This window comes from Ananas comosus, linkage group 2 (assembly GCF_001540865.1).
Source record: "Ananas comosus cultivar F153 linkage group 2, ASM154086v1, whole genome shotgun sequence".
Classification (NCBI taxonomy): Eukaryota; Viridiplantae; Streptophyta; class Magnoliopsida; order Poales; family Bromeliaceae; genus Ananas; species Ananas comosus.
In genome coordinates, this window is record NC_033622.1 from 1,036,400 (window position 1) to 1,108,488 (window position 72,089).

Sequence of the window (72,089 nt, forward strand, 5' to 3'; positions counted from 1 at the left end):
CCGCGTGCGTGCCGAAGGGGAAGGCCACGAGCGCCACGTGGGGGCGGCGCCGGTCGTCGTCGGCGGAGGCCGAGCCCATTTTAGGGGGGAGGGTTGCAATTTCTAGGGTTTTGGGCGCAGGAGAGGAGGAGGAGGAGGTGGTGGTGGTGTTATAGTGTCTTCGAGTGGGCTCGCGACGCGCCGCCCATTTTTAGGGTTTGTGTTCTCGGACCGTTCGGTGCGCCTGCGCCTCACTTTAGCAACCAACTGCACGTGAAGTGAGCTACCTCCGACTCCAACATTAAATTTTAATTCCATTTATTATTAGTACGAAAGAAGTGTAGCAACGCTCCTGTATTAATAATAATTCATCAAAATTTATCACAAAAATTAAATTATAAAATTCCATTGTATTCATTCAGAAATCAAAAATTATAAATTAAATTCAAATTTGAGAGCTAAAGTGCCACGCATCCTATAATATAATATGTGGGTCAGAACTATAATTTATCTCCAAAAAATGCTAAGCCTAAAACTTTTTTAAAAAAAATTGTATTTTGAGAGAAAATATTTATCTTATGATTTTTTTTTAGAAAAAAATTGAATTTGGGACTTCAGATATTGACCATCTGTGTCCTTAGCTAGCTCAGCTAAAAACGAGGCTGTTTTTTTTTTTTTGAAAAAAAAAATAATATGTTACCTGTTTCATTCATTTAAACAATAAATTTAGCTACATAGAGTGAAACAGTAAAAATCTCGGGAGAAAAAAAGAATAAAAAAAATCTAAAAAGAAAGATAAAAGAAGAGTGGTAAAAAGGTTGTTTCATTGTTTTGCTTCTTTAAATCGTATAGTATTGTTCCGTTAAATTCAGTTCCGGATTGGTCGTTGAAGGTGCCACGTCATCCGTGCATGTGTGTGTGGGGAGAAACTGCACCACGAGGCATGATCTAAACAGAGAAATTCTCAACCCCTCGTTCCACCTGCTTAACTGTTTAGTTTCCGTCACCAACCTCGGATGATGCCGTGGTCCGATCTACCACGCACAGATAATTTACTCAATTTATGATATTTGTACAACATAGATTAGAGCTTGGTATCTGTTAAGCTTTTTATCGCTGTTCTTCTAGTTAGTACCTGGGTTCGGTTATTATCTTAAGTGGTCTCCATTTCAGCTGTATGCAAAGCGCACGTACCGTTCTTTGACAAGTTAAATGTTCAGAGACAAACGGTTATTATCAGAAGTCGTGAGTTTGAATCGTATATATCGTACATGTCTGTACAAACCAAAAATCTACAATCAATTTATCAATCATTCTCCGCTGAGAATTTAACATGCCTTAAAAGTGATAGATCAAGCAAATTGCACAATATACTGTTGAAACATGCCAATTACTTTATCAAACAATACATCAACCTAAACAGAAAAATTTGAAAATATTCATTAGCTAGGATGCACTGATATTCTAAAAAGACCGACGAAATGTTGCAGGAATCGAGGTGTGTAGTGAAATCGATCACCCGCCGGAATGGGAAACCGGTGAGGTTGTGAATTGTCCATCTCTGAAAGTATGAACAAACTGTTGCGGCAGCGGATGCTCAGCCTATAATTAGTTTAGGAAATAAAATTGAGTAGAATCAGAATATAATAATTTGTGTAGCAAAAAGCGAATAAATCGTCTTCGTTACTCAAAATTACTAAATATTCGGTATAAATAGGAACATAAATGAAGGATCATTTATGGCTTCTAAATTTTGATAATAAACAGTACTGAAACTCTCTTACTTACGACTGAATGTGCGACTAAATATGGTACACCTCACAAAGCATTCTCAAATTTTGTTTTGTTTATGTCTTGTTTTGTTCACTTAGATTAAGATCAACAAAACATACCGTATCTCTGAGAAGATTCTTATGACAAATATACTTACCCAGTCACCATCAGGGCTTGCACCAGGAACCAGAACATTAACCTCACTTGATTTAGCAGTTGTTATAGAAGTCTCCAATGAATCTTTGCCTAGATAAAGTTGGCAACCTGATGTGTTGTCTATTGATATCGTCGGCGCTGAGCCCTGAGATTCAAGGGAGGATAAACCTCAAAATGTTATGATGATATCGGAGATTTAATCTAAAATTAATTGAATACAAATTGAGTGAGTGAAATAAACAAACTTGTATACCTCACATTGCACCTCAATACTGTTGCAGTTCACAATTTCACAAGCTGCAACTACATCCTGAGTCAAAAGATCACACCACTAATTTGTCATCACAATACATTAAAATCTCATCTAACGGGAAAACGGGAAAACGTAAGCAAGATTATATGCGTAAACACCATAGTGATCATGCACTTACCTTAAAGAGGATCCCCATTTTAGTGCACTTATCTATGGTTATGTTGTTCACCTTTCCTGCATAGAATAATATGTGCATGCATGTACCCAATTACTCGTGGAAAAAAATGAACTCTTCGACGAAATTTTAGCCACCAAGGAATGGTAATCATAAAAAGAATAAAATTACCCTTGACTTGCAATACACTATCTTTGCATCCATAAACATATACAGATTGTTTTGCGTCGCAATCATCGATAACCAAGTTCTTTTCTCCAATCTGATTCTCAACAGCCCATCTGCCAAATTACACATAATCTGGATAGTTACGCAATTATGTACGAATAATTTGAGCACAGTTTAAGAAGACATTTTTTTCTTACTTGCGGCCCATCTGAAGCTCGAATTTTGGTGTGCTTCTTTTTGAGATGGAAGAACGACCGGACACGGTTTCTTTTTCAGACGCACTCACGATGCCAGCTTTGTCGCTTCTATTCTTGCTCTTCATGTCGTCCGTCACCTTTCTGAGACCTGAAGAGCATGATTCAGCGTCGTGATTACTCCTAGCGCGTAAATCAGAAACATAGTGTTGAGCTTCAAAGGGAGAAAGTTCGCATCTGCACCTGCAGTAACAGACTTCCCTGAACTTATTTCCTGAAACACGGCAGACATCCCAGCTTTGGGTTGTGATGGTGCAGACTGAGTCTTTTCAGCAGGAATTTGTACTGCTGTCGTCGTAGAATGTCGAGCAGACACATTCGCACTTCCAGGTTGTCCCCATTCGAGACCCAAGGGATAGTATCTCTTTACGTAATCCCGCAGACCAGGAGAATAGAGCTCTTTTAGAGCCTTAGCCCACTCTACATGGTTAGACTCCTTGTTTTTGTACTCGACAAGCACCTGCATTCGTAAATTTAAGCTTCGCAAATCGATCCCAACTGTTTACAAAGAAAAAAAAAGAGAAATGATGCGCGCACCTTATTGTTATAAAATTCAGCCATCTGCCAACTTTCTTCGGCATGTGCGGTCGGCAAACTCATGCCTTCACGAAAAGAAAAAGAATCTGAAAATCAGAAAACTGATAGTAATAAAAAGAAATACGATAGACACCGACCGCAATCCTTTCCGGAGTAAGCGATCCATGCCAACGCGGTCAGGCTGTCAGCAACTGCCTTCAAATGGTTGAAGCAGTCTGCTCTCGCCCCTTCCGTCAGACAATTTGCTTTCAGGATTGCTTCGTTCAGCGGCCTTACGAACTCCGCCATGCCTTCGAGGCTCGGTTTCTGTAGCATAGATAAAAATCGGTATAATCGAATGCACCGATGTGAAAATATACGATCCTAACACTTGATGAGCAGTAGATTTCACCTTGGTTTGTTTGGCCTTGATGAGTAGTTCCCTCTGAACCAAAAAAGTTTCCTCAAGAATCTTTGCCGCCGCGTAAACCTCCCCTCCGATCGCCGACGCAGTCGTCAAGACCCGACCGAGCGAGCTCTCCACCAATTCATCCAACGCCGATATCGACGGATCCACCGACGAAGCACCGAGCATCGGCCGACGGAGAGCGCCTCGAGCCGCGCCACCGCAGCCTCCAATTTATCCAACAACTCTCTCTCCATATTGCTTATATCTTATGAGCAAAACAACTTTATAATGATAAAAAAATTGAAATCAATGAATCAATATATTGATCTTATGATCTACCTATTATGATCAAACTAGAGTATTATTATTATTTTTTTTTAGATTAGAGAGAGAATGAGTTAATTACAATGAAATGTAGGGAGAAGAGAGAATTAGAAGGAAAAAAGAGCGGGGAGTGTGAGCCGTTATAAGTTACACGTGGGAGTGTAACGGAACGGGTTTGAATAAGCCCCGCCGCGTCAAACACCCGCGTCCAAAACGGGAGCACGTTGTGTGAATCACGTGCCTCGGGGATGTCAATGATACGGATATATAAAATTTTTTTATTTGAATTCGAATTTAAATTGAAAAGGTTTATTCGATACTAAATAAATATAATTTTGAATATAAGTATACAAATGAAAATTTGTGTTCTCCTCGCCATCGATGTGTCGTTATTACTACGACGGGCATTTTCGCAAGCCCATCTTGCTTTTTAATTTTGTTTTATTCTGTTTTAAATATTTTCTTTGAAAGATAGAATTGTGCCGGATACGGCCAATTAAAACAATGTTTTTCTCGGACATAGGTTTGAACTGGTCCAAAAAAATTGCGTATACGCTCATACCTAATACAGTTATCTAAATTTCACTGAAAAATGATCATGAATAAGGCCCTGTTTGGATGCATAGTTAAAAAACTCCATGGAATTTTTATTTTATAGTTTTGGTCTAAATGAAATACGAAATCTTGTAACTACAAAAAAATTCCACAGCTCCATTTTTAAGCTGTTTGGATACATATCATACAATTCCACAGAATTTATAATAATTAAATTTCTAAAATTTTAAAATTCAAAATTCAAAATTCAAAATTCAAAATTTAAAATTCAAATTTTAAAAATAAAATTTTAAAAATTAAAATTCAAAATTCAAAATATAAAATTAAAATTTAAAATTTAAAATTTAAAAATTAAATTAGATTTTCTGTTTTAAATTTGAAATTTGAAATTTGGAATTTGAAATTTAAAATTTGAAATTTGAAACTTTAAATAATAAAATGTAAAGTATACCATTTAAACTTTAAATTTTGAAATTTAAAAAATCTATAATTAAAATTTTAAATTTTAAATTTAATAATTTATAAATTTAAAATTTAAATTTTAAGTTTAAATTTAAATTTTGAAAATAAAAAATTAAAAATTAAAAATTAAATTGAAATTTGAAATTTGAAATTTGAAATTTGAACTTTTTGAAATTTGAAATTTGAAATTTGAAATTTGAACTTTTTGAAATTTGAAATTTGAAAATTGAAATTTTAAATTTTAAAATTTTGAAATTTGAAATTTGAAATTTGAAATTTTTAAAATTTGAAATTTGAAATTTGAACTTTTTGAAATTTAAAATTTAAAATTTGAAATCAAAATTAAAAATAAATTTTAAAATTTTAAATTTTGAAATTTAAAATTTTATGTTGAAATTTAAAATTTAGAAATTGATACATCTTCGGGAGCCCAAAATGGTGGAATTTTTTTTCTTTGGTTAAAGTGGATTGTAAGTTTACTCCATTTTTTAGAATATAGTATAACTATACTCCATCATTTTTTTTTCTTCCAAACGCTTCATAAAATTATTTTCCTATCAGCGTAGCATAGTTTAACTATGCTACGTTTTTAGAGGTATCCAAACGGGCCTAAGTGCCTACTGGTATTGCACAATTTACAAAGCTATCCTCGTTGACTCAAAAATATCTGTAACAAATGATTAAATGTATAAATAAATACTATATGAGTTACAAAATTCTACGTAACACATTTACTACCATGTCAATGAAAAGCCCACTAAATATAATTATAGGGTTAACTGCATACAGGTCTATATAAATATAATAAATTGTAAATTTATTTCTACAAATTTTAATTTTTATATATTATTATTGCAACAGTTCTAATATTTTCAAATATATTTCTGCCATTATAATCCATTAAAAAAATTTAGTTAATCATAAGTTAAATACTTCACCGTGATTAGTTAATAAGATAAATTAATCTTTTTATCTCTTTTAAATTAACAGCTAGAATTTTTAAAAAAATAGATAGTGCTTTAACGATAACAAATTAGAGAAATATATTTCAAAATATTATACTTTTTGCAAGAACAATATATAAAAGTTGAATTTATAGAAATATAGTTATAATTTATTATAAAATTGACACACAAACAGTGCCAGCTGTCGCCTAGTCACTCGTGTTTCACCTCTTTCCGACAAAAAAAAAAAAAAAATCTAGTGGAAGCACTACGAGATAATATAAAAAAATATTAATTTTTAAATGTAAAAAGCTAAAATATTAATTAAAAAAATAAAAAAAAGGGCTATTGGATGGCATGAGTTTCGCCGAACAGGTGCGGATCCGCAACGGTGGTTTCTCGTGAGTCTCGTGCCAAAATGGCACGTGCAAGAATAGATTTTGGGGGACATTTACGGGTATACTTATATTCCACCTATTTTGCTCATCTAGCCGTTCTCCTCAAAAGCGGCTCCAAAAGGTACCAAGAAACTTCCCCTGCTCCCACTACTACAAACCCTGATTTATCCAAACAAGGATTAGCGGAGTCGGATTCGTCGTCTAGGGTTTACGCTCGTCAACGCCAACGAATGCTCGCCGCCGGGGTGATGAGTCGCACGGCGAACGCCGGCGCCGGGATCCCCTCAGGCCATCGCCGGAGCTGGTGGCCGCGGGGGATGGAGCGCTTCAAGCTAGGGTTTCACGCTCCGAGCTCGGCGCACCCCCCGAGGACGCGGGCGCGGTGGGCGGGGTGCTTCGGGGCGGCGGCGGCGGCGGCGGCGGCAACGTCGTCGTCGGCGACGGCGACGGCGGTGGCGGCGCCGAGGGCGAAGCAGGTGGAGGTGGAAGAGTCGCGCGGTGGCGGGGAGGACATATGGAGCGCGGCGGCGGAGGTGGAGCGGGGAGGGTTCCCGGAGCACCTCATCATCATGGTCAATGGCTTGGTGGGGAGGTAGCGATCGTTCTCTCCTCGGATTGTGGTGTTGTTGTAGCATTATTACGATTTTTGATAAAGAGATACCAATATGTTCTTTACTATGGTGGATTACAGTGCAGAGGATTGGAGATTTGCTGCGGAGCAGTTTGTGAAGAGGCTTCCGAATAAAGTAATCGTGCATCGTGAGTTTACTCTCCCCATATCCTTTCAAATGGAAAGGTCCAATACTTCGACTTGGCATTGAGAAATAGATTAATTGCACAATTTGAGCTGGAAATTTGTGAATCCCCAATAGCCCAACTTAGCAACACTACAAATTCAATGTGGGATTGTTTTGGTTGGGATAAAAGGCGCTGAGTTAGCAGTTTGTTTATCATTGTTTATTAGCATGTTTGAGGTGATTATTGTTTAGTAGTTTGCATTTAGTTTGTCCATCAATATGGTAATTCATTGTTATGTTTCAGCTTGTAGTTTGAACTAGCAATTAGGTGTATTTTGGAAGTGCTTCAGTGTAGAGGAAATTAGAAGAAGAAATTAGAAGAACATTGGGGGAAAAGGTGTTGCATGAGGCATTGATTTGATATTTATTTGCTAATGTCGTTGGATATAAATATTGCTCACTAGCATTGGGATCAAATATTTTGTCTTTTACTAACTTTTGTGTGTATTTTTACTAAAACCTTTTTATATGGTTACCTGGTTGCATCTAAACCCTGTCAGATCCTCATTCATTGTTATAGTAGATTACATGACCCACGTGCTGCTGCTATAAAGATGCTAATGTCTGTGGCCTTTCTGAAAGGGAATGCATCCGCATAAATGAGTTGAAAAGGATTTTGTCAACATATTTTTGCTTTTGTAGGTTTGCTGTCCCAGAATGAGTCAATTGTCAATTAATTTGGATAAATGAATGGCAAAGCATCTATTGTCCCACTGTATAATTAAACTCATGAGTTTGTGGTACCATTAAGCCGCGCCATGCTATTTCCCTTTTTATCTTGTTGGTCTCAAGTCTTATATGCTTATATGACCTTCTTAAGCAGGCAGTGAGTGCAATTCTTCTAGACTGACATTTGATGGGGTTGATATGATGGGTGAGAGGCTGGCTCAAGAGGTAATTGTTTTGAATAGCTTTTTTTTATTTTTTTCTCTGAAGGTCTCCACATTACAACTTTTGTCCTGATCGGATGAGTGATGAGATTATTGTTTAGCCTCTTTTTTGATTTTATATTTGTAGTGATTCTAATTTCATGATGCGAATGTATGTTTGATCTGTTGTTACAGGTTCGATCAGTTATTGAGCAAAGAAGAGGTGTGCAGAAGATCTCATTTGTGGCCCACTCATTGGGAGGCTTGGTAGCCAGATATGCTGTAGGAAGGCTTTATGAACCTATCGGCAAAAGAGAATCTCCTCCTCGTCCCGACAAGCATTTAGATGAAGATAAGTGTTTGGAAGGTCGAATAGCTGGCTTGATACCTATGAATTTTATAACATTTGCATCGCCTCATCTTGGCTCAAGGGGGAATAAGCAGGTAAGGCTGGTGCTTTTTTTTTTAAAAAAAAATTATTCATTACGTTGTTTTGTTCGATATTTTGAATTAACTTGTGTCAGATTGGGGCCATTCTAGTTGTAAATAGAAAGGTAAGTGTTATAAATATGTAAAATTTGACAATCGATCTGTTAAACAAAAGTATAACTAGGATTAATCAACATCAGTAGCCACTAGATTTTTCTACCCTGCAATTTCCTTTGCACTGTTTAAGGATGTTTCTTTTACTAAGAAGGTCATAATGTGTACGCAAATGCAATTGTAAATTTGTAATTAATATATCATTACTCATTTGTTGAACTCGTAGAATTAACAACCGTCACTTTGCCGAGCTATAGATCTGGAGAGCCACAGTAGTAATCACAGACTCTCTTGTATTGTTGATTTTTTTCCTCCATTGTTTTCTTTTTGTTGGACAAGGATGATTCTGTGAACACTTTCTATTTCTTGCTCTATATTATTTGCAGATAACCCAGTTACCTTTTTTTTTCCCCTGTTCATAAGGGTTATTTGGCATTCTTCATAGGCTACCATTGCCTTGTTTTTAGTTATTTGCATGTCTTGTTCCTCCAGCTTCCGTTTCTTTGTGGTCTTCCTTTCTTGGAGCAAAGGGCATTGGAAACTGCACATTTAATAGTTGGGAGAACAGGAAATCATCTATTTCTCACAGATAGTGATGGTGGGAGGCCGCCGCTACTCGTTCGAATGGTTGATGACTGTGATGATATAAAGTTTAGGTTGAATTTTCTTTTGGTTTCTTTTCCCTAGTTCTGCTGCCAGTTTTCTGCTCAGAAGTTTTATGTCTTTTATCTGTAACAAATGAGGCTCGTTACTTTGGTTCATTTATGCAGGTCAGCCTTGCGCTCTTTCAAGCGCCGTGTTGCCTATGCAAATGCAAATTTTGATCGTATCCTGTTGTTGTTCCTTCTTTTATAATACTTTTGGATACACTATATCATTGCACTTTTAGACCTTACAATTAGTTAGACCATTTTCCTTTAACTGGCTAAAGATATGGTGGGATGGAGAACGTCATCAATCCGGCGTCAACATGAATTACCAAAAGTATGTATAATCATAGCTCTTCTGATCTGTTTTGGGCACTGATATAATTTTGTTCTGAATTCCTTTTTCTTATCCTCATTAATTGTGGACTTTTCTTTATCTATTTCACAAGCATCGACTTCTTGTACATGATGAGAAGTATCCGCACATTGTTCACGTTGATAAAGGAAATGCAGAGAACAATCACAAAGTACTTGCGGATGTCAGAGCTCAAACACATGACCTAGAAGGTAATATCGAACAGTTTGGTGTGTAATTTATTTTTATTCATTCAAGAGAGATCCTGCAATTGCTTCTAAAGAATCATTATTATATGAATGATACCTTTTACAGAAATGGTGGGGGGTAGTCGGCAATTAAGTTAGTGACATGTTAGACGAGGTCTTTCTGATAGTTTCTTAAGTTCGATGGGCAACTAGGTTTGGTCTTCTTTTACAATCCTGCTGTCAAACAGCTAGAACTTGGTTCAAAACAGCTTTTTAGAATCCCTTTTCTATATTTAACCGCCCTTAAATACCTTGCTGAATTCTAGTAGATAAACAGAACCACGTGTAATAGCTGAGACATGTATTTATTTGTTAGCCATCTTCTGTCTTTTGTGTGTGTAGAAACAATATATCAAGTGTTATGTTTTAGTATCCATTGCTGTTATCTAGCCCCCAATATGTGATTGGAACTGCATTATTGCCACAGCATATCTTTTCCCCTGAGATATTTTTTCTAAGGAACTTAAGCATTTAAGAAGCGTTGTATCAAATCACAACTGAGAGTGAGATCATCAATATTGTTTCTCCTGAGCTCTATTGGCAGGTTTAACAAATTGTCTTTTTTTCCCCCTCCTACTAAATCCAGAGGTGATGATTAGAGGTCTTACACAAGTATCTTGGGAACGTGTAGATGTAAGCTTCGAAAAAAGTAGGCAAAGATACGTTGCCCATAATACCATCCAGGTAAGTGTTTTGTTACTAATTTTATGCATTGTGTGAGCTGACATGTTCAAGGTCTGGATAGTTGATATTTGTTGTTTATTTGTTCTTGTGTTGTATATATCATTCAAGAAGTTTATGCTTGTTCTTGATATATCTTATCTATCATAACATCTTTATCTATCATAACATCTTGTTATTTAGCTAACTAGCTGGTCATATTTTCTTATACAAGTTCAAACTAGTAATACATGTTTCCCCTTTATTTCCGTTTAGAAGTGTTTCTCCTCAAACATAATGAACTCGTTCACCAGGTCTAAGTTTTTCTTTGATGTAGTCCAGTGTGAATTTGGATTTTCGAATGAAAGTAGGCCATCCTGCTTTGACGAGCACTTCTTAAATTAGAAGTGTATATCGACCGAACAAAAAGAAGATTAAATCAGTAACTTGCATATTGTTGAGGAGTATGTTAAGCACTTGTCCCTTTGCAACGACAGAGAGAGTGACTGTCATAATGAACCTTCTCTATATTGAATGTTCTCTTATCGCCTATCTTCGCCAAGAACAATATTATGGGTTGGCAAGATTTAAGATTGACACGGAAGGTCTTAACACGCGAGCCTTATAGGGAAACCATGCCTAATCTTTATCATCCGATGAACAATCCCATCTTAAAAATTTCGTATATTTCACTGATGCTTTTCCCTCTCATGGTGAATGTAAATACTGTGGCACCTACTAGCCGTAAAAACACATTACATTGTGGCATATGCTTTTGACACTAACACATAATTCACATTTAGAGCACCCGACTTATGAATTTTCTCCAGTGCCCTTGGTTGATACTTCTACGGACTCATTAAGAAAGTTTTCAGGTCAAGAGCTACTGGTTGAATTCCGACGGAACGGATGTGATCTGCCATATGATCGACAATTTTCTCATTTGATCCAGTGATTAATTTTGCAAACCTCATAAGGTGTTTAGGGTTTCTGGATCCCACCATTGTCGCGGATTAATGAATGTAAATTGATAGATGCTATATTGTCCAATTTTGTGTGTAAGTAAACATGTTGTACAATATTTTGATCCAATTGTAAATTACAATCATTTTCTGAGACAGGTAATTGTGCATTTTCAGATATATCTGGTGATCTCATCTAAATTTTCGGGCTCGAAACATTCTTGTTTCAGTCGGTATACTTGGTGTTAATTAGCTAACAGTTTCATTCTCTGAATGTTTTTATTGGCTGAGTTCCTGAAAAATTATAAGATTATGTAAATTTACCCAATCTTATAAGCGGTCCTTCCTCAAGTTAATTAATTTTCTTCTTTTATTTTGATAATAGAGGTAAGGTTGTGTTGTGAATAAGTGAATAATGTTTCTCAACATGCTTTTATTTATTTATTTATCTATTTATTTATTTATTTTACATTGTCTCTACGTTTCGTACTTGAGAAACTCCTGATGATTTTGTATATCAAAACCCGAAGTCGAGAGTTTGAGCCTGAATTTGAATCTCTGGGTAAAGTTTCAGGTCATTATTAAACCATTGAAACTTAGATAAGTATCAAAACCATGAACCTTGTGATGTTAAAAGTATCCTTCAAAAGAAATCCTCCTCAGATTTAGCCATGCCTTAGATTCCAATGGTTCTCATATCTTCCACCCCTTAAATAGAAGAGTGATTGGTGGCCACTAATAAAGGGTTGGCTTATTAAAGAGAGGGGGAGGGAATAAGAGGGGCCTACTCCTCTTCCTCTCAAGAGGTGCATGCTTGCTTGTGAGGGAAAAAAAATTAAAAGAAAAAGAAAAGTTAAATAGGAGAGAGAGGAAGAGGAAGAGTAGGGGTTTTATAGTTTGAGATCAAACTTAAAATTTTATTTTTTTTTATTTTTTTTTTTTTGATAAAGAATGGGGAAGTATAATCCAGATGTGAAGGAGGGGGAGGTAGGATTTCCCTTGGTGGCACTAGCCATTGATAAAGACAAAGGAAGCCAAAATGCCTTGAAATGGGCTATTGATAACCTTCTCTCAAAGGGCCAAACTCTTGTCCTTGTCCATGTCAACACAAAGGTCTCATCATGTAAATGTCTCTCTCTTTCTCTCTCTTTCTCTTTGAGTAGGGGCAGTTCTGGTTGCGAGACCGTCAAGTACACCGTCCATCAAGTGAATCGCGTGAATTTTAAAGCAATGCGGATGGTAAATTTGATGGTCTTGCAGTAGAGACTTCCGATTTGTTTGTAGAGCTGAGCTACTGATTGACATTGTTTGATGATGGTTCTTCATTTGTTATTTGATGTTGATTTCTTATGCAGTTAGGAGCCAAGAAGATCCTGGTGGATTTAAACAACCGACCGACCCTCACACAAAGGAAATCTACCTTCCCTTTCGCTGTTACTGCACACGTAAAGATGTGGGTCTCACTGATCCCTCCTCTCACTCTTTTACTGTTATAAGTTACAATTTGAGAACACGCAATTACGCTAGTTTTAGGCCATCTCTTGCCAACAATTTCCTTCCTTTTGCCTTGCGATTTCGTTTGTATTACATAGGTGCTCTAAGATTGGTATTGTAGATTCATAGTTTCCTGTTAAGGACCTTTCTATCAGCCTCGATAAAGTTTGAACTTGGTTCAGGTTTTGATCTACACCGGTGTGCTCTAAATGTGTTTGGATCGGAATTTTGATCTAAACTCGACAAAAAGCCGATTAGATTTGGCCTCGAGTTTAGTCTAGAATCTGATCCAAACTGACAGAAAGTTTCATATGGAACATCAAGATAGCGACCGTAGGACACAAGTTTTCTGTATATACCTTCAAATTCCAGGTCCAAGTAATGATCTAAACATTTTTGCTATCTTTTTTTTTTTTTCTCACAGATACATTGCAAGGATGTGGTTCTAGAAGACACCGACATCGCAAAAGCCATAATCGAATTCGCTGCTCATGCTGCAATCGAAAAGCTCGTCGTTGGTGCACCATCGAAGGGGGGATTCATCAGGTACTGATCTTCCAACTTATGAGCCTAACCATACCACAATCAACATCTTAATATAGTAAATTTTCTCTCAGAAGATTCAAGAACACAGACATCCCCACACATATATCCAAAGGTGCACCAGATTTCTGCACTGTGTACGTAATCTCAAAATCGAAGGTGTTCTCCGTACGGAATGCGGTTCGTCCCGCTCCAGCCGTCTCCCCACTGCGAGCTCAAATCCAGCCCCAGCCCACTCCCCAACCCAACCTTACCATCCAAAACATGAGAGCCCCCAAAGGTGAGTTTCTTTCTAGTACTCAAAAGTATCATCCGACGAAGTTCTATAATGGCTTTTATGCTCTAATGCCAGGTGATTCTGCTTGCAACACTCCACTCCTTCAGCAAAAAGAATCAATCAAGTAAGTTGCATGTAATCCTCATTGCGCAAGATGTGATCCATATGTCTTAAGACTATTTCTAGCCATTTTTCTATCAGATCGATCTTTTGAGCAATACGACAATAGAGGCGAGCCTAAAATTCCTTAATTTTGTGAGTTCATGAGTTTGTTCTCTACAACTCAGTCCAAAGGACTAACTAATGCATTGGTTAGCTTACTTGGCTTATTATCCATTTGTCGCATTGAGAACAAGCAGCATGCTACTTATTGGAACAGGTCACCATTTACAAGGGGACTGCGAGGCTCGACGGCAAAGTCGTATGCAGACTTTGCGTTTATGGATTCTTCCTCCGACATATCATTCGTCAGCTCAGGAAGGCCAAGTGTTGATCGCTATCAATATCCTCCAAGGTTGTCCAGCGGATCGGAAGGGCTCGACCGTAGCTTTGAGACGGTCCGAACGCCACAGACGTCGGTGGATTCGTACTCGACGAGGAACGACTTCTCTTCGTTCTCGCAGAGCAGCGGCGGAAGTTCGTGGTCCTCGCAGGCATTTGTAAGTTAATTTATATAAAGAGGTCTACAGACACAATCTTGAATACTAACCTGATGTCAGATGAAAGCGAACATTCGGACGGATTCAAGTGGAATCCAACCCACACTACAACCATAATTCTCTGTAAAAGTTGCAGAGTTGTTTTACCATGCTAATGCACTAAAGTTATCTCATGAGAGCTCTTGTAGGAGGATGTGGAATCAGAGATGAGGAGGCTGAGGCTACAGCTAAAGCAAACAATGGATATGTACAGTACAGCATGCAAAGAAGCTCTCATAGCCAAACAAAAGGTAGAAAAAACAATTCCTCTGGCGATCTCAACTCGACGGTTCACTCTGTTAACCATTATGTAAAGTATTTAAAGTTTTCAGAAACAAAAATCACACCTTTTGAAATAGACTAATACAAATCGAACAATCTTTCCAGTGTCATTAATCTTCTCGATATACGCATTGAAGGATGCTATCTAAACAAATGGCGTCAAAAGATCGCGAATTTCAGTTGTCAGAAGCTGCAAATACTTCAGATAATGCTGAATCTTGTTAACCTTTCCTTTTTGGCGCAGGCGATGGAGCTTCATAGATGGAAGGTGGGAGAAGAGCAAAGATTGGAAGAAGCTCGGGTTGCTGAGGGAACTGCTCTAGCACTGGCAGAGAAGGAGAAAGCCAAGTGTAAAGCAGCCATAGAAGCAGCAGAAGCCTCTCAGAGGATTGCGGAGCTAGAAGCGCAGAAACGGATCAATGCAGAGATGAATGCAATAAAAGAAGCCGAGGAGAACGAGAGAGCCTTCGACGCCTTTAAGCACACGGTGCGGTATCGCAAATATACGATTGAGGAGATCGAATTGGCAACGGACTACTTCTCTGAGGACCGAAAGATCGGCGAGGGCGGCTACGGGCCGGTGTTCAAGTGTTATTTGGATCACACGCCGGTTGCTGTGAAAGTTCTACGGCCCGACGCGGCTCAAGGGAGAGCCCAGTTTCAGCAGGAGGTGAGAGAACTGCGACAAAAGTTGCGAAATTTCGAATGCCAAATCTTCGTAGCGCATAAGTTATCACTGAATAAGTTATTCTGACGTGCTAAAATTTGCAGGTGGAGATACTGAGCTGCATCCGGCACCCGAACATGGTGCTCCTCCTCGGGGCCTGCCCGGAGTACGGCTGCCTTGTCTATGAGAACATGTTGAACGGCAGCCTCGAGGACCGCCTGTTCCGCTACCGCGGCAGCAGCAGTCCAGCAGGCCCTCCCCCTCCGCCTCTCCTCTGGCCGCACCGGTTCCGCATTGCTGCGGAGGTCGCGACGGCGCTGCTGTTCCTCCACCAGACGAAGCCGGAGCCGCTCGTCCACCGCGACCTCAAGCCCGCCAACGTGCTGCTCGACCGCCACCTTGTGTCGAAGATCGGCGACGTCGGGCTCGCGCGCCTCGTCCCCCCTCCCGTGGCCGACGCCGTCACGCAATACCGCATCACCGCGGCCGCCGGCACATTCTGCTACATCGACCCAGAGTACCAGCAGACCGGAATGCTCGGCGTGAAGTCGGACGTCTACTCGCTGGGGATCATGATACTGCAAATCCTCACGGCGAAGCCGCCGATGGGGCTGGCGCACCACGTGGAGCGGGCGATGGAGGAGGGGAGGTTCGCGGAGGTGCTGGACGCGGCGGCGGGGGAGTGGCCAGTGGACGAGGCGCGGAGGATGGCCGAGGTGGGGCTGCGGTGCGCGGAGCTGAGGCGGAAGGACCGGCCCGATCTTGCCACCGTCGTGCTGCCGGAGCTCGACAGGCTGCGGGCTGTCGCCGAGGAGAGCATGCCGCAGTACGGCGGGATGGCCGCCGGCAGCAGCGCGCATAGCTCACCCCTTCACAGTCAGGTTTCACAGGTAAGTTGGTTGGGAGCAAACAGAACTTACCGGGGACGGTTGCCCACGTGAGACTCTGTGATCTGCCGTTCACGTTGTCTTAAGATTAACGCTTACAACGCGACAAACGACGGATCATCCAGTCTCACGTTGAGCCAGATGTGAAAGACACACTAACAAATTACTGTATGAAGATTTTATTTTAACCACGTATCTCACTTTTTCCTTTTATTACTGCTTACGTAGCTAACATAAAATTACAATATCTTAAATTAAAGATTTTACTTAAAATGAGATACATGTTTGGCTAAATCACCATCCATTACAAAGAGAAATGTATTAAAAACTCTGGTGATGATTTATTTTTCTATTTATATCTGACTCTTTTGTTTTTTTGTTTCCTTTTCAGTATGTGATGAGTGACCCCCTACTAAACCAATCTGGATATAGCTCAAGAACCCACTCAAGTGGATCATCAATAGCAGGAAGGAGATCTGATGTTATGTAAGGGGAAATTAAAGATGCTCAAACCACAGTATTTGTTGGTAAAGCATTCTAAGATCTACACAATTTTCCCTTTCAATAGAGAACTGTTAAAACATGAGCCCAAAGAATATAAAAAATCTTTGTTGGTTCATGCATGTTTGTATCATCATTAGTGCATGATAGGGGGGATCTTCACCCTATGGTTTTTTCCAGGTCAAAGTGTTGTTTCATCTCCCACTAGAGAGAGATGGTGATCCATTAGTGGTAGATGTTAGCTAAAGTTCTGCTGCAGAAAAAGGCAAGGCTCCTTCTATGTTTTCCACTTACGAAAGGATGTATCGAACATCGATTAAATTTGACCAGATTCAATGGAAATGACTTATTGATATCATTGTCTATATATGTTATGGTTAATTCATCTATGCCCGTGTGTTTTTGTCTCTAAGTTCGTCGGCTAAAGAACCACGAGAGAAAGGAAACTTCTACTAGGATTACTCGACCGCAAAATAAATAATAAAGATTAGAAACCTAATTGTAACAATCGAACGGTTGGGAACCCGTGATGCAATTGACGACTAGAAATCACAGTGTAACGTCTGCAAAGCGTGATTTGATTGACACGAGCTAGAGCGAGTTTATTTTAGCTCAAATTTGGCTTGAAATTAATTTCGAGTCTAAATTTAGGCTCAAACTTGGTTTGAAATTAATTCGAGCCGAGCTCGAGCGAGCCTAACTTCGAGTCGAGCGAGCTCGAGCCCTAAACGAGCCGCTTGAAATTCTTAACATCGAACAATTTATAGTTTAATTTTTATAAAACATTATCTAAAATTTGATACAAAAAAAGGTCTAATAGTTCAACATACAAAATGAATGCATGAAGTACGATATTATAATATTAAAAAAAATTAGGAAAAGCGATTCTGCGAGTAAGTGAAAAAGAGAGAGAGCACTTAGAGCAGATTTTTGCTGGTTTGGTTTTGTGGGCTCAATAATCTAAATTCTATATACATATAATTAAAATACATAATATCTATTATTTTATATAATTAAAATATGTATTATATATAATTATATATAGAGAGAGAGTTCAGCTACTATACTTTTATGAGTATAAACTCTTTTATACACATAAGTTTTCGACTGTTAGATCTATTCTTTTGACCATTTTCATCCGTTAAATTATACTATTCAATCAACCACCCACTCAATCCTAGGGGACCACTATCATCCTAATCGCACATCTAACGGCTGAAAATTTATAAGTATAAAGAGGTCTATACTCTATAGTAGTCCTAGCCTATATATATATAGAAATAGGTTACTATACTATTAATAGTACCAACCGCTTGCTATTAAATTTTCGGCCCTTGGATGAAGGAATGTGCAGTCAGGATGATAATAGCCCCCTAAGGTTAAGTGGGTGGCTAGTTGAATAATATGATCTAACGGATGAAAATGGCCAATGGGGTAGATCTAACGGCAAAAAACTCGATAGCACCAAACGGTTGATACTATCGATAGTATAGTAGCCACTCTCTCTCTCTCTCTCTCTCTCTCTCTATATATATATATTGAGTATATTGAGCTTTTCGAGCCTAGTTTGAGCGAGCCCAGCAATACTCAAGCTCGATTTGAAATTAATTTCGAGCCTAAATTTAGGCTCAAGCCTGGCTTGAAATTAATTTGAGCCGAGCTCGAGCGAGCCGAATATTGAGCCGAACGTGAGTCAAACACGAGCCAGCTCGCTCATTTGCGTGCCCTAGTTAGGCGTTATTTTAGTATGATTGGTGTAGTCCCTTTTCCTTTGATGGGGAAAAAGGCAAATTGGTTAGTTTTTTCAAAAAAGAACCAATTATATGCTGCTTCGACGAAGCAGGTGATTAGAAGAGGATTAAAACGTTGGTTCAAATATATCTTCACATGAAACTTGTTATCTTCTTTTATTTCTTTCTTTCTTTCTTTCTTTCTTTAAAGAACTCCTCAAGGTGGTGTGGACAAGACGAGAACAATCATGTTTTTATTTGGACTAAGTTGAAGAAGAGCCAAAAGCGAAGGTTGGATAGAGAGAGGGGAAGGTGTTGAGAAGGAGAGCGTGTTGACGAGCCACACCCACCACAAAATGACACAAACAAACCCCTCTCTCGCATTTATTGAACTACTCAGGAGAGTTGTTAGTCAAACAGTTTCTACATGCCCCAGTCAATTTTCTACATTAAAAGATAAGCTTAAAAATGTATGGACACGAAGACCCAATTACAGGTGACAAAGAAACAGGTCCCTTCAGCTTTTCCTTTTCCAGTGAATTACCAATTCTGCGTCAATTAAAAAAAAAAAAAAATTTAAGCCGGTACTGTGCTTATACGTTGCAATACTGACCCATCGACAACAACTGAAAGGATTATCTGATACCGCACAACGGAAAGAAACAGATCCCTTCAGCTTTTTCTTTTCTATTGAATTAGCAATTCTATGTATCTGTAAAAGTATTTTAAAATTTAAGTCAGTACTATACTTAGACGTGGCAGTACTGGCTCATCGACAACAAGCGGAAGGATTATCTGATACAGCGTAACACTATGTTATTATTGTACAGATGATATACAGCAGGCTTAGATCATGTTAATCATAGGAATGACAACTGCTGCATCATGCATGCAATCACTCTCCCATGAATGCTAAAAGCAAATAAATAATGATTCTGCTGCTGTCTCATGACTATCTCTGATGGGAACAGATCTCCCATGGTAGGTTGCATGATGCTTTTGATGGCTTCATGTACTATGACAACTCACTCAGCAACACAGATGAGATATTCACAATGTACCCTATTAATGCTTATCTTCCAAACCATTATTATTATTATTATTATTATTTTTGTTTCTTTCTTTTTTATATGTCAGGCATGCAAAGACCCACCTTTCAGACTAATGGCATATAATTACAAATAACCAAGTCCTGGGTTTTACAACAGTAGTATTTAACAAACATAATCTGTAATCTGAATCTTCTGACGTAAAACATTTCGACCCTCGAGCATAAGTTTTGATTTGTAGCCTTAGCTTGTGTTATAATAAAAAGTTGTTAGTGCTTATTCGAACAGCTCTAGCTCTAGACTGCACCATTATTGCCGAGGATATAATGGGGGCCAAACAAGTCCATTAGTCTTTACCCCACTGGCCCTTGGTTCCACTTGAAAACTGACCTGTATGTAGGGTACAAATTGTCATACTTGAGAGCTCTTATCCATTCATCAAATAAAGCATCATCAATGTTGCAGAACATATGACAGGGGTTCCAGGACTTAACACCGCAGCAATCCTTCGACAACTTTTACGAAATTTAGATTCTCAAAGAGCGCGAATCGTAAAACAAAATCTAGGCATCGGATTAAATTGGGCATGAAAATCCCAAAGCAGATTTTAAGCAGCAAAGATCTCAAACATGTCAAAATAGGGGAGTATTATTTATAATGCAAACTAACTAGAAACAAGGAGGGGGTGCTGTACCTATGATCTAATAATCCTCACTACAAGTGTCATCAGTTCCAATGTCAGAGCTGCCCCATCCTAGATTTGTTCATGAACAGTGGATCAACCTGCTTACCTAATGAAGCTCAAAAGAGAAGCCTCAATAACTTCCCTGTTTTGGATCCTTTACACTATGCCCACACACACACACATACTCATCAATGCCAGGTCCTTTTTTTTTTTTTATTTGCAGGGGCACATCAGATTCTTTGGCTATGTATTCATTCATACACTCAATCTCTAATGCCCAACCCTCTGACATATGATACAGTGCCCTCCACTCTTACCCTAATATTGTACAACTCTCTCTCTTTCTCTCTCTCTCTCTCTCTCTCTCTCTCTCTCTCCTATCACATGCATCCCATTAATGGATGTTGGGCTCTCCCTCTTTCTGTGTATCAGCCTCAACCTCTGATGTAAATTATCCAATTCCATGCATATGTCCCTCTCCAGTGAGGACAGGTTTTCTTCTCCCAATGTACCATGCCACAAACAAAACCCCACAACACCAAAATCTAAAACCAATCTATCTATACGGCCACCAGAACCCAAAGCCAGAGCACATGAAAATAGTAGCAGCAAAAATCACTATAACAAAAGAAATGAAGAAATCGAAAAAAGATCTTCTTTTTATTTTGTTTTTTAAAGAAAAAAACAGAGGGGGGTTTGGTTCCTGATTTCAATGTAATCGCACAGCAATTACAGAGCAATACTGCTGCTGCTGCTGCTGCTGCTGCTGCAGTAGTAGCAGCTCTAGTCTTACTATGTATGCAAAATTCGATCCAAACAAAAAAGAAAAAAAATCGATAGAATGATCATCAGGAACTCAAAAAGAGCAAAAAGATGAGATTGTGCGCACTCACCTTTCTCGATCGGGGGAAAAGGGGCACAAAATTAGGGCGAATTTGAGAACGACGACGAGCGCGACGATCACGGCGTTAACAACAGCGGCGGAGAGAGGAGGATTGTATCGTATTGGATTGTATCGTACCCCGAAGCCAATCAATGCACACGAAAATAGCACCAAAAATTACCACGAGAATAAAAAGAACCCAAAAAAGAAAAAAGAAAAGAATTTAAGGGGTAATTTGATTCCGATTTCAATCTAATCGCATCGCAATTACAGAACACTACTTGATCATCATCATCATCATCATCTTCTTCTCCTTCTTCTTCCTCTACTCCTCTAACCACCCCAAATAAACACCAAAAAAAAACAAAAAATCCCCAATCTCTACATCTATCGATATCGTTATCTTCTTCATATCACCGAGGAGGAGGTACGGGAGGAGGAGGTACGGGAGGAGGAGGTACGGGAGGAGGTACGGGAGGAGGAGGAGGAGGAGTTAAAACGGGACTTAGGCTCGTTCGAGGCATCTTCTTCTGCCTTCTTCCTTCTTCCTCTTCTTTCCACACAAAGCGTACTTACTAGCTAGCTAGCTAGCTAGCTAGAGAAACAAACAAGGTTAAAGGAAAAAAAAAAAACTAAAAAAAAAAAAAAAAAAAAAAAAAAAACTCAAGAAGCAAAAGAAAGCAGCCTCACACCTACGCTAACTTGAGATCACCAACTGAACTTNCGACGAAGGCGCGGAACTCGGGGGAGGCGGCGGGGGGCGCCTGGGGGGGTTCGTTGTAGCAGATGGCGCACATGAGGGCGGCCCAGTCGCCGTGGCGGCCGAGGCGGTCGCCGAAGGGGAAGCGGCCGAGGTAGAACTCGAGGACGCTGACGCCGAAGCTCCAGATGTCGCCGGCGTAGCCGTCGTAGGCGCCGCCGCGGGAGAGGTCGGTGTTGATGCGCTCGGGGCTCATGTAGGCGATGGTGCCGACGGAGGAGTTGCAGGGGTCCATGGTCTGGGCGAGGATGCGCGACACCCCGAAGTCGGCGATCTTGACGACGCGGCGGGCGGCGTCGGTGAGGAGGTTGGAGGGCTTGATGTCGCGGTGGACGATGCGCAGGCGGTGGAGGTAGGCCAGCCCGCGCAGCACCTGCGCCGCCAGCGACGACAGCTGCTGCTCCGACCCCACGCGCCGCGACTCCAGGCTGCCGCCGGACATGTACTCCAGCAGCACCTGGATCTCGCCCGCGTGGTCGTACAGCCCCAGGCACCGCACCACGTGCGGGTGGTCCGCCCGCCGCAGGATCTCCACCTCCCGGCAGATCTGCCGCCGCACCGCCTCCTCGTGGTTCCCGTATATCACCTTCAGCGCGTACTCCTGCCCCGTCGGCCGGTGCCGCACCAGCCACACCGTCCCCCCGTTCCCGCTCCCGATGCGCCGCACCCGCTCCACCTCCCCCAGCGGCGGCGGCGGCGGCGGCGTCGGCGTCCCCGTCCCCGTCCCCGCCGAGAACAAGGACGGCGCCGTGACGGAGGACGCGGGGGCCGAGAAGGGGGGCGGGGGCGGGAGGGGGAGCGGCACGGCCAGCGACGAGAGGTCGCGCTGCGGGAGGGGGAGGGTCAGGTCGGGCCGGGCCCGGCGCCGGTGGTGGTGCGGGGAATCTCGGGGGCTGCCGCCTCCGCCTCCGCCTCCGCCGCCGCCGGCGCGGGGGCCGGCCCGGGGATCGGGGGCCGGACCGCGGCGCATCGAATTTGAATCTAAATTTGATTGGATTTCTCGGCTTTGGTTTCGATTCTTGAACGGAGAATTCGACGACGAACACGGAGCAAAACTAGTAGTTGGATGGGAATTGCGACCGAGTATCACAAATTCACAACAAGAGAGAGAGAGAGAGAGAGAGAGAGAGAGAGAGAGAGAGAGAGGAAGGAGAGATTGGGGATTGGGGATTGAGAGGGGAGAGAGAGAGAGAGAGAGAATGGATTATATAATGGAGGGTGGGGAGAGGGGAAGGGAGTAGTGAGTTGTAACTTGTAAGCCGGGGTAAAGTGGGGCTTCATTGATTGGTTTCCTCCATTTTCACCAAATATTGTTATACTAAAATTTCCATTAATTACATACCATTCTCTATGGTACCTTCTATGGTAACCTTCGGTTCAGGTATAAATAAGAACTAACTATTATAAGGATAGACCGACCATCCCTAGAGCAAATAACAAAGGATTTGAAGATTGGTACCCGAGACCCAAGTTCGAATCCTAGTTGATTCACATTTCTAGCTAAGTTTATTTCTAAATGAAATAAACGAAGCGGGTAGCGTGTTATCTATCTCTCTCAAAAAAAAAAAACTATTATAAGGATAGATACAAATATGAGAATAAGAAAAATAACGTTTGGATCAAAATTGGATTGTTTCCGAAAATAAGAAAAATAACGTTTGGATAGATAATATGGAATAAGAAAAATAATGGGTAATTTTATTTTCTATTAGTGGGGATAGTTATACCTGGTTATTATACGTAACCGAGAACTATTATTTTCGGATAAAATAATAGCATTTCGGTATAAAAGGGATAAGGGATTATCCCTATCCCTATCCTCTATCCAAACGGTGCCTATGAATGTAGATATATTTCTTAAAAAAGTTCAGTAATATTCATATTTGTTTCTCTTATTTATTACCATTAGAGCACGCAAAATATAAACAAAATAGTATTTTTGTCATTATAAATATGCTCCTTCAGAAACTCCAATTGTTAAAATCATATAGAAATATTTTTTAAAAAAATTTCAATGATTATTTTCTTTATTTCTGCCATCACAAACAATATAAGAGGGGTTAAAAAAAATTAATTCACCTTATTCGCTAACAAATTAAAAAGTTAGATAATAAGATTAAAGTTTGGAAATGTTGGATAATCAAACCCAAATAGTCCATAATTTAGATCAGTTTCGTAAAGTTTAAACATATTTTATGTAAATGTTAGTTGTACTCCGGAAAGTTGGGTCTAAATCTTATGCATAATTCATCCAACTTTTGACACTTTTAATAAATTTTTAACATTAAAAAAATAAAAATGGAATAAGATTAATGCGGAAAAAATAAATTTTAGATAAAAAAAATATTAATTTATACCTATTTTTTATGTACATATATAAAATATTGCTCTCGACGCAGAGTTAGGATGGTGGAGAGTGTGATTTTAGGCTTTTGATGGTGAGGAAAAAATATTTTTATAATAGTTTGCCATATAATATATATTTAAAAGTAATTGTATTATGTCATGTGATATATGAAAACTGTAATAAAAGGTCAGTAAAATATATAAAATATATCTGTATTGTAAATTATTTTGATTCAGCTATCTAATTTTTTAAAATTTTAATTTTAATACTCAATATTATGATTAATTTGTTTGATTTATGTTATTCGGTGGCTTTTTATATACAAAATTTAAGCTAATTATTTACTTCAATAAATTTATAGTTATATACATTGCGTAAGCTATGCTAATTAACTCAGCAATGATAAAATGATGCATTCAAATTATAAAATTTAAGAATAGTTAATTGGTGCAAATCAAGTAAGTTAAAATATTAGGTACTAAAATAAACTTTTTTAAATGGTAGATAATCAGATCAAAATGATTAATTATTAAAGTAACCTTATGCTGAAGTGATGTTTAGAAAAATTTTGTTCCTATATGTTTTGGGCAATATGAAAACCCTTGATAATATATTGCTATTTTTACATAGAATAATGGGGACAAAGAAACCATTAAAAGAAGTGGTGACCAAAAAAAAAAAAAAAAAAAAAAACCCACCAAAAGTGGTGGTTATTTTAGTTACAAGTTTGATTGCCTAGATCCAATTTTAGTTGTAAGTTTTAAGACCAACAAAATCCAGTGTTTCCCTCTTTTAGTTATTTAGTTATAAGTTGCTATATTAAGTACACTTCCTTAGCTTGTTTACTATGTTAAAAAATTCAGGGTTTCCCTTATTTTAGTCATAAGTTGTTAGTTTAGTTACACATCCTTGTCTTATTTAGTAGGATAAAAATTTGTGTTTCAACCACTACGATCACGGTTAAGTCGCCAGAGAACAGTGCTTAAATTATTCGGGTATAATTCGAACTCAGAATCTACTGCTTTAATATTATATACAAAATTAATATATAATATATAAGCTGTGAAAGAATAATATTTTATATGCGACAATGACGAGCTTGAACATCAACTATTGTATTTAAATTATCTTACGCTAACAATCTCTTTTTTTATATGCAAGAATCCAACTTGTGTTTTCTATCTCAGGTATTTTTTATTGGATCGTTAATGCTAATCATGAATTTCAAAAACTCGAAACAATTAATTCACTTAAAGTATATAAATACTCATTTAAAGCATACAAACACATCGTCCACATATCTTGATGGTGATTCGGCTCAATCCGGTGTTCTACGGCTTCGAACACGACTCGGTCCAACCAATCGTCCCGCCATTTCGAACGTTATTCGGCCTAATCTGACGCCCTACCATGTGGTAGGATCGATGCTGACACCTTTAAGCTAATAATAATAACTTTAATTACTAGAAAATTATAACAATGCCAATCCAAACACCACTTTATGCTCTTAATTATATAGCATATGGAAAATTTGTTTTAGGAATTGGTTAAGGAAAGGATGAGGACACGAGGGTTGTGAATCTATTAAAAAGTGAGCCTATATATCTCTGTAGAACTTTGCTTTAACTCAACCATATGATATGTAACTTTGCTTTAATTCAACCATATAATATGTAACGCTGATGTAAATGTCAACATCGAGTTGATGCATATAAAATGCATGTTGCACAAATTAAAATAGGTTAGAAGCCATTAGGGGAAAGAAACTAGTGCATGCGTAAAACTCCATCAGAATTCGACGCTAAAATTTAGCATCTGGCGTATATTCGTATCATAAATTTATATTCGAAAAAAATATGAAATAATTTTTTCAAAAAGTGTAATTTACCCAAATGCAAAAAAATATATTGTAAAATTCTTTTTTTTTTTAAGTCCTATTACGTGATCTAATGTTTATTACATGTATAGAGTACCAATTCATTACTAGTAATATAGTAAACTCTTTGATTCATTTGTCTACAAAAAAGAATTGAAAGTAAATACAAATTAGAAAATTATTTCTAGACTTTAAAATTTTAATTTATTTTAGTCGGCTTGTTGCAGACGAAATATTAGACAATTTTTGTGAGCGAAATATATTTTTTAAAACCAATAAAATATTTGCATAAATAAAATTTTTCTTGTCACAGTTGTTTTGCATATTGCTATATTAAAAAAAAAAAACTATATATATAATAAACTTTTATCTTCTTTAATTTCATTATATATTTTCTATTTATTAAATGCTCGAAAATATCTTTTATGTGATCGTATTAATTTAGCATATCATTATACAACTGTTATGAATAATGCATAGATCCGAATAAGTACGTACGTTTTTATTGCACACTTTATTTCTCCCTTTTCCGTGGTAGTAATAAAAACCATGGTGTACACAAAAAATTTATGTATCCAAAATAACCCTTCTCAAAAAAATTAGAGCCGGGCTACTATACTCTTATGAATACGATCGCCCTCGTATTTATAAGTTATTTTTAATGATGGAGCTTCAGAATCGATGATCCACACCGTTAAATATTATCTAGCGCATTTAAAACTTCTAAAAATCAAATTTTATAATTTTTCGACATCATTTACCTTATGATCAAAATGTCACAAAATTAACAATTTTTAACGACTGGTACAGAATATTTGCTAGTTTAACGATACAAAAGAATCAGGATCGGTTGAATTTTTTATAAAAAATTTTATTCACTACATAGATAAAGATCAATAACTCCGATCTGAAATTGAAGCATCCAATCATCTATTTTTAAGACGTCGTCCGATTTTGACCGTTCATTTTATACCCACTTGATGAATTTTATTATGATTTCGAAAAATTACGAAATTTATTTTCTAAAAGTTTCAAATACTCGATATCATATTTAACGGAGTGGATCGTCGATTCGTAAGCTCCATCATTGAAAACAACTTATGAGTACGAATGACTCTATACTCATAAGAGTACAGTAGCCCTAGCCGGAAAATTTATAAATTCTTAATTTTTTTTTATTATTAGATCCGTAAATTTTTTCAGTTGATGGACATATTTTTCTTAAATATATTATTACTCGGTTTAGAAAATCCATAGTGCGGCCACAAAATATTCCCTTGTTGTGGTACATCATTAATTATTATTTTTATGCACAAAGGTGTACATGTATGTGATAATTAGCCTTATTAATTGTCCATTAAATGAACAAAAAGTATTGTAATTATTTCAAGGATTTAAAAATAAGAATTACTTGTCACTTATTATTGTTTTACATATGTAAGGTCATAATAATATCGATTAATTGCATTTAATACTAAGGAGAATTATAGAAGCACAAGGCCATATGTGTCCCTTCACCCTTGTAGAGAAATTATTGCATGCACCCGATCTATTATTATATCTCTTATACCGTATCTATCTTTTAATATTTAAAAATAATTATAAGTAAAATTAAAATTTAATTACATAAGTACAAAAGTAAAATCAAAATTTAATGAGATTAGCACAATGTACATCATTTAAAAGATGTATAAAAATAGTCTTAAAAATCAATGGTAAAAGAACAAGCCATTGTTTGATATATATTTGATATAATAAGGTCTCCAAAATTTATTGATTTTGATACTAATTAGGCTTTTAGATATTGTAAAATGCATCCAATGAATTAGATTTTAATTAATGTCAAAATTTTTTCATTGGATTTTAGATACAGTGTATAAAATGTATTTATACATTTGGTGTACGTATATGAAATAAGTTCTTCTCCACTATCATCTCCTTACATTATTATTTTATTGATTTATTTAAGTTATTTTAATATCTTTCTAATTTATTCTATATATATCTTTATAAAATAATTAGATTACTAATAGCTCTTATATTTCTCTTACACTCTTTGTGTTTTTTTAGCTAATTTAATTTAAATTATTAATTATATTTTTTATTATCTTCTATTTATAGTCTTATTAAATTATCTAAATATTAGTGTGTCTCTATAAAATTTTTTTCATACATATATCATAATAAAATTGCTTAATTAAATATCCCTAAAAAGTATATACTTGTTGAATTGTGTTCTAATTAATTGCTTTAACAATGTAATAGCCCTATTATTAACTACGTACTTACACGTACATCATTATTAATTAGTTAACTATTAATGATCTCTTATAAAAATTTTATATTGCACATATACTGATTTAAATTATTTTTTTTTAGATTAATTTAAGAAATTAACTATTTTTATTTAAATTATTTAATTAATAATTAGACTGATAAAATTCTATAAAAGTATAGAAAATCAATTAAATTTTAGAACTTAAAAATTTTATATCTATCCTATCGTGCAAACCCTTCACTAATAATACATTAGGTAAAGTTTTCATGAATTATTTATACTTAATAGCATCTTCACATCGAATAGAATATTACGTCTCTACAACTAAATATTATTAAGTGTAAAATCATATATAAATATATTCTTCTTGTGAAAATGTAAATAACAATAATTATTTAACACGTAATTAACCTTTCCATTATATATGTGGATTTAAAATGTTATAATTTATCTTATATAAATCCGTAAATATAAATATTTGTGGGAATATGCCATAAAAACGATCTACGTACGTACTACCACACACTGAAGTACTTTGTGCTTAAGAAATATATGGAGAGAGAGAGAGAGAGAGAGAGATAAAAAAATTCAGTATCCACAAAGTTTGGATAAATTAATTTTAAGAATATCAATCCTAATTAATTTAGATACTGCATATTTTCAGAAAGTAAATGGTTACGTTTATTTGAGTAAATACTATTCATATATTAACTCTCTCTCTCTCTCTCTCTCTCTATATATATATATAGCAGTTAGTGGTTCATTTTGTAGAATTCAAAATTTTTAGTTATAATTTCTCTAAAATTTAAGCTTTGTGATGGGTCTGGTCGGGAACTAATTAACCATAAACTAAATTTTCACCCAACGTTAAAGGATTCAAATCAAATCCAAAAACTCATCTCTAATAGATAGAGATACCTAGCTCCAAATTACACGCAGATTCAGATTCAGCATGGGTTCCAAATCTAAACGCAAGGAAAATGAACGCATGAACAAGGTAGACCTTGGGAGCCGAAGCAATAAAATCTCTTATTAGGGTGGGTTGGGGCGTTGCCAAATGTGGGTGGATTTGGCGTGTGCGCCAAGTAAGGTTTCGTCAGATCAGAAGATCATATCCCGGACGAGGATGAGGAGCATTTATTTATCATTTGGTGATGTTGCCGGGGTGCATGATTTGATGCTCCCTCTGATGCAAAACAGTACGATCAATCTCATGCATGCGTTAGCAAACCTTTTTTTCTTTGTCTCTTTTTCTCTTTTTGTTGACGTTGCTAACGCATGGTGTACGTAGATAGATCTCTCTCTCTCTCTCTCTCTCTCTCTCTCTAGAATAGTACGTACAACATCGATCATGTTGTGACTCGGAAAGAAGAGAAAGACGATCGATGGTGGAGTCGGGTGTTGGTACGCGTGCGTCAAACCCCCCATTAATCCCAACGGTGGGCACTTTTTGCTTGCATGCATGTCTCTTCCTTCTATCTCACTAGAAAATGAAAAACTCAGCACGTGTTTGGTTCGCTTTTTTTTCAGTATGATATCGGAATCGGAATCGGTAAATCCGTTTGAGGGTGTTTGGTACGCGGAAGTTCCATTCCGATTCCGATTCCCGAGTGGAATGAAAATCCCCCAATCACATCTTTTTGCAATCCGGTCTAGCAGACCGGATTGAAAGTTGAATCCGGACAGAATGTATATTTATTCGGATTAAATTTATTTTTTCAACTTTTTTAATTAAAAATATGAGTTAAAATTTAAAAATTAAATATATAATTTTAAATTTTAATTTAAACTTAAATTAAAAATTAAAATTTAATCAAGTATTTCGAATCTAACTTATGAATNATGAGTACGAAGGCGATCGTACTCATAAGAGTGTAGTAGCCGGACTCTATATATATATATATATATATATATATATATAATTTGGCCGGAATACTATTAATAGCACAAAATTATTGATGCTATTAGGTTTCGACTCTTTATTGAAAAAATGTACGGTAAGATGATAGTGGTCCTTTAGGGTTGAGTATGTGGTTGGTTGAATAGTATGATCTAACGGTTAAAAATAATGAAAGGAATAAATCTAACGGCAGAAAATTCGGTAGTACCAAACGCTTGGTGTTATCGATAGTATCCCAGCTACCAGCTGGACTTCATATATATATATATATATATATATATATAGAGAGAGAGAGAGAGAGAGAGAGAGAGAGAGAGCTACGCTGCTATACTATCGGCAGTACGAAGGACTCTATACTACTAAATTATTTTTAGTGATGCAGCTTCCAAATCAACGAGCAGCTCTATCAAAGTTGATTTACACTATTGAAGTATTTGAAAGCTAAATTTTATAATTTTTCGATACTATTTGGCTAGTAATCAAAATGTCTTAAAATTAATCATTTTAATAGTTGATGTGATACGTTTGTGAATTTAACGGTGTAAAACAATTCAAATCCGATGAAATTTTTATTATTATTATTTTTCATTATTTAGAGTAAGATCTCTGATCTTAAATTCACATATTTTATCATCATTTTTTATGAAATTTTTATTTTCAGCCGTTTATTTCTAGACTACTTACTCAATGGATAAATTATATCGAAAAATTATGAAATTTAGTTTTCGAATACTTTCAATAATATAAATCAAATTTAACGGAGCTGATTATCGATTTGAAAGTCGCATTTTTAAAAATAATTTAGTAGTACGAAGACTTCCGTACAACCGATAATATAGCAGCCGGACTCTAATAAGCACCGGCTATTAGTGCTATTAGGTTTTCGACTTTTGGATGAAAAAAATATACGGTTAGAATAATGTGGGTCTTTTAGGATTGAGCGAGTTATTAATTAAACAGTATAATAATTTAACGGATAAAAATAATTAAAGAATTAAATCTAAAAGCAAAAAAAATTAATAGCATTAAATATTTGGTACTCCTAATAATGTAAGTGAGAAATAGAACGATCAAACGTTCATTTTCATATATTTTTTTTTATAATTTTTTTGTTGAAGTGAAACGATTCTTCCAGAAAATTAAAAAAAAAAAAAAGGTCTGGGGGAGATGGATGGGACGTGGCGGTGGAAAAAGCTTAATAAAACAATGAGAGGAGGGAATCCCCCATGCAACAACATAAAGTGAGAGATTTTTTTACAAAAAAAAATTTATTTTTTTAAAAAAATTTTTAACATAAAGTGAGAGTTGGACCGGGGCGTGGATGTAGACGGGACGGATTCGGGAGTGGGAGGGCCCTTCGTTTTTCGCCCTTTCTTTTTTTTTCTTTTTTTTCTTTTTTTTTGAAAGCGAAATGAATTTTGTTTTATTTTTAATTTTTATTTATTATTTTATTCTAACTTTAATTAGAGTGAATTTTGATATATTAGGATAGATCAAAAAAAGAATTGAATTCTTTCATCTTTTACTTCATTTATTCGGTGGATCGGTGCAGGTTCAAAATAGATTATTTTTTTTCTTTATTTTTGACCTTCACTTATCGCATCGACGGAAGGGATCTGGACGAAAGCTCCTAATATTTTCTAAGTAACTAATATGCAGCGTACGTATTCGGATGTTGATAGCCAATATTTTAGAATCATTTTGTAAGAAGTTACATTACATGTGGTTTGCATTTGAAAATAACGTTTGCGAAAATCAAACCATGTTTCTATCCAACTTATAAAAATATTATTTACTATATATATATATATAATATATACTAATCAAAAAGACCCACTAAGTGAAATATATATGGATATATTATATATGTTTTATATATAAAAAAATGTCCCATTTGCGCTTAATACTTAATTACTTCATTTAATAAATCCTATATAATTTGAAACACAAGTGGGTGGCAGGTAGTGTCACATAGCATTTGTAGATTGGGTTGGGACATTATTTTTGATGTACACCTTTGGATTACGTGGAATGATTTTATTGGCAAATAACTGGGTCTTTCTATGCACACTTTTTTTCTTTTTCTTTTTTTTTTTTTGGGGGGTCCTTTTCTCTCATGTGTCACATTACACACCAAAATGATTACTAATATCAGGGCTATTAATCCCTAATTTGAATTTGTGTGTCTAAAAGCACTCATTTTTAGCAACTTTAGTAGTATATATATATATATATATATATATATATATATATATATATATATATATATATATTATCTATATAATATAAGGTTCAGCTACTATGTATTAATAGCACGAAGCACATTGGTGCTACCAAGTTTTCGCCGTTAAATCTATTCCTTTGATCATCTTTACACCACGTTAGACATACTATTCCACCAACCACCTCACTCACCCCTAGGTGGCCCACTTCATCCTACACCACGCAACATCTCTAATCGATGGGCCAAAAACTTGGTACACAATGACTTGGTGACTATTAATAGTAATATTAGCGCCAGTTTAATATATATACTAGTATATATATATAGTAATATATATATACCAGTAAAATCTTATACTTGAGATCATTTTAAACAATAACTAGCGATGTTTTAAATAATTTTTATATTTGTAAAAATATCGAGTAAAAGTCGTTAAGTAAATATGTTGGAATAAATATACCGATACTTTAATATAGCGTCGAAAAATTTTTATCAATATTTGATGAAAATATGTTTATTTACGATACTTAATAATGGCGCCAGCATATACCAAATATTGAAATCGTTAGAATAAAATATGGTTTAAAAAAGAGTCGGCTAAAATATATTTTATTGTAACTATATAGTATAATTTGAAATACTAAAGTTTTATGCGTTTTCTATAGTTAGATGTGGCATTAAGCATTACAGTTTTTTAAATAATTTATGTGATTACTTTATATTAATAAAATTTTATTTTTTTGTATACAAGATGGTGAGATTTTAAGAAAAAATATATTTTTTAAATTTAAAATAAATAGATAGATAAGCTAATTTTTTATTAAAAATTTACCGTTATAGCCTGTTTAGTATTAAAGATCGTTTAATGCTATTGGATAAAAAAAAAAAAAATCAAACAAAAATATTCCGATGAGATCATAGAGAATATTGCTTTAAAGCAGTAAAATTTGTATCAAATATATAATTTATTTTTATTATATTTTTAAAATTATAAATAATATAATTTTGTTAAGAAAAACTTCAAATACCACTTCTATAGTTTTGCACTTTTTTTATTTTAGTATTCTATGGTTTAAAGTGTATCAATTTGGTACTTTATGCTTTCATTTTTCTTTTTTTATTATTTCATTCATTAATTTTTTTTTGTTAAATAAGTGACAAAGTTAAAATTAAAATGTATTAAAATGAATATTCGATAAACTTAGGTGGCTATCTGAAGTTTTTTTTGTATATAATTTAACGAAATATTAACAAAAAAAATTGACGAAAAGAAAAAAAAAATTACAGAATACCAAATTAATACACTTTAAATTATAAGTACTAAAGTAAAAAATTTTGAAATCATAGGAATGATATTTAAAATTTATCCTTTTTTTTTTTTAATTCTAGAGCACAGGACTTCGTCAAAACTCGCGTGCTCGAACTCTAAAGAATTGCCACGTCAACTGCCACGTAGGACGATCAGAATGGAAACGTGGACCTGTGGGAGGGCGACACGTGGCATTCCGAGTCGCCTAATTGGACCGGACCCCGTTTACTTTTAACTCAACCCGAATCCGGTCGAGTCCCCTCGTGGGGGGTTCGTCGGGGTTTCGCGGAGCAAGAATAAAAGGGCCAAAAAAAGAAAAAGGTTGGAAAATGCATGTGGTTTTGAGTGTGATGGATTTCGACGGTTGTGATTCAAACTTGGACTTACACACACCTAACAAAAAAAATTTTAAAAAAAAAAATTTGGTCCACCCATGCATACTATAATCAATGTGGGACTAATTTAAGAGCCAGCTTGGTCCAACTAAAATTTTTTGCTTCTCAATGATAATAATTTTATTAAAATGTTTGAAAATTTTAATGTGTCGAATAGTAGAAATGAGATAATTATCGATCTTGAAAATATAAATTCAATATTAGCGCCTATAGAATTAAGGATGGAAATGGATTCGGATCGGTGGAGCTTCTGTCCTGATCCGTTATGAATAGAAATGTATAAGAGTCTATTATGATCTGCTGACGTGGCAAAACTAGCTGATGGTGTCAGCAAAACGTCACATTATAAACAAAATTAAACAAAATTTAATTATCTAAAGGCTAATTATGGGTGATGTACACATTAGCCCTTTTATGATTTTTAAAAAAAATAATATGTTTATTTATCTTGAAATAAAACCGAAGTTTTAATGTGACTTGAAAAAAATAGACCCAAGTAATAAGGAGCGCTAAATTAATTCCAGTTATATATTTTTAAAATATCAAAAAAATTTAATTTTCAGAATGAAAACTCTGTGAAATTACGGTATTAGATCGAAACTTTTGGTTTCCAAGAAATAGGAAAATTTCTTCTTTTTTTCCTTCAATCTGGATGTTCAAATGCATTTTTTGGAGACTTTGTTTGTAAGATTAGAGTGTTAAAAAGAAGAATAAAAAAAAAAAAAAGAAAAAAAGAAGACCACTGAGGCTCCCTAAAATAATTCAGATTAAGTTGTAAAGTTCAAAGTGAGAATGAGAATGAGAATGAGAATGTTATGTGGTCCCAATACATGTGTCTATCACTGTCAACAAGATTAGTAAATAAAGTCTAAAAACTATAAAGTCTCATTTCTAAGTAGTTTTTATGCGGTAGATCATGTTTATTTGACCGACCATCGAATCTATTATTTTATGGACAAAAACAACTTAAAAGTACGAAAGTCTTTATGCTTTCCAAAGTATACTGGTGTGTGTGTATATATATAGAATTACGTTATTATACTATTAATAGTACCAAATTTTTAGTACTATTAGTTTTTCGGCCCTTGGATTAAGGAATGTTCGGTTAGAATGATAGTGGTACCCTAGGGTTGAGTGAGTGGTTGATTGAATAGTATAATCTAACGGATAAAAATAGTTAAAGAAATAGATCTAACGGCGAAAAACTCGATAGCACCAAGTACTTGGTGTTATCAATAGTATAGTAGCCGAACTATATATATATATATATATATACACACACACGAGTCCTGCTATTATACTCTTATGAGTATAATTCTCTTTGTACTAATAAATTTTCGATTGTTAGATTTATTTTTTTATCATTTCCACCCAAGTTATGGGCTACTGCTTTTAACCTTCCCGTATCAGAAGTCGGCAACTGCTTTGTCTACTGCAACGACTTCGGCAGGAGCCCACTTTTTTGTGGTATTCTTTCTTAGCAACCATACACACATGGGGATCCCCACGTGGTCAATGCGAGTCATGCTTCCCAAAACCTGGCTCTGCAAGTAAAGCTACAGCTAAAGTAAAAAAAAAAAAAAAAAAAAAAGCTAAGAGAATAATGCAAATGAGAAGCACTTTTTTCCCACGCACTTATTAAGGTCCACCCCACCGCATTTTAAGGCTCAATCCGAATCGTCCATCATCGTAAACTTTACTTGCATTGTAGTCCAAAAATACATGCAAACACCTCAACTTCATAGATTTAACAGTGTTCTTTTTTATCACGAGACCAAGCACAAACTATATAATACAATAGCAGGTTTTTCAATCTAGTGCTCAACTCACTGCTTTCTCAAAATGTTACAATTAACATATGGAGAAAGCAAGAGTTGAGCACTATACGTCCCATTTGGGTTTAAAGAAGGAAGAGCAAATGCAACAGAATCTTAATTGTTTAAAACCAAATTTCCAGTAACTTCGACTCAGGAATGGAAAAGCAAAGTGAAAGCATAAATTCATTTTGACCATAGACTCAAACCATAATGGTGCCAAGATTCATAAACAATGTATCAATAAATAAAAGGGAAAACTTCAAAAACCCCCCCTGTGGTTTCGTGCAGTCTCACTTTGCTACCCTGTGGTTTAAAACGTATCAATTTGTCCCCCTGTGATTTCGTTTTTATCTTTTTGTTATCAATTTTATTATTTTTTTTTTTTAAATCAGTGACAAAGTTAAAATTAAAGGATACTAAAGTGACTATTCGATAAATATAGATGGTTATCTGAAGTTTTTTGTATATAATTTAACGAAATATTAACGAAAAAGCTTCCGAAAAGATAAAAATAAAACCACAGGGGGGTAAATTGATACGTTTTAAACCACAGGGTAGCAAAGTGAGAATGCACGAAACCACAGGGGGGTTTTTTGAAGTTTTCCCTAAATAAAATATAAGCTTTCAAAGGGTACACAAAGCCATACAACACAAGTCAATCCCAGAAGTCATGCATTGGTAGAAAAAGTCGATTGCATATTCTTCCTGCAGATCTGTGTATCACGTCCCCGAAAAGAAGTCCTGCAAAACAAATTGCTCGCGAAATGATAAAAGATGAGAAGCATAAGTGCAATAAAAGAAAAGGCAAAAAGGGGATGTTTTGAAAGGAGAAAAGACATGGTCAGAGTAAATGGGCCAGCGCAAATGCGGCTTTCTGCGAAAACAAGCAAGATTTTATGCTGTGGAATACACTGCTTTCGGTCAAGCAACAATCGCAAGCTTAATGCATACTCCTAGTTTATCTTATGATTCCTACTGCTAGTTCCAATCTGATTTAGCCAGGTATATCCTCTCGTAAAGTATCTGAATAATCTTTTTGGGTGAAAAAATTAGTTAGCCTTTCCCTTTTGTTCTCTTATATATGCCTTACTCTTCCAAACACAGATCCCAGCTAGCTGCAAGCAGAGTAAAGATCAAGAGCCAAATGAAAATTGGAAGCCCACAAAGAAAGCTTCAAACTATGGTTGACGATAATACACTGCGACTCAAATCAATCAAATCCGATCGACAATACAAGTTTAAACAATATACTAGCCAAATCCAATTTAGCAGGCTTTCTCGCTGGTCCAATCTACTTAGCATTCTTTAAGAAAAGCAAACAGCCGAGCAAAAAATAGAGAACATAGTTAAGAACATAGCTAATAGGAAGAGAGAAGTACAAAACAGAAAGTGGACTGGCAAGAAAAGCTTATATATTAGATAGGCCATCAAAGTGTGGATTATTGAATATGTGGATTTTGCGCGGCAACAAAACATTGTAAATTGGTAGCATATTTCCCCTGCTTGTCTTTTTTCTGAAAAAAAAATGAGTTTGTAAGATAACCAAGTAATAACCAAAATAAAGAAGCTTATCCATCGGCAAGCTCAATCACATAAACTATGAGTTAGAAAAGAAAGCACAAATAGCAATGAGTAGCCAAACTAGGCCTTCCATAGCAGCTGTGTTGCTTGCTTTCAACTTTTAATGTTTTGTATAAGTACATAAAGGTACTTACCAAAATAAGCCACCATTAGCTACATTCAGCCAGATGCAGGACATCAGTTGTCAGGTACCATAGGTGGGACCAGGAGTTGATAGAGGTGCACCGTAGGAATATCTCCACTGACCACATGCGGAGCATTTATCCACTTTAATGCTGTTCTCCAAAGTACAGAATTTACATGACCACATCTTAAACTTGGATCCGGCAGCTTTAGGTTTTGCTGTGCCACAAGCTTCGCAGATTGGTGACAGTGGCTGTAAACCATCCAGCGTAAGTCAAAACAAAGTTAGTCATTCTATTAGTTGCCCATGGTGATAGTAACAGACGTGGGAAAAAAGAAAAAAGAAAAAAGATATGGAGATAATGCCTTGATTGCAGAACAAAAGTGAGCTAGTTTATGAAGGATGCATGGCATATAGTATGACCATGGAAGTATACAGGTGATCAATTGAATAAACAACAAATCAAACTCTTCCTGCACTATTACACACTGGAGCACAGGCCCCTGATTGTACAGGATTAGAGAGTTAATATGCAAGTTTGTGTTAACATAAAGAAACGAACAGTCAGAGAAGAAAGAGTTCTACAAATGGAACCATTCCATGCTTTGAAGACACATATAGACCCTCTTTTAGGTTAACCATAATAAGCTATAACAGGAATTGAAATAACACAAATTATATAAGACAAATATTGGATAACATTAGAAGTTTCAAGCCTCTAAGTGGACAAGGAAAGTAGCAAACAGGTGGTGGACAAGATATAGTAGTAACACATACAAAGAATTCAAATGTTGATGATCGCTTGCTGTGTTTTGTCACGTATTGAAAGTATAAATAGGCATAATGAACAAAAATCCTTCCAATCTTGTTGAGCACAACATGATTTTTTTTAATTAGCATCCACATATTTGCTAAGCAGGATTCAAAGACAAAACATGTCAATAAAAATTAGAATGGCTACAAAGGAAATTTCATATTTTGAAAAGTCAGTCTAAATTGGCTGCAAGTAGCATTTAGGGCCAAACCGGATATATCTAAGGGCGGTTAATATCACTTCCTTATAGTTCTTAGATAACTTCGATAGACTGCAATATAAATGGTAACCATGTTCCACATAGATTAGCATAAAACATGATTCAATCTACAGATATGCTGTCAAATTTAGGTTTCACTTTACTTGAACCTGACCTTTTGCTGTCAAGCAACATCCCAATATTCCAAGTAAATGACAAAAGAGCCAAAACCTAAAAACCATGATCCCGGACTAAGCATTCAAACCTTACATATAATTTATAAAGGTATGCATATATAAGCAGCCATCCTAGTACAAACGTGGATCAAAACATCAAATTCAGTTAATCCCTCATGCTAACTCTTGAGACAACATTAAAACAAGTAAATATAATTTTCTGGGCCTTTTTCACCAAAGCCAAATGTGTCTCCAGGCATCTGCAAGTTACACAAGTCCATGTTCAAAATGATGGTATTCATACACCATTTGAAAAGTTAATGTCGTGATCAACTATTTTGTCACTTCTAATGAGGTATGTGAACCTCTGTGGAAAGACATGCAAAAACTGCATATGCTTGGTAATCTTATATTATCATATTAAGCATTACTAGCAAGTATATATGCTGAAAAGAATAACTCTGGTCACGTCTACTATCAATTTAATAAATTTGAGGGTGTTTGCTAACATGAAATTTAGCTGATTTCAGGTTATTGCTTACAAGAGAATAATATCAGATGTCCATCAAAGGCTCCAGACAAGGTATAATTAAGTAAACCATCTCTAAGCTAATTAATACTCTGTATGAGGTATGCTTAATTGTTGATGATAGAATGTCCACATAAGTTACGATCCACAGTCAGAAATAAACATTATATTATTAGATATAATTAGGTGAAATAACAAGCTCAGTTGCATAGGTTCATTAATGCTTGTTCTACAGTAGTGCATCAATATATTTTAAATTAAACTATCTACAAGAATATACAGTACATCATTAAATCCCTAGCAACGCAGACAGATTTTTAAGGTGCTTGTGCTGCCTATTCCAATGTCTACATTGTCAGTACAACACCACGAAAAATAAGAAGTGACATTTAAGAAACTTTTATGGATCCTTAAACTCTTTTACATTGAGAGATCCTAGAATAAAGGGAATAAGTTCTGCTCTTTCCAACATCTCACTTAAAACAACTAATAATTAGTACACTAGTAATTTACTAAATATCCATAAAATGAACTAAGAATACATTGCACTCCATTAATCTCAAACAGAAGAAAGATGGAAAAGGGATAGTAATAGAATAGTATTATCTTACCTGATTCAGTAAAGTGCAAACACTGCATTCCCACATAGCTCTATCTTCAGCACTATCTGCCGTCCAATTAGAAGATGAAACACCAGATACCGATGCTCCACGATATCCAACGTCTGGTGAAGACCCAGTAGGTGCACCTTCAGTACCAGTCCGTAATCTTTTGCCAGTCCCATCTTTCTCACCATGAGAAGAACCTGCTCCCCCAATATCCTTACTACTACTTTCTGCCACAGTAGGCAAATCATGCCATCCAGAAGCACACCATACATCATCATACAATCTCCTCTCCGCCGCCATAGCGGCAGCTTGTATAGGACTAAGAGCACTCATTATATCATTGTTCCCACCCAGCCGTCTTGGCCCGGATGGCATTAGAGCACTGCCACGTGCTCGCTTCTCTGCCGCGGCTAGTGCAGTTTGCCGAAGAGACGAGACCGGAGGTTGACGGGAAAAACCACCCAATCGTCTCCCAGGAGCATCGAATCCCTGCCCTGTACCCGTTATTCCCTTTGACATAAGTTCCTCGCATTCCTGCACCATGTGAACCAAGTTCAACTGTCGCTGTGCACATCCTTATATAATGGCATGAGGTGACTAGCACGAGGGATCACACAACTTATGGCATACTAATTTCTAGTTTAGTTCCTAGTTCCAACTTTTGGATTTTTATGTTTGGGTCCCTGTCCTTTGCATTTCTTTGAAACATTATCCTTTTCAGTATAAGATCACTCCGACAGAAATATCCACATAGTTGTTATCTAAGCTTCACATAAGCAACTTTCGACCTTCTCATATGGCAATTACACAGGCATTTGATTTCCACAAGAAGAAACTTAATGAAAATGATACGATTGTAGAGGAATGCAAGGTTAGTGACCAAACTATAATAATTGAAAGGTCGAAACCAAACTAAAACATTGTATAAGGCCTGGGTGAAATTTAGCCCCTTACATGATGAACCACACAGCAAAGAAACACAAATGAGAAGCTACAAATTAAGGGGGTAAAGTCAAAGAAATATTGAAGCATCATGCAGGCAACAATCGTTCCTTTTCCCCTTCATATTCTATCAACAATTCATCGTAATTTTATTGAAGCTTCACTACAATAAGCGCAAATCAGCACAGAAATAAGAACTAGAAAGAGGACTTTGGGGCGGGAACCGCAAAATCTATTTCCTTTGATGGTTATCCAGAAACTTATAACAATCAGAGAAAGGAAATAAATAAATAAATAAATAGATCTTTACATCTATCAAACGTTACTACTTCATTCAAACCCTAGCCGCCTCATCAAGATAGGATTTTTAGGGCAAACCTTACGAATTTCATCCCAGAGCTTGTAAAATTGGGCATTATGTGGCCCATGCTCGATGTGGCAGAGCTCGTGAAGCATCGTGTCGAGAACCTGATCGAAGGGGAAGAAGTCCCAATCCCTATTGGGTCTCCGCAGCCGCAGCTTCACCTCGGCGCCTCCCCCAACGTTCAGCCCTAGAAGCGACGGATTCGCTGGGCTATAGCGGAGACGAAGAGATCACGAAGAAGAAGAAGACGAGGAAGAAGGAGAGGGAGGAGGAGGGATCGCGTACCAAAACTCGGAGAGGAGCTTGACCCGCCATTTGCGGCGGCGCATGATGGGCTCGACCTGCTTCGCGACGCGCTGGAGCAGGGCGCCCGCCTCCTCCTCGCCGGGCTTCTTGAGGGCTCTGATCTCCCACACCTTGTTGAGGTCGCCGAGGTTCATGGCGCTCGAGCGGGAGCGCGGAACCGCGAAAACCCTAACCCTAGATCGAAGACGATGGGGAGAAAGGGGGAAGGGGTTTTTGAAGGAGTGATCGAGCGCGGGAGATCGCTGGGGCGATGCGTTCGTTTTTGTTCGATCTCCTTCGTTTTTATCTCGCGGGAATCGAGGCTAATGCTGCTTAGGCAACAAGCTGAGGGCAGATTTGGAAATTTGACCCCAAAAATTTAATTATATTTTAATTTTTTATTTTTTTAAAAAAAAATCATTCTAATTACATATTTTATTTCTGAAAAATTATGAAAAATATTTTGGCTTTTTGAAAATATTACTTTTATATATTAAGTGAAAACATATAAAATTTGCCTGAACTATGGACTATTTAATTTAGTTACTTAATTTTTTAAAATTTTAATTTTATTATCAAATCTTTCAACTTATTTTATTTGAGTCACTCAGCAATACTAAATTTAAATTTTGAATATATTGTTTATCTTTACAGATTTTCTTTGTATTATTTATACAATAATGTTCACAATTATGCATTCATTAAAATAAATAATTAGCTTAAATTTTGAAATTAAAATGCTGTTAATTTACTCAAATCAAACAAAATTGTATATGAAAATCAAAATTTTAAAAGGTTGAATAACTGAATCAAAATAGTCCACAGTTTAGATACATTTTGTAATTTTTACCTATATATTATTGACGCATTGCCAAGTATGAGATCAAAACTTTAGTTCCACGGAGGATATCAGAACATACTAGTCATCACTCATCAAAGGGAGAGGTACAACGTTATAATAAATCTCATCTTATTTTCTATCCATATTATTTTGTTAAATTATATTTGTTTAGATAATTAAAATTAAAGTTTGAAATAGAGATTTAAGATTTGTAATTCATAAATATATGGCATACAAATATGCAAATGCACTGGATATAAGCAATTATTTTTTTTTTCAAAAATCATGACACTCTCTTTGTAGGCTCTTTTTAGGTTTTGTTTTGTTTTTTTTTATTTTTTGCTTCTTTCACTTTTGTTTTTTTTTTTCTTTACTTCCTTGTTACTTATTCTCTTGCCTTTTCTTTTCCTCCCTCCAGGCCTAAGTGTTTCATATTTATAGTTAAGTTCCTATTTTTTATAAATAAAGCGGGTATTGTAGTTGAGAAGTCTTAACTTATTATCACATGCCAGTTTTATTTTTATTTAAAAGTTATAATCATTCTCTCTAGGGTTTAATTTTTAAAAAAAATTTAATATTAAAAATTATCCAGTGTAATTTTAATATGTGACGGCAGATCGAGGGCTCCTTAATGAGACATTACTGAGAAGTTTCTCAATAAAGTTTTATCTGGCACGATGCATCGGATCAGTAATAAAATTCTTTGGAAATGGTTAGAGGTTAATTGAAACACAACATATATTTAATCCATTTGGACCAAAATGGCCTTCTATTTCGAAACAGTGACATTTTGGTTCACAAAATTTTGGTAGTGTTACCATATTGCACATTGAGTAAAATTTAGCTTTTTTTTTTTTTCTTCTAATGGTAGTTATAGAATTCTGAATTACTTTTAGTTAAAGATTTAAAAAGTATCATCATAGATTGAAAAGGTACGTAGTTACAGATGCAAGGTTCTATTGATTCTGAGTATGATTCAAATGAACGCGATCAACTGATCTAGATTGAGTAAGAAAACTAACGGTTTCAGAAGTATACCGACTAATCGACGGATCGACGGCAAAACTACGGGACCACAAACTACCTTCAAAACATAAAATATGGCGATGTGTACGAATTTCGGTTGATTTGTGGGAAGTATCTCTAGCTCACAGAAGTCGGCAACGACATACTTCACAACGCCGAGTTTTCGCTATACTCGGGGCACACAAAAACGTTAGTCGGCGGCGGAACTGCATAAGTTGCCGACTCTAGTTTGGTCGCGCATCGCGCGCCTTCTCGAAACCCCCCGATAAAACCCGTCGTCGTCTTCTTCGTCCTCTTCGTCTCCTTCTCTTCTCCTCGCTTCGCCATGGACGCACCTCCCTCCTCCTCCTCCTCCTGCGCCGGCACAGCTGCCTCCGCCACCTCCGCCGAGCGGCGCTCGTAGGGCTCCGCCGCGCGAAGCCGCCATGGGGGGCGAGGGGTCTCGCTCGGCGATTAGAGAGAGAGAGTTTGTTTCTGTGGAAAATATGCATTGAGACCCCTCAACTACTCTTTCTTATTGCGAAGCTCCCCCGTTTCTAAAGCATGAAACAATTATGCGATAGTCCTTAACCTATCGCGATATTGTTACTCTGTCCTCGACCCAGAAAAACATAGACTATAGTGTTACGCTATNATCGACGACGAGTGGCTCGTCGTCTCCCTCCTCTACGCCGCGTCCCGCGCCGTGCCCTCGCTCTCGATCAGCGTCTGGGACTCCGACGGCGAGTTCCTCCTCATCGAGTCCGCGTTCGCCCTCCCGCGGTGGCTCAACCCCGAGTCGAGCGCCAACCGCGTCTTCATCCGCCGCGGCGAGCTCCACATCGTGCCCAAGGACCGGTTCCCCACGAACCCCTCCCTCGAAGACGCCCTAGATGCCGTTCGGAGCGACGAGATCGAGACCCGCGCCCCGGATCCCGTCCAGGACGCGATTAATCGGCGAATCGAAGGGTACCCCGAGCGCGCGAGGGAGAACATTCATCGGGTTACGGTTAGGGTTCCGCTCCCTGTCGCCCAGGTGTTAAAGGTGGAGCCTTGCTTGATCTCGCTCGCCGTGGAGGGTTTCTACGACCGGGACGTGGACTCCATGAAGCACGCGGCTCGGATGGAGCGGTTCCTGAAGAGCGACAATGGTGAGATCGAGATGGTTAGGGTTGCGGTCATGATGTCGAGGGCGATGTACGCCCAATTGGTGCAGCAGAGTTTTCAGGCACCGAATTTGTATCCGATGCCGTCGAGGGAAGAGGGGCCTGCGGCTTACGGAGAAGCCGAATTGGGAATGAAAATAGCTTGTGGATTCGAGATGATGTACCAGGAAAGGCGCCGCTCCGGGGAGAAAGGCACGGGAAGCACTTGGGAAGTGTTCAGGAAGAGCTTGGAAAGCAGTGGGTGCTTTGAAGGGCTTCTTCCGGGATCAAAAGAGTATCAGAGGATAATGGAGGATGCGTTCCAATATTACAAGAGCACTACTCTCTTCTCACGAACAAGGTATTATTTATGTAAAAATGTATATACATTACTAGAGCTATAGCACATTTCAAAATTGGCACCTGAATAATCTTACAGTATGTGGAATTTCCGTAAAGCAGTTATGCATGTTCCATCAGGTAACGTAGTGTCTCGTTAAGCCCGTATGCTTTTACCTGTTATTTGTTTAGTATTGAAACAATCCTTTGGAGACAGAAGCTTGACGGAAAAGAGAGAGTCGACATCCGGTGGGTGCTCTAATCTTCTTTTTTTTTTTTTTTAATTGATATAGGGAGATAATGAATGCACCTGTTCGTCGCATAGATGAAATTCTCTCTATGCCCCACTCAGCTGATGATTTCAAAGGTATCGAGCTTCCTCCGAATGATGACGAATCATGGCTGTATAATGGAGAAGATGAGTTAAATTTAGCTCTTCAAGAAAGGCAGAAGGAAATGGAAGAGTATGAGGCTGCAAAGAAGCAGAGAAAACTGAAGCAGAAGGCTGCTGAGAGTGGTTCCAATTCGCTGACAAATAATTTCAATGTTGGAGATATATCAGAAAGTATGCAGGAATTTGTTCGAAAAGTTTCAAGCTTTCAGGGAGCTGAGGTTCCTGAAAACAGGTTCACTTTTATGTCCATCGGCAATTCTTACTAGCCAGCTACTTATATCATGCTTTATTCAAGTCCAGATCCTAATCAATTGCTTTATTATTTGATGCTTAAGTTCCTTTCTAGTTCATCTGCTATGAAAATCTGAATTTTTTTTTTCTTTTTTTGACATACGACTCATACTAAGCATGTGTTTAAGATCGAACAAAGAATTTGGACAAATTCTTATAAAAAGCATTCATATCTAAACTGGACTTCTTCACTTAATAATAGTTAATACAACTCAAATCAGATCCAAAGAGATTCTAGTTGATATGATTTGTCACTCCAATTGTACATGCAACTACACTGAGATTGATCCTTGTGCATATAGATAGCTCTAGCCCTGTTGGACTGAATACCACTTGATTGTTAATCGGATTAGACCGTTATCTGCACTTTGTGCTATAAATCATCTTATGTTGAATGAACATTTGATTATTTAGCTAAAATGTGTTCTATTCTATCTCTTAAATTGTCTCTATTTTTCATGTTGTTGCTGTTCTGCTCTTTCTGTTGTCAGTTTTTTCCGGTTGAGTTTTCTCCTTTAGGCACTCTTCACAATTTTGAGCTGGTCTTAAGTCTGAGGTCAAGAAGAAAAACATACTTTTAATGACCTAAATTTATGACGAATTTAATTTCCTTTCTTGAAGAAAATCAAAAGCAGTGGAACTTGATGCAGACCAGTTCTTTAAGGCCATGGAATCTGTGTTAGGAGGGATATCACACGAAGGAGCTGCTGGGGATGCTGATTTTGAAGGAGCCTCGTCATCATCTGATATGGAATTTGGTATTTTTCTTCATTGTCCTTCCAATGCTCAATTATGCTTTTTCTCATTCTATTTTCTTTATGTGTTTATTAGTTGGCATTTTTTCAGTTGGGCAGAGTTTTAGCTATTTTAAAGGCCTTAATGTTGATTAAGTCACTGACTTACTGGAACCATATTTGTTGTTTTCACTATGATATTTCGTAACCCTTAATTTTGCAATTATTTGTGTATTACATATTTACATAGCCTTCTTATGAAGCAAATGATTTATCTGCTTAGCATAATGGTAATTTCCTCGCTACCTTTTGCTGGTAACACTTAATATAGGATGTTGAGTATTAGTGGGTGCAGTGCATAAATCCTATCTATAGACTATACAATAAATTTGAAATGTGTCTCTTAGGAGAGTAAAGAAGATTTGATATGTTGTTAATTAACTAAGGAGCTTTTTGAGGATTCGTCAACATTTGTTGTCGACATTTATTTACCAATCAGAAAATATGTGGAGGCATCTGTTGATTACCTTGCGTGGTACTTTAAAGTATTATATTTATTCTGGCATACTACATTCTGATTAGCATTTCTACTGTTGTTACTTTTTCACCTTATTTTCGTGGTTGGGCTAAAACTGCAGCCTTGGTATCTCACCTTGTACTGATAGCTACAATTTTGCAGATGATTCTGAAGATGGAAGTGATTTCGCTGAGGAAGGTGGTGACAAGGACAATGAGGATACTTTTATGCAGTCATATACTGATGCCTTGAATAAAGAGCTAACTTCAACTACCCTTGGAAAAAGCTTTGTTCGTGCAGAGCGCTCCAGCAACGAGAATGAGGTGATCTTTCATTAACTTTCTATTGCAATTCAGGCCCATCTTTGAAGACATTCCTTTTTTTTTTTCTGAGAGAATGAGGTGATCTTTCATTTACTTTCTATTGCAATTCAGGCCCATCTTTGAAGACATTTCTGTTTTTTTTTTGACATTTAATGTTTGGTTGAAAACAATGTTAAATACCAATGTCGATTTACTTACAAATTGTTCTGGATTATGTCTCTCATCTATCTTTTTTTCAAAAACCTCAACCCATTGTTTATTTATTTATTTACTTACTTAAAGATGCATGATTTTGGGTAACTACTTACCTTTTCTGAAATGGTCTTCAAATTGTGAATGCAGATTTTTTTTTTTTTTTAAATTCATTGTTCATTCATATTATTTAGTCAGAGTATTCTCTCGTATTTGCTTGCTTGAAACTGAGTTAATACGTACAATGCTACAATTTCGTGCAGTGAACTTAAATAGGTCTTGGAAACCCTAGTATTTTCTGCGTTTCCCTTCTATTTTTGTAGATTTTAAAAAATATTTTTATTGTAGCTTATTTGGACCATATACATCTGCCAACTGTATGTGGTCCATTATTGCATATATACCATTACTGCCTTCTAGAGCATTCCAAAGAAAACCCTAATATTTATTATTAGTAATTCTTCGTGCCAATATTCATAATTAGTTACATGTCTTTTTTATATTTATTTTAATCACATTAAATGTTGGTGTTGTCCAGGGGCCTTCAAATGCCACGGAGGACATGGATGAGGAGTTAACTCCTGTTGACGTCGATTTCAACCTGGTGAAAAACTTCCTCGACTCGTTTTCTTCACAACAAGGCCTCCCGGGCCCGGCTTCGAACCTCCTTGGACTCATGGGTGTCAATGTCCCCCCTGATGCTAAAAAGGAGTAATTACACCGCATGTGAAGCAAACACGAAGCTACGGCACTAACAAAGTTAACATCAATTTTGACTATGCCGCAAGACCGAGTTCATCCTGCAGTATGAGGTCAGTGCGGAAGTTGATTTTAAAGTGTTGTGAGTATTTAAACTCTATATAATATGAAATTTAAATGAGCTTCTCAGCACTGTAGAAGTTTTCATGGCTACATGTGGGCAAAATATTTATAGAGATGATAAGAAGATATGGCGCTGAGGACATTGTTTTCGACCTTTTTTTGAGATAAAAAGTCGAGTATAATCAGCTTATAATTATGCATACCCTGTTTAGCATGTTTCTTTCATTTGCTCAAGAAGCTTGTAGTATTTAGTAGATGAACAGCATGATCAAATGTCTAGAAAGTTATACTATATTCATCTTTCAATTTTATTTTTTATAATAAGATAGATCAGCTCGGAGGTGAAATACAACATCGTATTAAATCATTGTTTGCCATATTGATTAGGCCTGTGTAAATATGAAGCTACTTCATATTGATGCAACCCTTGATCACTGATTGTTGTGAATGATTACTACAGAACAGATCGTGTTCTCCTCTTTGTATTGTAATGTTCCATTAATGTTTACGTTTAGAATGTTGATGGTTTTGTTTTCGTTACTCTTTCACTCTGGAACATATAAACCATGTCATAGCAGGTTTTGCATATTATCGAAATAAATTAGTCATTTTAATCTAGATTCTACTTTCATGTAGTATTGAGAGAGGGCACGACATTATTCAGGAATAAAGATGGTTTTTTTCCACAAAGAATTTTTCGTAATGTGGTATTCATCTTTATCTCATTTACCTTCGTTGTATGAATTAGTCCTCAAAAAGTTTTTTGTTTTTGTTTTTTTGTTTTTTTTTTTTTTTCTCTTCAAACATGAGAAGTAGAAAAAAAAAAAAAGAAAAGAAAAAATATTAAGCAATTGGTTAAGGAGGTTGATAGTTAGTACTTGAAGTTTTAATTTTGAAACTTAGTTTATATTTCTATCCGAATTCATTTAAAAAAAGGGAAGATAGTGAATTGTTTACCACCTTCTAAAAAAAGAAAAAAATAATATCAACACGAGACCAAGATAACAGCGACAGTGGCCAAGAACTACACGATAAAAATTATGAATTTTAGAAATCCATTTTATTACGTTTAGGATTGCAAGCGAATTGTGTCATATTTTGATTATTTATAAGGGTAAATTTTAAATACCATCCCTATGGTTTCGCGTTTTCTCATTTTAGTACCATGTGATTTAAAGTGTGTCATTTTAGTATCCCGTGATTTTATTTTTCTCTTTCCGTCAGTACCTCTCTTAACTCTCTATTAAATTATATAGAAAAAGTTTTAGATTTCTCACCTACGATTTATCAAATGTTTACTTTACTGTGGTTTACCAAATTTTCACTTTAATACCTAGTGGCTTTAACTTTATCACTGATTTAACAAAAAAATTAACATATGGAATAACGAAAAGAGAAAAATAAAGTTATAGGATATTAAAGTGATATATTTTAAATAGAAAACTTCAAAAACCCCCCTTGTGGTTTCATTTTTTTTCACTTTAGTATCCTGTGGTTTAAAATGTATCAAGTTAGTACCCGTGGTTTCTCACTATATCACTTTAGTACCCTGTGGTTTAAAGTGATCAGTTTAGTACCCTGTGGTTTTGTACTTTATCACTTAGTACCTGTGGTTTTAATTTGTATCAAGTTAGTACCCTGTGTTTTTTAAATAGGGTACTAAAGTGATAAAGTGTGAAACACAGGGTACTCAAAGTGATAAAGTGCAAAACCAGCAGGGTACTAACTTGATACACTTTAAACCACAGGGTACTAAAGTGATAAAGTGAGAAACCACAGGGTACTAACTTGATAAACTTTAAACCACAGGGTACTAAAATGAAAAGTGTGAAACACAGGGAGGGTTTTGAAGTTTTCCTATTTTAAATTATAGGTATTAAATGAGAAAGTGTGAACCACAGTTGCTATAGTTGTCCATAATAATGTTTTAGTGACTTTAAATAAAATTCTATATATGAAACTTAGAGGCCTTTTAAATGTCACGCCGTCCTAGCTCACCGGTAGAGCGCACGGCTTTTAACCGTGTGGTCGTGGGTTCGATTCCCACGGACGGCGTTTTTTTTTTTTTCGTTTTTTTAATTTTAAATTATAATATATATATATATATATATATATATATATATATTGAAATTAAAAAAGAAAAACAAGTGAAGGAAATTTTTTGGAAGCTACGTGAACTTTGGTTCGATTACCAATTTCTCAAAATATAAATAATTAAATAAATTACTGTTTAAGCTTTTAAAATAATCGATTGTGTCGCCTAATATCACGTAGTGTCAAGGAAACGCGCGGCTCTTAATTTTTTTAAATTTTTTCTCTGCCAAACACCAATTGTGTTATTGGGTGTTAATTATAACAAAACTTCAAAATAGGTTTTTTGTCTTTTTTTTTTGTTTACTTTTTGAGTTGTTCGAGACTCATTCGTTAAAGACATTTAGAATATATATAAAAATAATTTAAACTAGATGACTGATTGACGTAAAGAACTTGATGATTGGTACTCGCGATTATAAGTTCGAAATTTAATTATTTTATATTTATAACTAAGTTTATGTCTGAAAAAATTGGACAAATGTAATAGGATGCTACCATACATTATCTCTCTCTAAAAAAAAATCAAACGAAAAATAGTTACTTTCAATCGTGTAATTAATTTTCAATCATGTCAAAATTTATTTATTATTACAACTGTATACAACCAAACAGCCCACACAACGTACTGTGATTTACACCAACTAAGATAACATTCACATGTTTACTGCTTTATTAACTACAGTGGTAAACCCAAGAAAAGGACTCTCTTTTGTGGCTTCAATTAATTCTCTCTTTTTTTTTTTTCTCCCTCTCTTTCTCTCACTTTATTTTTATTTTTATTTTTTATTTTTTGGGGGCCTTATGTGTATATATACGTAATGGGAAAGGGACTCTTCTCCCCACAGGTTTTTAATTCTTGCCATGTTTGTGTCATTTGATTGATTGGTTGCTATCTTGTTGTTGGCCACCTCTTGCACTTTCTCCATCACCTCATCATCCCCACCACCATGTATTAATGCAACTCCATATAAAACCCTAACTCTAACCCTAACCCTAACTTAAATTGAGGAGCACTTCATTTGAAGTACTCATGTTCTCACTTAAGAACTATTAGAGTGGTTTTAAGTAGATTTATTATGTAAATTTGGGAGCCACAATTAATACTTTCAGTTTTGCTGATTAGATTTGAATTCATAATTTTTTACTCTGATGTTATATTGATGTTATATGAAATGATCGTTTGTCTTTAAAAGTTTGAACTGTTAGATAATAATGTTTTTACTATTTATATTCAACAGTTAAAAGAAATAAGCTCTGCGAAGCTAGATTATACGGCAGGCTATTTATGTAGAGTTATGAGAAACAATTAATTTGTTATAAGAAATGTTCTTCTGCAATATGATCAATCCTTTGATAGTTCTATATGACATTTTACTAACTTTATATCGACAAAGATATTAACAGTATATAAAAACACTATTTTAGAAAGTAAATTATAGCACTATTTTTTACAAAGTCGGACCAAAATAGACGCAACACGCTAAATCATAGAGGTCACAATAGATCCTTCCCGTGTTGAAAATATATATGACAATGATGTAGAGGGACAGTTTTGTTGGAGCACTACTACTGTATTTCATTATATTGTTCTTATATATTATTAATGTATTTATCAGACGGTATACATAGGTTAGCTGATATTCATCGTGAAGGCTAGGAATGTAATCTTAAGTTGTTTCCAACTATAGATCTTGTGGGTAATATAAATAAATTTATATGCATTATGCTACTTTAAACTGCATGCTGGTGTTGGTAAAATAGTGAATATTTTATATAATACCATGAATTAGGAAGTTTTGTCAATCTCCTAATTAATCCAAGTGGGTGAGTAATAAATTTATCATTCAAATATATATATATATATATATATATATATATATATATATATATGAACTAAGCTGGAATACTATTAATAGCACTAATAACTTGATGCTATTAAGTTTTATGCCCTTGAATTAAAAAATATGTGGTAAGGATGATGTGGCCCCCCTAGGGTTGAGTGGGTAGTTGGTTGAATAGTATAATCGAACGGATGAAAATGATAAAAGAGATAAATATAACGGCAGAAAACTTGATAGCACCAAATCCTTCGTGCTATCGACAGTATCCCAGTCGGACTCTCTCTCTCTCTCTCTCTCTCTCTCTATATATATATATATAGGCTGGAGTATTATACTTTTATGAGTATAGGCCCCTTTGTACTCATAAATTTTTAACCGTTAATTGATGAGATGTGTAGTTAGGATGATGGTGGTCCCCACTTAGAATGATAGTGGTCCCCTAAGATTGAGTGGGTAGTTGGTTAAATAGTATGCTCTAACGGATAAAAACGATCAATGGAATAAATCTAAGGGCCGAAAACTTATGAGTATAAGGAAGCTAATACTCATAAAAGTATAGTAGCCGGACTCTCTCTCTCTCTATATATATATATATATATATAATATATATATATCATTTTATAATATTTTTAAAATATATAATTTTAACATTTTTAAAAGATTATAGCTAGTAATTCATATATATCAAGCAGTATATATATTGGGGCCTCAAAGCCCTCAATGAATCAATAATGGAGAGGCCGGGGTTGTGGGGTTAGGGATGCAAATGGATTCGGATTGCCTGTTAGAGCTCCCGTCCCAAATAGAGCAGTAAATGAAAATCATAAATATAGAAAAATCAACCTGTTCTGATCCACTTGATCCGCATCGATTGGAACGATAAGTATGGGGCCACAAATAAGACTAAAATTAATCCGTCTCGAACATGTCCCAACCTGATAGGCTGATACAAAATGGAGTGAGAGGTGGGGTATCTCTCCCGCCCCTGGATCCGCCCAGTTTGCATCTCTACTGGAGGTGGCAATGATTTAAAACAAAAACGGTGCCATGAAACACTACAACAGAATTAGGTTATAGGGACACATATTTGGGACATTTTGAGTAAGTGTCCTATTTATCCTAAAACATAAAAAAATATCTACTAATTCCTAAATATAAAGCCCAATCCAACCAAAAATAAAATATTACTCTACTCAACCCACCGCACCCAGTTCATTTGGCTCGATTACAAACAGAAAAGAAAAAAAAAGAAAAATTAATTACCATCTTTTTTTCTCTCTTCACTCAATCCACTGAAATTCTAGACGAAGAGCCTTTCCTGTCGTCCTCCTTCGCCACCGCAGCCAACAAGATAGAGTTTCGGCGGTTGCTAAATGCTTAAATAAGTGTTGATAAATTAGCAGCACTCTTTTAGATTATAGCGACACTCTTTAACTGTCACTATATACCTAGCAACCCCATATATAGCAACATTTTTTAAAAGTGTCGGTAATTTTAGCTAGCAGTATTTTTTTGACATCTATCTATATTTAAAAGTGTCGCTATAGACCGTTTTTATTGTAGTGAAACGATCAGTGGTGACACGGGTCACAACTCACACTAACCCAAACGATCGTGCGATTCACCTGTAGTCGCACTCGCATATTGTATGCATTAGTAGTACTCACCAATTTGGTGACCCACTACATGATATACCTACAGTACTTTTTTATTGCGGTGGTCCTTGTTCTTATTATTATTATTATTATTATTATGCATGGCCTCGTTTGGTTACATTTGGAGCTACATTTTACTTGGTTTGTTGTTTTTGTGGATATCTATAGATAAAAAAAAAAAAAAGTCTAGTGATTCTTCTGTTCTCGTGTAATATTTTAGAGATTTTTCTGCAATAGAAAGTCATTATTTTTCCATAAAAAAAATGTTTCGGATAAAAAGTAATCTTTATGTGGTGCAAGATTATTAATTAATGCAGTATTGATTTTTACAGTGATCTTTTCATTTGATAGAATAAAAGGACAGAGCAATTAATAATGGGAAAAGAATAAGGAATGTAATGGATGGGATATGTGAAGGAATTTTTTAATATTTTTCATTTAATACTTAACCTTAAAATATACGTGCTTCAGTATTTCAAAAGCCATTGAAATATTTGATCTGAATAGATTTCTCCCGACCCCCTCTTATTTCATTAAAATATTACTATCTTGTTTTATCCAATCTAATTTAATTCTGATGCATGTCGAATATACTGTTTACCGAAAATTCTAATAGAAACTCAACACCGTTTCTAAGCCAATTCTAACGATTCAGCTAAGAGATCTTATGATGAAAAACCCTGGAAAATTATGCAAACAACAAGTTTCATCCCAAGTCCATAAATATTGCATTCCCTCTTTTTTTTTTTTTTCTTTTTCCTTTTTTTGGTTCATTGTCAATTTGGTGCAACAATGGAGATCTATGTGGAAAATATATATACTCCTGTGGAGAATATTGGAAAAGGTGGGGTGGCAACTCAAAAAGGTGAAAGTGCCCTCTCTCTCTCTCTCTCTCTCTCTCTCTCTCTCTCTCTCTCTCTCACACACACACACACACACACACACACACACACACACACACACACAAGTGTTGATAATTATATTGCTTGGTCCAAAGAGTGGCACCATATATATGTACATATGTAGCTCCATGCATGTTTTTTCATGAAAGGAGACCACTCACCTCGAGTGGCCGCGTCCCTTTTGCCAAAGAGCAACACTAGCTAGCTATGATCTACTTTTGCAAAATTGCCCAGGCCAATAATTATTTGTATTTTGTGTCATCTAATCTTATTATGCGAAACTGAATTGAGGCGAAAATATGTAAAAACATACATATATTTTTTATTTTGCGGGAGCATATATGAATTTGTTTTTCTATTTTCAATAGAATCTCGTATTGTATCGCAACGTAACACGCGCACACACACACATATTATTTTATGTTGATCCAACTAGGAGTACGTGTTAAGTGCATTTGAAAAAGTGTGCTGGAAAATACTTAGTTTGTGGTTGGTATCCGAGATCCAAGTTCGAATCCTAGTTGATTCACATTTCCAGCTAAGTTTATTTCTAAATGAAATAAACGAAGCGGGTAGTATTCTACCTATCTCTCTCTCAAAAAAAGAAGAAAATACTTAGTTTGTCTTACTAAGTAGTAGTGTATTGTTTTTTTTTTTAAGAAAAAAAATAACGAGCCATTGCTTCATTTGTTAAGAAAAATAAATTTAGTAATAGAATTATGACAGAAAAATTTCAAAAAAAATATAAAGAAAGAAAAGGAACAAGAGAGGGAAAGGGATAGAGAGAGAAAACAAATGTTAACAAGATTTGTTTCACGAATTGAGTGTTTTTGGGATGTTCAAAACCACGAATAGTGGGTATTACCTAGGCTTTGTTTGGAATTGCGGGATATTACTTTATGTGCGCTGAGAAACTACGATGAAAAAATATCCTGTTTGTTTTCGTATATTTTCTGTGGTCCCATCGGAGAATATAGAAGTATATCTCTATATATTTTTTCTCAACTCCATTTTATCTAATAGTTTTAGATAGAACTCAATACCAAACTAAGCCTTAGAGATTCAACTAATTTTTTTTTTAATAATTTCATTGAAAAATATAAAAATATATTTCTGTATATTTCTGTATCAATTATTTGTGACCCGACATTATTTCCCATATCTTAATACCAAATATACTTTTAATTATGAAAGTCTTTATGCCGAACCAAAGCATCTGAATACACCTAAAATTAGAATTTAAAGCCCTAGTTGGAATTACAAGTAGATCGAGTACCTTGCGTACAACAAATAAGTGCAATGACAGTAATATAATTTCTGCGGTGCAATCGAAAAACATAAAATTATTTATAGCGATATCTCCAAATCAATTCAATGAATTTCAAATTTACAAATCATAATATTATTACTTGGGATTCAACACCAATTACTTGTTAAATGGCACTCCTAAAATTATGGAGAAAAATTAGTGCAACTCACCATATTTCGTGAGACTCTCTCTCTCTCTCTCTCTCCCTCTCTCTCTCTCTCTCTCTCTCTCTCTCTCTCTCCCCTCTCTCTCTCTTTCTCTCGCTCGTTTTAAGCCCTANTGATACAACCTACACTATCTCCTAATTACAATTTAGAATTAATTTCATATATATCTCTACAAATATAATAAATTTTATAAATATATTCCTACAAAGTTCGACTTTCTATATATTTTTTCCGTAAACGTTATAATATTTTTCAAATATGTCTTTCTGGTTTGTTACCATTAAATAACAATATATTTTACAAGTAAAATAATCTTTTTACCATCATAAATATATCTCTTCAAAAATTTCAACTGTTAATTCAAGAAGAGTAAAAAGGTCAATTCATCTTATTAACTAACCAGTGTTAAATATTTAATCTATGATTAACTAAATTTTTATTACAAATTCTAAAATATATTTGAAAATATCAGGACTTTTGTAGGAACAATATATAAAAGTTGAACTTTATAGAAATATATTTGTAGGAACCTGTGTAAAATTAATGCTACATCTTAATCCCTACCCTCTAACCCTCTAACGTTTACTAATTTCTACTATAAAATAATAATTAAACTTTTTTTGTTAAGAAATTGAGATAAATAAATATTTTTTTAAAAAAATATATAAAATAAAAAATTTTGGCCTAAAAAACACAAGGACCAAATTGTGATATTGAAATAGTAAGCGGACAAACAGTGTTTTTTACAGTTAGGTGGCCAATACTGTTGCCGATTATTACGCCGTTACGGAATTTACCGCATTCCGCTCGCCGCGTCCCATTTCAACCAAACCTGATATTTAAACATTTACAAAGATTTATATACTAAAAAAATATATATTATTCCACTCGGAAAATACAAAATTGTAAAATTATTACTGTAATTTGTAAATTTTTAAATATTTATATTTATAATAATAAAATTTTAGAAGCATGAATAATCCCCCATCCACTTTGTGACCTCCAACTTGTTTAAACAACAGTTTTATTTGGTTTCCGCCTCGATTCCGCACTACTAAAAAAAAAATATTCTTTGTTTCTGCGAAAAAGAAAATACAAAATAAATAATTTAAAATTTTAATTCTCTCATTATTTTACTTATCGTTTCCAGCACAAATGATAACAAATTTAAAATTAGTATCTAAAATTTTAATTAAGTTCGAAATATAATTATTTTATATTTTTGTAGTATTTTTTAGTCTCGTATTGCAGAGAAACTGCACCTTTATAGTGTTACTGATAATTTAAATAAAAAAATTTAAAACTGGTTATAGTGTTACTAATAATTAAATTAAGTACTCTTCCATTCAACTTCATCTCTCAAATTTACATTTGCCGCATAGAAAAATTTTCCAAATAACCCAAAAAAAAAAAAAAAAAAAACAAAAACCCCCCNAATCAAACCTCTCCATGATTCGGAGTAAAATTTTGGGTATCCTTTCGTGCATTTTTATCTTCTTCTTCCTCCTCCGCCGTTTTTTTCTCATTTTTCTCCTTGAGCTTCGAATCGCCACTGTTATCGCCGAACGATGAGGCGCGGCTCGACACCGGCGTGGCGAGGAACGTCGGCTTCGCGTCCCCGGCCATGATCACCACCACCTTCTCCTCGTACTTCACCGCCGCCGCCGCCGTCATCGCCGGAATCTTCTCGCCGGCGGCGGCCTCCGGCGCGGGGGCGCCGCCGTCCCCGCCGGCGGCGAGGTAGCCGGAGAGCTTCCAGTAGGAGCAGGCGAGGATGAGAAGAGCGAAGGCGATGAGGCCGAGCATCGCCGCGAGCCCCCCGAATAGGTACGGCACCGGCGAGTGCCACGCCGAGTGCGCCCCCGCCCCCGCCGCCGCCGCCGCCGCCACTATGGGCCCCGCCGCCGCATTAAATTCCGGCCCGGGCCTCATTTTTTTCTTTTATAATTTTATATTTTTTTCGATGTTTTACTTCAAATAAAGAACTGCGAGAATAGAAAAGTTTGGCGAGGAAATTAATAAAGGAATATTGGTAAAATGATGGAGTGGGGAGAGGGAGTGGGGTGGGGTATTTATATGGTTCTTAGGTGGGTATTTTAGTAAAAAAAAAAAAGAAAAAAAAAAGAAAAAAAATCTAGGAAACAACTAGGTGATGTCACAAAGCTAAATTATGCTTTACTTTTTCTTTTTTTTTTTGATTTGATGAATTTAATCATTTTTCGCAATTAGGGGGCAAGTTATTGGATGGTGAGGGTGCGAACTTATCCACATCAAGGGCCCTCATGCAATTAAAACCCGAAATGTTTGTATATTTATTTATTTTGTTGAATGTCGCTTTCTTAGAACAGTAATATTGCTTTTAACTTTCCTATAAATAATTGGCTAAAAAAAAAAAGTTGAGTAATATTGTGAAAATGAGCGGCCTATTTTTTATAAAGTGTTTATTACATAAATTAATTTCAAACTTAAACTATGTGGAAATTATTTTTAAATATTTTATTTTATTTTATTATTAATAAGTTATTAAATTTTAATTTTCTTGTTTAAATTTGTATTGTTTCAAATGGAGCGAAGATTTGGTGGTCATTTTTATGACATGCACTAATTAATTACGTTTCTTAAGATGATGGCGATCGAATTAATAGTTATAAAATGATATAAGTGCTAACTTAGCTGTCGAATCGTTGCCACTTATGAGATAAGAAATTTAACTAATTAGCTAGATTTTGATATGAAAATTTAACACATTTTAATTCATGAGTTTAAAAAACTGATCAAACACTTTAGAATTGATAGTATTGATACCAAATTATACAAAAAGATCAATGAAAACACAAAAATATAAGATTTATTTTCTTTAAAAAGACTCAAACCTAAGGACTTTGGGATTGGACAAATTTTTTTAAAAGAAATGAGAAAAAGTTTGAGCTCTGGTCAAGGTGATGACATTAATTGTTTGGGAATGAGGGGAGAGAGAAGGAGAGAGAAAAGGTGGTGGGCTCTTTCATTTCTCACTTTTTTTCTCTTTTTTCCACAATTGTGGCTTTGAGGTGATGTATCAGGGTTTAATGGATCTGGGCATGACACGCTTAAGATGGCAACATCACCACTAAAATGCTACTTAATAAGATCGAAGTGTATTTAAAATAAAAATATATAAATATCGTTCTTTAACAGCTTAAAATTTTAGAGTATATCAGTTGTTTCACAAAGTGCAACACCCCCACCCCCCCCAAAAAAAAAGAAAAAAAAATCAAAACTAAAAAAGAACAAGAAAAGAAAGGTCTCCATGTATTTAGATCTATTAATAGATAATAAATGCATTAATCTTTTATTACACTCACTGAAGAGAGAGTTTAGGGTTAATATTAATAACAAACAAAATAGCTTAAATCTAGACTACATAATGTATTTATTAATTATATGAATAGCAATAACAGTATTGTGGATATCAATTTCCTTTCGAGTTTTAATTTTGATTTTAGATCTCAAATGTGTTACAAAAAAATATTGCACAAGTTATTTCTAGATGGAAATTGTTACAATAAAATATATTTTGCAATAATTATATATTTATGTAATAGAAAAAAAATTATTGTAGTGATCGTATATTCCTACATATATTCCTTTCAAAAGATGGAGGAAAAAAAAGTCTACCTAAAGAATCGAAAATGCTACTCTCAAATTAGTCTTAAAATTTCTTCTACAATTTCTTAAATAATAAAGAAGTGATTATGTATTCTCTATTATCATTATAAACAGATGTGATTATGTATTCCACTCTCAAATCATTCCTGTTTGGTAAAGTTTTTCTCAAACCATATCACCTCTCACACACACACACACACACACACACACACACACACACACATATATATATATATATATATATATATATATATATATATATATATATATATATATACACACGAGTGAGCTGGTATGCTTAAGGAAGCACGGAGCCCTCCGTGCTTCCACTTTGTTTTCGATGTTTGGACTTTCGAATCGACGATCGGCTTCGTTAGAGTTGATCTAGAGTATTTGAAGTACCTAGAAACTAAATTTTGTGATTTTTCGATATCATTTGCCTAGTGATCGAAGGGGCTCAAAATCAATAATTTTAATGGCCGTGGTAAGCCGGTTGCAAGTTTAACGGTATAGAAATATCCAAATCACATGAAATTTTGATAGAAAATTCTTTATACTATATAAAACAAGATCAATAATTTTGATCTAAAATTTTAATGTCATATCATCATATTTTGTAAGATTTTTATTTTCAGCCGTTGATTTTGAGCCACTTCGAACGCTGGGCAAATGATATCGAAAAATCGCAAAATTTATTTTCTAGATACTTCAAATACTCTAGATCAAGCCTAACGGAGCCGATCGTTATTTTGAAAGTCCGAACATCGAAAATAAAGTAAAAGTACGGTGCCCTTTGTGTTTCCATAAGCATCCTAGCGGCACTCTATATAGACGCGCGCGCGCGCACACACATCTCAACAAGCATATCCTGTGTTCCCCGGGATCAAAATGTCAACGCTGATGTACGGCTAAGATGGTCTCCTATTTTGTGTTACAAATTAAGGTGGCTCGTGTCGCATCAAATTGATGGGGCATGCATTTCTTTGCGTACCCAAGAAGATCACCAAAGTAGAACTAATGAGTAAAATAATTCAGCATTTATATATGATTTAGGGTGTGTTTCTTCGTTGCTTTTGCTTCTAATTTTAGTAGTAATAGGTTAGAATTTAAATTTTTAAGTTTGAGTTTAAAGTTCCGAAGCAAATATTCTAATTATCTGAAGCTTCTAATTAATATGCTATAGGGAAAAACTGTTGAAAGAAATTTAAGGTAATATTTATCCTAGTAACACTTTTTATTGATAATATCTTATTAAAAACTGCTATATTTGACAATAGCGTTACATAGACAATTAGAGGAGGTCGTATCAAATCATCATTTAGATCCATCGCATCAATCAAAATATTGCTCTAGAGGAGGCATAATCATTAATTATATCACGCAATACAATTATTATTCTTTCAAATTTTGTGTTATCGAAGAACAGTATTTTGATATTTTTAGGTTCAAACATATATTGCTTCAATAGTGATTTATTTAATAGAATAAAACTGTAACTCAGGAATGGTGAGGATTAAAAGATGAAACTTAATAGAGGATTGATAGTATGTAGCGCGTGCACGAGGTGTATATATATATGAATGCACTTAGGAGTGGTTTAGTTGCATATAGTTATAACTGTACTGTAGTTATAACTGCATGCAAATACACATTCGGTGTTTAATTTGATATATTTAATTCTAATTGCTACAGTAAAAATTACAGGAGGAGACCCAACTGCAGCAGTTCGAACTACGCCCAAATTGACCGTAGTTCTAACGGCTGCAGTTGATGATAATAACTTTAAATAAAAGATATGCTTAGCTGCTCAATTATTTTTTAAACAAAAATTATTATTATTTTTTACATTGAAAGTAATCTCGCCATTATATATATAAAATAATAAAATTTTAAAAATTATTTCTCAACTGCATGCAATCAAATAAATTATTTATACTTGCAGCGCTTTCTACTACATCCAACCAAACATAATGCAGGTAGTTATAACTGCTGTATTTTCAACCGTATATATCTCTAACTATACTGTATTTATAATTACATCTAACAAAAACTGCCTCTTAGTGCATCCATGTCCCTTAGTGCATCAATAATATATATATATATATATATATATATATAGTTGAGCTAGAATGCTATCGGTAGCAAACTAGCTCCGTTGCCACCCATTTGTTTTCGATGATAGAGTCTTTAAATTGACGATCGACACCGTTGAACATGATCTATACCACTTGAAGTATCTAAAAACCAAATTTCAAATCATTTCGACATCATTTACCTAATGATCAAAGGGTTTCAAAATTTGTAATTTGAATGGTAGATATAAAACGTTTTCTCGTTTAACGATGTAAAACTATCCAAATCAATTGAATTTTGGTTAGAAAATTCTTTAAACTATTTAGAATAAGATCTATACTCTCGATCTTGATTACAAAATTCATATCATCACTTTTTAGAGAATATTCATTTTCAGCCGTTTATTTTTACGCTCACTTGATGGACAAGAGAACAATATCGAAAAAATATGAAATTTGATTTCTAGATACTTCAAGTGATATAGATCATGTTCAACGGTACCGATCGTCGATTTGGAGGCTCCATCATCGAAAACCAATTGGTGGCAACGGAGCCCGTTTGCTACCGATAGTATTCCAGCTCAACTCTCTCTCTCTATATATATATATATATATATAGTTGAGCTAGAATGCTATCGGTAGCAAACTAGCTCCGTTGCCACCCATTTGTTTTCGATGATAGAGTCTTTAAATTGACGATCGACACCGTTGAACATGATCTATACCACTTGAAGTATCTAAAAACCAAATTTCAAATCATTTCGACATCATTTACCTAATGATCAAAGGGTTTCAAAATTTGTAATTTGAATGGTAGATATAAAACGTTTTCTCGTTTAACGATGTAAAACTATCCAAATCAATTGAATTTTGGTTAGAAAATTCTTTAAACTATTTAGAATAAGATCTATACTCTCGATCTTGATTACAAAATTCATATCATCACTTTTTAGAGAATATTCATTTTCAGCCGTTTATTTTTACGCTCACTTGATGGACAAGAGAACAATATCGAAAAAATATGAAATTTGATTTCTAGATACTTCAAGTGATATAGATCATGTTCAACGGTACCGATCGTCGACTTGGAGGCTCCATCATCGAAAACCAATTGGTGGCAACGGAGCCCGTTTGCTACCGATAGTATTCCAGCTCAACTCTCTCTCTCTATATATATATATATATATATAGTTGAGCTAGAATACTATCGGTAGCAAACGGATTCCGTTGCCACTCATTTATTTTCGATGATGGAGCCTCCAAATCGACGATCGACACCGTAGAATATATGGGGCAATTTCATAGATGCCCTTTCTAAACTTTAAAATATCATATATACCCTTCTAAAATTTAAAATATCATATATACCCCTGTAAACATCAAAAATTAACATCAATACCCCTACTGTTAGTTATTCTAACTTTACCATAGTTATTAAATGGTTAAAGATGGGTTAACTTTTAATATGACTAGTTTACCCTCAACTCCTATAAGTAAAAATGCATGGAGATCCCTCAGCTATATGTCATTTTAAAACAACTCCCTCAACTTTTATATTTTAGTTGACATCCCATTAATTTTTAATTTTTTAAAAAATTAACTAATTTTAGTGAACGTGGAAAATGAGGACTTTTGTCCATTTTTTTAATATTTAACAAGTAATCTAGTGGCTCTATTTATATTTAGCAATAATAAACTATGTATAAAAAATTAAATAAAAAATTAATGTTGAAGTGCATTTTTTTTATCTTTGTTTTAATCTTGAGAAACTTGCACATAAATATTGTTTTAACCAAAAATAATTCACAGATAATTTTTATCTATTTAAAAGCATTAGAAAAACTCAATATTAATATATTTGCGGGCTTAGATTGAACAATAACTCTCTTTTTTTTCAATCGACGTAAAAAATGCATGGCAATTATAGTTATAGTAATTTATTTTGATCATTAAATAAAGACAAAAAAAATCTAGTATTACTTTTTAAATTTACTATACTGATCAGGGAATGTGAATTAAGTTATAATAATATATGAACCCAATTATGAAAAATGGGTGATCTTAATTGATGCTGAGCAGGGATCAGTTTCAGTTTAATTAGAAGCCAAAAAGAAATATCTCATTAGATTCAATTCAGGCAGTTAAATTGTTTTAGGTCTTATATCAAAATAAATTGAGCCGAAATCGAAACAAAAACGAAAACAAAAATTATATAAGAAAAATATATATATAAGATACATTTTTATATATTTTTTAATAATGAATGAATATATAATAAATTTAGTTTATATTTAGTATTATTAGAATTAGTAATTTGAATTATTAATAATTGTCTTAAAATACCTATTAAGTTAATTTTTTACTATTGAATAAGAGATAACACGGTGTAAAATGGATTTAGAAAATTTAATCCCCATTTTAATCTGACTTTAACTAGTGGAGAGTTATGTTGAAAATTTATTTATATTTGGGGGGTAATTCATGAATATTATACAATTTAGAAGCGGGTATTGTGAGAAATTAAAAGTCCAAGAAGAGATACCTATGAATTATACCCTAATTAATATATAGTTATATAATATTATATATATAGATACTCTCTTATATATATATAATATAATATATATTTATATATATATGCTTTAAAAAACGTAACTATGTATGTTCCATAAATTTTTGTACTAATATCAAACCTGTCATGTTTCAAAGATACGCTGCTGGGGAAGATGCTTTTATGACATGGTGTTTAATTATAGTGCATGCTCTCAAATAATTCCTTTTCGTTAATTTAAACAAATGCATCTTGTGAGTACTTTTTACTATTAACAACCGAAAAAAAAATGTATAACAAGTGTAAAATCCTTATTTCTTTCATTGTATTTATCGCATTTACTTTTGAAATAATAATGCACAAGAACCTATTCGATCACAACAAAATGTATGTCACTTCGCGGGATAAGAAATTAAAATATGAGAAATACTTCTTTGTAACAATTTTTCCTAATAGAAATAGAAAAGTACAATCAAAGATCTCATGTTGCACAAAAATAATATAAAAATAATTTTTTTCTCAGTATTATTTTAACATAATATTTACTTCTGATCCTTTATTGTCTCACATAGCATAATAAAATTAATTTGAAATATTTTATAAGCGATGTAACTATATTAATTATTACATCCTTTATAGAGGCTACAATGGTTGATGTAATGAAATGGTGCCACCTCAGATCCCACTTTACTTATACTTTTTGTGGCAAATGCTCAAGCTATGCAAATCAATATAAATATACCACGAAGAGACAAGGGGAATATTTATATTTCTTAAGTATCACTGATAACGTCACACAAGATTTGGTTTATATAGCATTTTCTTTCTCTTTTATTTGGTGAAAGAGGATTTGATAAACTAAGTTAATGATATATATATGGAAACAAAGGAAAAAAAGAAAAGCAAAAATAATTAATTAATATCTACTCCAATGTGATCATTAATTTGTGCTCTTAGGAATGTTCTCTTTATTGTTTCCACCAGTGGAACAGATAAGGATGCAACATCATTTATTGCTTTAGGTATGATAAGCCTAATTTAAGCTTATCCTCCTCTATAGCTATTAGGATTTTATTGTCGTCGCATTAGAAACTTAATTTGGGGCTCTTTAAGTTTTTATTAATAGAACTTAATGCTAAATTGCAGTTTATCCTTCTGAATACTTTAGTATATAACTTTTTTAAAAAAAATTGTCAAATGACCAGCTAAAAAAGTGTAAAACGTAGTTTCTGCTAGTATTGTTTTAATTGACTTGGGTGTAATTACTGTGTCATTCAGGAAGATAAAATGCATATATTTTTATTGTTAGAGTATTATATACGGTGCCAGACACAAAATAATTACCAATTAAGAAGACCAAGTAAGAGTTTGACTTTATTAAAATTCGACTAATTCTTGGTTTTTCCGCATGAGTTCACATGAACAAATCGCCCAAATATTGGCAAAATTACTGAATTTAATGTCCTAATTATAAGTATCAAAATTTTGCATTTAACTCACAGTGCATGATCATAACCTGGTTGCTTTATGTATATAGCTTGTTAAAATTGATCTCCTAGCTAGATATTTTATCCTGATAATCATTAGGATTCTTTTTAACCACTTTGTTACTCACCTTTTTTAATAAATCTCCTAAGTGGGATTAGCACCTTGTCCTTGGTTTCTTGGGTTCTTGCTTTCTAAATGGCACAATATCAACTGATGAAACCCACAAATCTACTAATAATCTTATTAATAATGAAATGGTCCTAATTCTCAGAATCTAGCAATAAGCCTCACTAGGTAACTTAATCAAGTAGCATGATTTATTTGTTTCTATATACTCACAACTAGCATTAACACATGTCCACGTGTGATCGAGATACATTGTTTTAGCATCTCACGCAGGAGAATCTATACATTTCCTGGACCGGGCCTACCAATTAAATTACAAAACATAACCATGAGGAAAAAGAATAGTAATATCTTAATAGACATAAATGGATTATGTGGTTGTTGGAAAAAGATATACACACATAAACACACCAAGGTATATGCATGTTATGTATCCTTAATTTTAACCTCCTAGTCTCATTTTCAAATAGTGTTTTTATGAATGAAAAGTTACTTTCATTTCCCAAATAATTGATCTCATGGAAAATTGGCCATCATTAGTTTTAGGACTCCTGATAGATATTCGAGAAATTATGCCATTTTAGAACGGAAAATGAACTTACAACTCTTAAAAAGAAGGGGGTTTAGAAAACTCGCTCTAATACCATATGTTTCATAGATACATCTGATAGGATACGGATCTTATCAATTTTGTTGATTAATATTTATGATCAAGATATAATTGTCTATCGTCTTAAGTTTTTAGAGAATAGCGACGACTTTACATGATTTTCAAGAGTTCTGAGTTCAGATCCTACCCGATTGTTCACTACACCAGGTCTAGGCAATAGTCTTACAAAATTACATGGCAAGAGGTTCCACATTGCATATATTCATGGTGGGGCTAGTGTTCCCCTCCTGCGTGGAATTTTCGTACCCTGCGCGAATTCGAACGAGCCACGTATGTGCGCGCACACATGATCGCCATCGCCATCGCCATTGCCCACCTACAACTTGCAGTAGGTGGCCTGACGTACTTCTTCTTGATCTTCCCTGTGCAGCTTATTCCACGTAGAATAAATAACTAATAAATCGATATTGTTACGATACATCAGAATCGATGAGAATGCTATATAATTGATTCCAAATATAAAGTATATAACAAAGAAAATTTATATCATTATTGTGTTACAGTGCAATATAATCATAATTATATATGGGTGGGCATTGAGAATATATACTTTATATGGAGTTAAAAGGGCGAAAAAAGCATCTGTAAATGATGTGTTTTGCTTCTATAGGCTAGAGGTGGATAAGGGAGTACTGTTACTACAAATATTGAGAAGATAAAGAATGGTACTGGCATAGTGGCCACTGAGGAGGGTGGTGGTTGGGGCTCTGAGGATATATATATATATATATATATATATATATAACTTCAAATATTATTCTAGTGCTTTCATATTTTCTCACTTTAACACTTTGTTATTTAAAGTGTATCAATTTAGTATTATGTAGTTTTATTTTTCTTTTTTCGTCAGCTTCTCTTTTAACATTTTATTAAGTTATATAAAAAACTTCAAATATCCCACCTAATATCCCACCTAGTTTTATCGAATATTTTTTCTCAAAAAATGCAAAATCACAGAGGTGGTTTTTTAAAAATGAACGGCTGAAAATAAAAACCTCATAAAAAATGATGATAAAAGACTTGAATTTAAGATCAAAGGTACTGATCTTACTCTAAATAGTAAAAGAAATTTTCTATAAAAATTTCATCAGATTTGAATTGTTTTACACCGTTAAATACACAAACGCATCGCATCGGCCATTAAATTGTTATTTTTGACACCTTTTGATCACTAGCCAAATGATATCAAAAAACTACGAAATTTAATTTTCAAGTACTTTTAATAGCATAGATCAAGTCTAACGGAGCCGATCGTCGATTTGGAAGCTGTTTCATTGAAAACAATTTGATAGTACAGAGACCTCCGTACTACCAATAGTATACCAGCGCCTCTCTCTCTCTCTCTCTCTCTCATCCCCTTCCATCCTCTGCTCTCTTCTCTCTCTCTCTATACTATATATTATATATGATAGTATAGATATATATTTTATTAATATAATATATTATCGTCGTAATCTCAAAGCTAATTACCAGTCCCTATAATATATCATTATACTATATATATATCATATATATATAATTAATATATATATATATAATATATATATCATCTTCTCCACCCTATGTATTAATTTGAAGGGGATCACATGTTACATCACTCAAAGCAAAGTAATAATAGTACTGCTGTTCTCCACTACTGGAGCCACTTGTGGGTAAAAGCAAAGTGTTTGCTACTTGTGGGGCAACATGGATGCATGCATGTAGTGATTATTTGACACAGGCCTAAACGGCTTTGAGAGTTAAAAAGTATAAGGACGAAATGAGATATACACGAAAAATATAATTTTTCAATAGAACGAAAATATTTTTAATTAACTCTGTAAACTAATTATGTTAATTGAACATCACGTATGTATATGTAGAGTCGAAATTTAAAAATAACTAATATATCTCGAAATTTAAAAATTTTAATATATCACTAAATTTAAAACGATTAGAAATAACCAAATAATTGGACTCAAACTAAAAAATAGTAGAAAACTTTTTGAATATAATATAAAAATGCAAAAACGGAAGGCTAAACACTTGAATTTGAGCCCAAACTCAGATAGAACCGTTTTATGCATGGTTCAACTCACAAATCTCAAATTATATGTATTTTGCAGAATTGAGATTTTTGCGTTAACTTTTAGTATTTTTAGAATCGAGCAAAAAGTTATAGCCATTTAAATATTTTCCTCACCGATTGTAAAAAATTGCCGAATTCAATGAAATTTTTGACTAGTTTGGTTGAGTCACAATTTTTAGAAACTCTAATCCTAACTTGGCCACATCATTATTGTAGTATACCCTCTATGTTAAATATGTCTCGAATTCTAATACCGCAAAATTTTCTAACTCTATTCTATTTTGATTATCCCATTAAGTTAAGTTTAGATTATGCCTAATTTTATTCAGATATTTCGAATCTTAGTGATTTTGTATTCCTAGTTGTATTAGGACTTAGCCACTATTATAAATACACCTTTTATTCTATTGGTTTAGTGCGAAAGATAAGAGGAGAAATATGGATGTATTTTTGGAATTAGGGTTTTATAAGAGAGACATATTTTGTATACCTCTTTGATTATAATGAAGATCTCTGCTCCTTCGTCCATGGACGTAAGTCAATGGTCGAATCATGTAATTATTGTGTGCTTTATTTTTCTTCTCTGTTTCTCGGATCTCTTTTAGTATTTTCGCACCCGACGAACTATATCCACTACAACCAAATTATGTTATAGGGACACATGTTTGGAACATTTTTGTGTAAATGTCCCATTTATGCCAAAACTTTTTAAAAAATCTACTAATACCTAAATATAAAGTCCAATCGAACCAAAAATAAAATGTTTTTCTACTCAACCCACCCCACCCCACTCCACCCCACCCAGCCCATTTGGCCCGATTACAAACAGAAAAGGAAAAAAAAAAGAAAAATCGATTACCATTTCCCCTTCTCCCCTCACTCAATTCACTGAAATCCTACACAAAGATCCTCTGCCACCGCAACAAACGAGGTAGAGTTCCGACGGTTGCTAAATACTTAAATAAGTATTGATAAATTAGCAGCACTCTTTTTAGGTTATAGCGGCACTCTTTAATTGTCACTATACACCTAGCGACCCCACATATGGCAACACTTTTTAAAAGTGTCGGTAATTTAACCAGCAACACTTTTTTTGATCCATATCGATATTTAAAAATGTCGTTATACACCGTTTTTATTGTGGTGATCTTTTCGGTTTTAGTTCTAACACTCTATACGTAAATGATGGGCATATTAATTTGGATGCATGGATTTGTTGTTAAACATATTTCTTTGTTATGGTCACTCAAGATCCGTATGGGAATCGAATGATGGAAATATAAAAAAATGTTCATAGCTAACGCATAGTTTTTAAGCCATCAACTCCGATATTAATTGTTAGATAAGTTTCGGTTTATTTCAAATCCGTATAATTAAGTTCAAAAATATGTCATATATATATATATATATATATATATATATTAGAACTCTAACCAATCTAAAAAGTTTAAGCATGATGATTTGGATTTATTAGTATATATTAACTCTCTACACTATTTAACTTTTAATCCATGTGGGACATCTAATTAATAACATGTGAATTTTTAACACATATGTATAAACTTGATTACTTGAAAACTAAATATTGTTTCAACATCCGAACAGATTCATCACATGTTCATTGAACCTGTAATTTATACTTTACTATATATATGGGCACATATATATACAATGGAATTTTTTAGTAGATCATGTATAGATGTATGAGTATAACCATGTGGTATATATTGGAACCTTTTCTTAATTATTATTATATGGTAAAAGAGAGTTTGTAAATAGCATAAGCATTCAATGGTTTATAACTTAGTGAGAAATTCTTGGTGGGGAACCTTTGAATCTGTATAACTTTGGGATATAATTGGCCTTAACTAGGAAGGGGCCCAAATATGGAAAATACTTTTTGAGACTCCATAATATCGCCCTTACAGAATCAATCGAAGTACTAAATGTTAACACACTGATAAATGATATCGAAAGGTGAAGCAAGTAGAACTCTACACATACTTTCTGTCTCTATTATGCACCCCTTTGCTTCTATAAGGAGCGAAATTCAAGTTCAGGTCATATGCCCGATAAAAAATTAACCAACTTCTCTAAACAGTGATGGTGATGATTAGGGGTTCGATCGACTCTAATTACGCGTGTGAAGTATATGCGCATAGACTAAAAACAACTTCACACAAAAAAAAAAAGTTTCCGCGGCCAGTAACCTAATTCATATTGGGCTTAGTTTTCGTGGCCCAAAGTATTCAAAGGGCCGGTTTTGTGGTGGGTCCAAAGTATTCCATTTGGGAGCTGAAAAACAATGGGCTTTCTTGATTACGGCCCGCAAAAATTGCGGTAAGAAGCCTGAGCTTCTGCAGCGGACAGAGCAGATTGCAGTTGCCTGTATACTCCTGAAAAGTTTTCGACATTCTAATTTATCCTTATTAGGCTTCGTTTGAGATTGCGGGAAGATTGTGTTACGTGCGGTGAGAAAGTACGATGTAAAAATATCATGTTTGTTTTCGTACGTAATATTGTGTTCCGTATATCACGATGAGTCGGTTACGATATATTTTCTGTAGTTCTACCGGAGAACGCTGAAGCATATTCCTATATGCTTTTACTCCAATTCCATTTTATCTAATAGCGTTAGATGGACCTAGAAGACTAATATTAAAAATACACTTTTTACGTTTCAAGTTATTTCAAATATATCCTTAGAGTTAAATTCTATTAGTGAACGGCTAGCAATATCCGTTATTTCTATGTAATTACCATTTTGCCCTTTCAAGTATATCTTTCTGCCATCATCAACTTTTCTTATTTGTCTTTGAATTAGGGGTAAAAGAAGTATTTTGATTTTTGATTTGTTCAAATATACTCTGCTATCATTACTAATTTTTCTTATTTGTCTTTAATTTAAGGGCAAAAGAAATATTTTGATTTTTCAAAACTCTGATCAATATTTAACTTCACGTTTAATCCGAGATAATTTAACGGGTGGTAACTACAGAGTATTTTCAAATAACAGAGAAACATATGAGAGGTATATTAAAAACAAAAAAAAAGAATAAATTAAATATTTTTAAAGTTTTGAGGGGTATAAAGATACTTATTCCTGTGAAACATCCGTTGTACTCTAAAAGCTTAAGCCTCCCCCTCATGTCTGGACTCGAGACTTTTTAATCGGCCCATGACGTGAGCTTGAATTAAATAGGAGGAAATTAATATGCTAGGAG

General features: G+C 34.9%; 7 protein-coding genes, 1 long non-coding RNA gene, 1 other non-coding gene and 1 pseudogene across 12 annotated transcripts in view; 4 read left to right on the forward strand and 6 right to left on the reverse strand.

Annotated features, from left to right (window-relative positions):
- Positions 1-297, reverse strand: part of LOC109723959 (anthocyanidin 3-O-glucosyltransferase 7-like) — a 3,828-nt gene extending 3,531 nt beyond the window's left edge. The window contains exon 1 of the mRNA XM_020252510.1: positions 1-297. This exon is cut by the window's left edge and continues 441 nt beyond it. Coding sequence (XP_020108099.1) covers positions 1-79 — 79 coding nt within the window. The 5' untranslated portion in view covers positions 80-297.
- LOC109723976 lies at positions 1,304-4,050 on the reverse strand (annotated as a pseudogene).
- Positions 6,475-11,627, forward strand: LOC109723983 (putative lipase ROG1). 3 transcript variants are annotated; one of them, XM_020252545.1, is made up of 10 exons: positions 6,475-6,958; positions 7,058-7,125; positions 7,987-8,057; positions 8,228-8,476; positions 9,068-9,231; positions 9,346-9,401; positions 9,507-9,559; positions 9,672-9,789; positions 10,370-10,509; positions 11,361-11,627. In XM_020252545.1, the coding sequence occupies exons 1-10, from the start codon at positions 6,597-6,599 to the stop codon at positions 11,430-11,432; spliced, it is 1,353 nt and encodes a 450-aa protein (XP_020108134.1). In that variant the 5' UTR covers positions 6,475-6,596; the 3' UTR covers positions 11,433-11,627. The 3 variants fall into 3 exon arrangements, with proteins under 3 accessions (XP_020108134.1, XP_020108152.1, XP_020108143.1); XM_020252554.1 differs by having other exon boundaries at positions 6,478-6,958; positions 10,412-10,509; XM_020252563.1 differs by lacking the exon at positions 10,370-10,509.
- On the forward strand, positions 11,860-17,154 carry LOC109723948 (U-box domain-containing protein 51-like). 2 transcript variants are annotated; one of them, XM_020252498.1, is made up of 10 exons: positions 11,860-12,570; positions 12,803-12,900; positions 13,366-13,487; positions 13,562-13,764; positions 13,837-13,885; positions 14,141-14,420; positions 14,609-14,710; positions 14,986-15,411; positions 15,513-16,298; positions 16,687-17,154. In XM_020252498.1, exons 1-10 carry the CDS (start codon positions 12,399-12,401, stop codon positions 16,783-16,785), a joined length of 2,337 nt encoding a protein of 778 aa, XP_020108087.1. In that variant the 5' UTR covers positions 11,860-12,398; the 3' UTR covers positions 16,786-17,154. The 2 variants fall into 2 exon arrangements, with proteins under 2 accessions (XP_020108087.1, XP_020108079.1); XM_020252490.1 differs by having other exon boundaries at positions 11,861-12,570; positions 13,559-13,764.
- LOC109706591 lies at positions 19,681-21,555 on the reverse strand. The gene is made up of 2 exons (XR_002215259.1): positions 21,154-21,555; positions 19,681-19,965 (listed from the first exon to the last, which is right to left on the reverse strand). It is a non-coding gene; the product is annotated as an uncharacterized LOC109706591 (long non-coding RNA).
- LOC109706847 (mitogen-activated protein kinase kinase 5-like) lies at positions 21,836-23,127 on the reverse strand. The gene has a single exon (XM_020227859.1). It carries the CDS (start codon positions 22,871-22,873, stop codon positions 21,836-21,838), a length of 1,038 nt encoding a protein of 345 aa, XP_020083448.1. The 5' UTR covers positions 22,874-23,127.
- LOC109724130 (DNA-dependent metalloprotease WSS1) lies at positions 37,177-41,983 on the reverse strand. The gene is made up of 5 exons (XM_020252831.1): positions 41,672-41,983; positions 41,401-41,596; positions 40,084-40,614; positions 37,765-38,006; positions 37,177-37,563 (listed from the first exon to the last, which is right to left on the reverse strand). The coding sequence occupies exons 1-4, from the start codon at positions 41,824-41,826 to the stop codon at positions 37,815-37,817; spliced, it is 1,074 nt and encodes a 357-aa protein (XP_020108420.1). The 5' UTR covers positions 41,827-41,983; the 3' UTR covers positions 37,177-37,563; positions 37,765-37,814.
- On the forward strand, positions 41,881-48,803 carry LOC109706848 (protein ecdysoneless homolog). Its single transcript, XM_020227860.1, has 6 exons — positions 41,881-41,946; positions 44,161-45,023; positions 45,295-45,627; positions 46,308-46,444; positions 47,100-47,260; positions 47,991-48,803. The coding sequence occupies exons 1-6, from the start codon at positions 41,881-41,883 to the stop codon at positions 48,165-48,167; spliced, it is 1,737 nt and encodes a 578-aa protein (XP_020083449.1). The 3' UTR covers positions 48,168-48,803.
- TRNAK-UUU lies at positions 50,258-50,329 on the forward strand. Its single transcript has one exon. It is a non-coding gene; the product is annotated as a tRNA-Lys (tRNA).
- On the reverse strand, positions 57,680-58,268 carry LOC109706851 (protein GLUTAMINE DUMPER 3-like). Its single transcript, XM_020227862.1, has one exon. It carries the CDS (start codon positions 58,172-58,174, stop codon positions 57,680-57,682), a length of 495 nt encoding a protein of 164 aa, XP_020083451.1. The 5' UTR covers positions 58,175-58,268.

Coding starts and splice junctions, on each gene's coding strand:
- LOC109723948 (XM_020252490.1), top strand. CDS start 12,399: ATGGGGAAGTATAATCCAGATGTGAAGGAGGGGGAGGTAGGATTTCCC. Junction 14,711..14,985: donor CTCTCATAGCCAAACAAAAG/GTAGAAAAAACA, acceptor TTTTTGGCGCAG/GCGATGGAGCTTCATAGATG. Junction 16,299..16,686: donor TTCACAGTCAGGTTTCACAG/GTAAGTTGGTTG, acceptor TTTCCTTTTCAG/TATGTGATGAGTGACCCCCT.
- LOC109706851 (XM_020227862.1), bottom strand. CDS start 58,174: ATGAGGCCCGGGCCGGAATTTAATGCGGCGGCGGGGCCCATAGTGGCG.
- LOC109724130 (XM_020252831.1), bottom strand. CDS start 41,826: ATGAACCTCGGCGACCTCAACAAGGTGTGGGAGATCAGAGCCCTCAAG. Junction 41,597..41,671: donor AAGCTCCTCTCCGAGTTTTG/GTACGCGATCCC, acceptor TCTCCGCTATAG/CCCAGCGAATCCGTCGCTTC. Junction 40,615..41,400: donor TCTGGGATGAAATTCGTAAG/GTTTGCCCTAAA, acceptor CACATGGTGCAG/GAATGCGAGGAACTTATGTC.
- LOC109723983 (XM_020252545.1), top strand. CDS start 6,597: ATGCTCGCCGCCGGGGTGATGAGTCGCACGGCGAACGCCGGCGCCGGG. Junction 7,126..7,986: donor GAATAAAGTAATCGTGCATC/GTGAGTTTACTC, acceptor CTTCTTAAGCAG/GCAGTGAGTGCAATTCTTCT. Junction 9,232..9,345: donor TGTGATGATATAAAGTTTAG/GTTGAATTTTCT, acceptor TCATTTATGCAG/GTCAGCCTTGCGCTCTTTCA.